Genomic DNA, 72,089 nt, shown 5'->3' on the forward strand with positions numbered 1-72,089 from the left:
TTTTCTAAAAATGCATAATATGCAATCAATATAATGAATGATTAAATGGGCTTAAACTGAATGTTTAAGACCTTAGAGTGAGAATCAAATGAAGAAATGGTTTGACTAGGAGTAAATAGCTCATGAGCACATTAATAGGGAATAGGTGCTTTCATTTGTAGGTTGCCAGTTCAAATCCACACCAAGTTATTATCATTTGTTCGGCGGGCTGAGCGAACTCCTTTGTGGATAGGTTTCCAGTCTTGCACTAGGCTGCCAAACTGCTCTGGAGAGATCCCTTTTAGTAACCTATCTGCAAACCACTTATTTGGAGACCAAATATACAGTCCAGGATAGTGCTAGTCACTTCTTATGTTGCACTGGATTTCATAGGGGCTGCTCACTCCTTATGCATCCTCTGCTTGCTACTATATGGAAAGGACAGAAGGGAGTATGCTGGGAGTATGTTCTGGGAAGGTTTGAGACTACTCCTTTCAATTATGACCCCTAAGGGTTCTTTCAGCCCCCAAGCAGAAATATTACAAACACCCAACTTGTGAATTGGCTGTTAACCCTTCGGAAGTCTAGTATTTAGTTCAACCTCACACTAGAAGTAACTATTCTTCTATAGTTACTTCTGATGTGGGTTTGCAGCTCAAAGATTATATATAAGTATATTAAACATCTTAGATCATCCTGTTAGTTTTGTGGGGGTCCTGTCCAATTATGTTGTGGCCTCTTAGGGTGAAAGAGGAAAACCATCAGATCTGCAAATCCTGCACTGCTCCCAGCAGTTTTGGGGTTCTATATGCAATCATCAGATTCATGACTCCTTTATGAATGAATTGACCCACTGCTTTAGTCCTCTTTCCACATTTCCAACAGCATCCCATGTCTTCAGATTTGGCAGTAATTCTCTACCAAAAGAACCCTTTGGAGTCTAATCCTCTGACTACCAGACCTTGATTTGCGGAAGGATAGTGTGTGCATCTATGCGTGACTGCAAGGTCTCACAGGCAGGTGCATGCAGAGACTCACACTTATTTGGCATTTGTAATGTTTCTCACGCAGAGCCATATAGGGCTTACTATCATGCCCAGGAGTTTCCAATAAGATTTCCAAAAGTGCAGGATTGGGTGATAAATTTGCACCATTGTTGGCAGAGTCAGGACAGGTTTAGAAACTGCAGTAACCTCTCATCCCTTGAGATGACTGTTTCATATCAAGACAAAAACAGCCTGGCAGGGTAGCATGGTAAAGCTTGCATTGCTGCTGAGTCTGTGGTTAAATAGAAGACTTCACCTCACTTGCCATCTACAGGCTATTTTAAAATACACTTTAAAATGATTTTGAGAAAGACCATAAAATAAATGGTTTTGATTTCTTTTAAAGCATGTACTTGTTAAAATGCAATCAGGAAACTGCTGTATGAAGATTAACTTCCTGGGTTATCATAGTACTTCCAGTTTGGTTTGTTATGCCCCATAAAGATGTAATCTTGCTCACAGAAGTTGTAAGCAATAAATAGATTGAAGGATAAGAGAATCAATACCTTAGGGGTCATAATTGAAAGGGGTAGTCTCAAACCTTCCCAGAACACTAAGTAGATAACTTTACTTCTTCCTAATCAGAGATGGAAGTACAAGTCGTTGAAGAGCTGCCTTGAAGAAGAGTCTTAAGGTTATGTCTATGAGTCATGTGTAAAAACATTTGCTCAACAAAGTTTATTAAAAGGTTTATATAATTCTTTGAGCAGTCAGAAAAATCCACACATTGGCCTGGAAGGGTTAGAAGGGCATGGTATTGGATTAACAACTACTCCAGTAGAAGGAATTTATAATGAAGATGATCCAAGATAATTCAGAAGCCCCCTAAAGTCCTGTGCAGTAAAGCAATACAGTTTATTAATCCACACAGAATATGTAGGACACCTGATAGCCTCCAAAGAGTGAAACCAGTATCCTTAGATCAATATCAGGCCCTGTCTACATTAGGGACTTTTGCATGGATGTAGCTTCACTGGTGCAAATCTCCAGTGTGCATGTGCTGCACTGCTGGAATGTAAGCAGAACAATGCTTTACACTGGTGCAGAACAACTACACTGGGGATTGTGCTGCTGCAGCTACACCCGTGCAAAAATCCTCAACATAGCCAAACCTTTAGAAATGCACATGCAGTGAGAGCGAGAGACACTTCTGTGCATATGATGTGACAGTGGCCCAAGGTCTGGTTAATCATTATCTGGCCCCAGCCTGAACTCTGGGGTACCACCACAGCTTATTATAACTATTTATTTATATTGGGGTAGCACCTAGAGACCAGGACCTCATTGTACTTGGCACTGTGCAAGTATATAATGAAGAGATGACTCTGGCTTGGAGGCACTTGCCATCTAAGGTAATGTTTGTTGCAGCATCAGCTCTGGCACTCTATAGAGGTTTAATTAAAACAACACTGACTCAAAATGGGCTTTCCCTAGGGGGCCGCTTGGTGTTGTCTAAGTGGAAGTCTTAATCATGGCCCCTGCTTGCTCTCATTAAGACCTCCCCTTTTGCCAATGGAAGGGAGATGGAAAAATCCACCCAGTTGTGGAGTGACAAACAGGAATACTCATAAAAGACTAAACCTGGCACCAGCCATCTGACATGGGTGTAACTCTAGGCAGCCTGTATTCATACCCTACACATTACTGCAAGGATTTTTGTACAAAATTTACCGTGGGAGGTATCATTTGAAAATCAATAACACACTGGTCAACAATGTCATTGTGAAATGTATGTGGCAATGCTGTGTGTGAAATTATGGATACTCACTAATGTTATGCTTTAAAGTCTGTGACTAAAAGCTGTTTAAATCATGGATGTCATGGGGACTTGATAAACAAGTTTCCTCTTGAAAAAGAAAGAGGCCAACACCTCAAACCAGGTGTGGCCCAAATTCAGTGGGCTATTCATTTGTAGCAGAGGTTGCAGCAGGAGAAGATAATTTGCATAGTAACAACCACTAGAGAGGGAAGAACCATCATGGATTTATCTTCCAGACCTCATGGCTTTTTTACTCAGCATGAACTAATGGATTTTATCTGGGGTACCCTTCAGAAGAACACAATTCATAGTGGGTACCCTTCTTCTGGGGTACCCTTCAGAAAAACACAACAACATAGTTCATTGAACCATGAAGAGAGGGGGAGTGCACCCATAAGTTATCCTTCACTTTAAGGAGTCAAAGAAACCAAGTAATTTGGTCTCCATGATGGATCTGGGGCCTGGCCAGGCCAGCCAGTGAAAAGCTAGAAAGAAGACTGTGGGTCAGAGAAACCAACTTGAACAAACATTTTACCTTGCTAGATTGAGGGCAGGTCTACACTACAGCAGGGATCGATGCTCTGAGTAAAGACCCGCCAAATCGACTGCAGATCGCTCTCCAGTCGACCCCTGTACTCTGCCCCCGATGAGAAGAGTAAGGTAAGTGAATGGGAGATTTTCTCCTGTCGACCTCTGGTGGTGTAGACCCCATGGTAATTTGACCTAAGGTACATCGATTCCAGCAACGTTATTCACATAGCTGGAGTTGCGTAGTGTAGGTCGACTTACCGCAGTAGTGTAGACATAGCCAAAGTTTCAGACTTTTAAATGTGTGTTTTCACTTTCATTTGCTATCTGTATTTTTATTTCTTTCCTTGGTATCACTTAGTCTATGCTTTTTTGTTAATAAACTTGTTTTGCTCTCATTATAAATCATCAGTGCTGTTTAAGTTCAGTAAAATATGTGCTTCTAGTAAACTGACAGGCTGGGATATTTTACTGTCTCTGTAGAGGCAGCAAACCTATTACTTTTTCTGTGAAGGTCCAGTGTGAGGTCCAGTGGACTCTGCACGAGTACTATTTTGGGGTGAATATGGGTCTGGAAGGGTACTAAGATCAGCCTGTCAGGAGTAACCAACTTGGTCAAAACCAAAGTAAGGCTTGTGTGCTTCTGTCAATCTGTTGGAGTCAGAGCTCTGAACCAAAGCTGAATAGCCACAAGTCACGCAGGGTTACAAAGCAGATGTTGACCGAACCCCTTACTGGCTTGGGTGAACTCCAAAATGTTACAATGGGTCAGCGGTACAAAAGTTAATTCTGTCATGTGACTCCCGAGATGGTCTCACCTCCTTGCTTCTTGGGGGATAGTAAGAGAAGGAAAGAGCCACAAATGAAAAGTGTGGGAGTGAGGATGAACACTAAAAGAGAAATGACTGATTAGGTGGTTGGAATGTTGAATGAATTATTTGTAGGAGGAGGAGGAATATTGACTGGATGGATATTTTGGCAGTGATGGATGGGAAAGAGAACTGTATTAGTGGCTTGAGTAGCTACTTTGAAGTTTTGTTTGGAAGTCCACCCACATATTGTTATGCCATTGTCTTCTTGCTTTTCAGGAACTGCGGGCGTGACGGGCAGAGAAGATTCTCAGTGAAACCTTAAAAGGGGAAGAGGAAGAAAATATCCTCACTGCTCTGTTCTTTGTGGTGGTCATGGTGGAACTGAAGAAGCTGCTATTGACTCCAGACAGCACCTTGAGAGATAGAGAAGTCCTTGTGTCCACTTTCTCTCGCCTGTGTACAAGTGCAGGAGGTAAATGCATTGGGTCTGCGTGTGAGTGGAGGAGACAATTGAACTGGGGGTTGTGAGTGGAGAAGAGTGAGTCAGTGGGGTGGTGGCAAATGTAAGGGCGGGGAGAGAAATGTATTTGGGGTTCAGTGGAGCATGATGTTGGGTGGAATTTAAGGGTAGAGAGGTAAATGGGATAGAAGACAGAATGAGTTCGTTAGACATGAGTAAAAATGAGAAGCAGGAGAAGAAAAAAGATTTGTTGAGGGGTGGAGTAAGATTACAGGGTAATCTTAGGAGGAAAAAGAGACTGGGAGGAAGGGAGAAAGGACGGATGGTAAAATAAAAAAAAAATAGTAAGAAAGACAAGGAGAAGCAGATTGAAAGAACATGGGTAGAGAAGAGGGAGAGAACAAAGTGAGAGGAATCTGAAGAAGTTGGAGGTAGAGAGAAGGGAAGAGGAAGAACAGACACTGAAAATACTGGAGGAAAAGAGACACAAAGTTCTATGATGGCAGCAAAAATAGTGGGTATAAGGATACAAGGTATAAGGTATAAGGATGGGAAACTGTTGAAGAACCTTAATATAATAGATATGGAGTATTGGTGTGTTGAAAATACCTGGTCTAGTGTTCTGTGTATGCATATAGATAGTATGTGCATGTTTTTGTATGAGTTGTACACTTGGACATTAATAGATTCCAAGGCCAGAAGGGACCATTGTGATAATCTAGACCTCCTGTTTAACTGTATAACTTCCTAAAAATAATTACTAAAGCACAGCTGTTAGAAAATTTACACTTAGAAAAACATTGGCCTTGATTTAAAAATAGTAAGTGGATGGAGAATCCACCATGACCCTTCACAAATTGTTCTAGTGGTTAATTACCCTCACTGTCAACAATTTATGCCTTATTTCTAGTCTGAATTTGTCTAGCTTAAACTTTCAGCCACTGGTTTGTACTATATCTTTCTCTGCTAAACTGAAGAACTCACTATTAAATATGTGTTCCTCATGTTGATACTTATAGACTGTAATCAGATCACCCCTTTAACCTTCTCTTTGTTAAGAAAATAGATTGAGCTCTTTGAGTCTATGACTTGTTTTCTAGGCATGTTTTCTAATCCTTTAATCATTTTTGTGGCTCTTCTCTGAACACTTGCCAATGATCAACATCCTTTTTTAAATTGTGAGCACCAGAACTGGATGCAGTGGCTCCAGACCCCAGCGTGCCAAGCTGGAGCTGCCTGCCGCCCTCCCAGCGCACCCTCTGCAGGCGCGTCTGCAAGAGGTCCCCCAGAGCCGCGGGACCGGCAGCGCACCCCCTGCGGCATGCCGCCCTGCTTGGGGCGGCCAAATTCCTAGAGCCGCCCCTGGATGCAGTAGTCCTGCAGTGATTGCACCAGTGCCAAATACAGAGGTAAAATAGCCTCTCTATTCTTATGGGCCTGACTCATAGTTCAGGCTGAACTTTGCTTTAACCTTGTGCTTTCCCTATTCCAGGGCTGGCCTGGGGACTGCCTGACCCTTGCTGTAAATCAAAGCAGCCTTAAAGCTCCTCTAACTTGTTCTGGTTGTCCATGGCCACAAGGGACTATTCTAGCACCTGAGAATAACCAGAGCACAGAAACAGTCTGGCCATACCACCTGGCCTCCGATCATGGCCCCTTTGCTGGGGGCTGCAATGGGGACAGTTGTTACATCTGTTCTATATCACCCAGAGAATCCCCTGCACCCAGGCTGTTGCCCGTGCCTGGATCAGCCAGTATCATAGCTCTGTTATGCTCCTCTAGTGGCACAGAGGGGCCAAAAGACAATGGAGAGTCAGGCCCATCTGTGAATATTTTTTCCCCTCTGAGATTTGTAATGAAAAATCAATTATAAAAAAGTTTAACCAGCGCTTACTGGAAGCTTGTCAGTGAGTATCTTTTAAACTCTCTCTCCAATCAATGGAAAATATTCCTGTGAATCAAATTCTGCCCTCTCCACATGTGTTAAATACCCATTAAAGTTGATGGATGAGCAAGTCTGAGGGCAGAGTCTGACCCCCATGTAAATTCATCCTTTCTGATCCCAGCTGCTGGTGGTATTATAAAGGTGGATCTTATTGGATTACTGTATGTTCACTGCACTCTATGTCAAAGGGTATGTCTATGTCCGGCGGATAGGCGGATAGCGATCAATTTATCGGGGATCGATATATCGCATCTCATCTAGACACAATATATCGATCGCTGAATGTGCTCCCGTCGACTCTGGAACTCCACCAGTGCAAGTGGCGGTAGGGGAGTTGACAGGAGGAGCTGCGGCCATCAATCCTGTGCCATGAGGACGGGAGGTAAGTCGAAATAAGATACGTTGACTTCAGCTACTCTATTCCCGTAGCTGAAGTTGCATATCTTACATTGACCCCGTCCCCTAGTGTAGACCAGGCCAAAGGCACACATATTCCACAATATTCATAGTGGAGCAATGTAATAGGAAACAAAACATCTTTAAAGCAGCTCCTTGAAAAAAAATGAAAGCCCAGCAATGGTAACACACACACATCTTTCACCCACATACAACCACACCATTACCTCTGAGATGGCCCAGTGCTTGGATGAGATCAGCCTTTGAATGAAGAACAGCTGAGTTAAGCTAAATACAAGCAAGAGAGAAGTTATATTGGTGGACAGGGGAAAGCACTTGAAAGATTTTGCAGCCATGGTGCAGTCTCCTTTGGTTGATGATGTGCATCCAGTCAGTTGGTAGTTTAGGTGTGCTCCTGGATTCCTCATTGACATTGAGTTCCCATCTAGCAGCAGCATCCACGAGTAATGCTTTCTACCATCATCAGTTAGCAAGGAGATGTTGTCACATCCTGGCAGATGATGAACTGACAAATATACACACTTTTGTCACCTGCTATCTGGGCTACAGTGAGGCAATATACAGGGCCCATTCCATGTGCCAACTTCCAGTGAATGACATACTGCTTGGGTTTTTTTTTTTGCTTGGCCACTTTGGGAAATGTGAAAAATATTTCCCCTCACCCTACCTGGCAAAATGCCTAGGGCTTTTCCTATCTAAACGAAAGCTTCTGCGCTTAGGAAACTCCAACCAGAGGTGTAGTGGAGCTGAAATACACTGGATCAGAGTCCTGACACTTTTTCTGCAGTGGAGTATGACATTTTGTTCTCAGCATGGAGCCCTTTGAACAGCATGACCATACATCTGCATCTAAGGTCATGTCAGTGGGGGCATTCTTGTATTGTGTAGTCCATGTATTGTGAAATCTACATGGTGGACTTCAACTGGAACAGAATGCTGCAGCATGTATCCTCAGCAACTTGGGCTACTGCAAGCACATTTCTACTACAAGGGTAAAGCTCATCTCTGAAGGAGACAGCATTGTCTTGGGGACAGGTCTGAGAGTGTTGAACGAACACCCACAAGAGTGAAGGATGATCACAAATGACAGCAGTTTTCACTCCAAGGGCAAGACATACTTTGCTTGAATTTGCCTTCTTTAGCATAAACACATAATAGAATCGTAGAATATTAGGGTTAGAAGAGACCTCAGGAGATCATCTAGTCCAACCCCCTGCTCAAAGCAGGACCAACACCAACTAAATCATCCCAACCAGGGCTTTGTCAAGATGGGCATTAAAAACCTCTAAGGATGAAGAATCCATCACCTCTTTAGGTAACCCATTCCAGTGCATCACCACCCTCCTAGTGAAATAGTTTTTCCTAATATCCAACCTAGACCTCCACCACTGCAACTTGAGACCATTGCTTCTTGTTCTGTCATCTGCCACCACTGAGAACAGCCAAGCTCCATCCTCTTTGGAACGCCCCCCAACTTCATGTAGGTGAAGGCTGCTATCAAATCCCCCCTTGGATTTGAGAATCCTCCCTCACTCTTCTCTTCTCCAGACTAAATAAGCCCAGTTCCCTCAGCCTCTCCTTGTAAGTCATGTGCCACAGCCCCCTAATCATTTTTGTTGCCCTCCGCTGGACTCTCTCCAATTTGTCCACATCCCTTCTGTAGTGGGGGGGACCAAAACCAGACACAATACTCCAGGTGTGGCCTCACCAGTGCCAAATAGAGGGGAATAATCACTTCCCTCAGTCTGCTGGCAATGCTCCTACTAATACAGCCCAATATGCCGTTGGCCTTCTTGGCAACAAGGGCACACTGCTGACTCTCATCCAGCTTCTTATCCACTGTAATCTCCAGGTCCTTCTCTGCAGAACTGCTGCTTAGCCAGTTAGTCCCCAGCCTGTAGCGGTACATGGGATTCTTCCTTCCTAAGTACAGGACTCTGCCCTTGTCTTTGCTGAATCTCATCAGATTTCTTTTGGCCCAATCCTCCAATTTGTCTAGGTCACTCTGGACCCTATCCCTACCTTCCAGTGTATCTACCTCTCCCCCCAGCTTAGTGTCATCTGCAAAGTTGCTGAGGGTGCAATTCATCCCATCGTCCAGATCATTAATAAAGATGTTGAACAAAACCGGCCCCAGGACCAGTCTGCTTGATTCCAGCTGCCAACTAGACACTGAGCAGTGTGTACATTTAAAAACAGAAAACAATGCTCCAAAATGCCCTACCAACAAAACACTGTGTTGCACACACAATTCTCCTTCTGGAGAGAGGATAAACCATATATATGACTGATTTTAGTCAGATCACTTAATGCACCACTGGAAGATGCACCACTGGAAGATGCTCAGATACTATGGTGATGAGGGTGGTATAAGAACCCACACAGAATAGACCAAAATAGAAACCAGTGCATTTGTGTTGCATTCCTGATAGCATAAACCCTCTTCACCTCCATATTTGCTTTAAGTTTCACTAGTAAATGATATATCTATCAACAGTATGAGAGCAAGGATGTTCCAGTGGTGAGGTTGATAGCTGAGACTTGGGATACTCATGTTCAGTTCCCAGATTTGCTACAGACTTGAGCTAGTAACTTAGGCACCTAAATACCTTTGAGGGTCTGGGCCTCAGTCTCTCTCTGCCTCAGTTTCCCACCTGTAACATGGAGATTTATTAGTACCCCTACCTATCAACAGTATTGTGAGACATTCAAAGTCTACAGTGGTGGGGCCATATAAGGACTATTTTATACTCTTTAAAAAACAAAAGAAAAAAATCCCATAAAGATTGAGAACACCTTTATGCTGAGCCTCACCCTGTACTTGCAAAGATATTTGGTAACAATTAGAGATGATAGGTCAAACCAGAACTGTTTATCCAAAGCTCTGTGAACTTTGGTGGTTCAGATAAAATGAGACCCAGACCTGAGCTAGCCCAGGGTTTTGCAAATTCAACCTCCACCCACAAGGTTTTCCTAAACCAAAACCATCCCAGTTTTTGTCCATCTCTAACTGCACTGCAACTCAAGTTTTGTATTTTTCTATTTCCCTCCCACCACACAGGAAAAATATGAACAGATTAGAAGTTTGACTGATTTTGTGAGGTTGACTTGAGGTCAGTGAAAAATTGATAGCAACTTTTTAGATGAAAAAATCATCAAAGCTAAAGGAAGCTTCTCAGAGTGGGATTTAATAGCAGCTATCATATTGCCTTCAATGCCTTGACCATTTCTTGTGCAGCTGTTTTATTTTAAAAGATTTCAACCCCCACCTCACATGTATGGTTCTATGCACTGACCTAAGTACACACACCCAAGTACTTTGGTCACTCATGATAACTATAAACCCTTCAGTGAACTACCAGAAAGGTAGTTCAAATGGAAATGGTGAAATTCAATATAGCGTTTAACTAAGTCACTGTCTAAGGTTAAGCCCAAAAAACCAATCAGCAACACTGGGAGGAAAGGCAAATATATTAATTAATTGGAACCCGGATGCCAGATATGTGACTTTTCCTGATACCTATCAAGTAACCGTAAGAGTATTTCAGTGTGTATCAAGCAAATGTGCCTAAACAAATCAATATTTTATAAAGAAATAATTTAGATCTAGATTTGGGCACAAAGGGTAGGATTTTAAAAATATATAAGTGATTTAGGAGCACAAGTCCCACTGCCTATGAGTTGTGCTCCTAAGTCTATCAGTGGAATTTTCAAAGCACCTAAATGAGTTAAGTGCCTCACCACATTGAAAGTCAATGGGAATCAGGTGCGTTACTCACTAAGGCACTTTTGAAAATTCCACTCTGAGGTGCTTTTGAAAACCACATCTAAGGGGCCTAATTTATATCAAACACCAATGGAACTCCATTGATCTCAATAAGGTTACTCTGGTGTAAGTGAGATCAGAATTGGGGACAAAGTGGCTGGGAATCAGAATGTTGGCAAGCGTGGTTTTCTCTTGGACAGGTTCATTTTATCAGCAGAATAGTTGTCAAGGCATCTGGGAATTAAATCAATATATTTTTTATTCTTAAAAAAATAAATAAAAAGCAGTTGAAGGCTGGGGTTTTCAAAAGTATTCAGCAATGCCCCAACTCTGCTCCCATTGAAGTCAGTGGGCATTTCTCTTCAGTTTACTGGAATGAAGGGTAGGCTTGTGCTACGAGCTTTGGAAAAAGCTCACCCAAAGTCTTTTAACACTCCCTCAATAGACTGTCCAAAAAGTAAATAATTCCTTTAGCCTCTAATCAGCAATAAGTGAGTCTGCTAAAAATATTTTTTGAAAGATACATTTCACAGATTATTTGGCATGTTGAATATTTACAGTAAGATCATATATAAAATATACATTACTTCTTCCCAAATATTTAATATTAATATGTTAGTTCAGGAGTTAGAAACTAGTTTAACTCTTGGCTTAAACTAATGTAAGTTCAAAATCAGGCTTTAACTGTGTTAAATAGCCTTAATTGGAATGCATTTTTCTTGTATGCAGATTTTAATAATTAAAATTTCCATTGTCAGCTAAGAGCTCACTCATGCTCCTACTGACGTCAGCGGGAATTTTGCTATTGATGCCAGTGGGGAGGGGGGTTATTGTGGGATGGGGCTGAGGCTTCTTTTCTCACATCTTTCTTTACCCTCCCCCGATATCCTGTCTCTCTTGTATAGCACTCAGATCCAAGGCATTGCTGCTTCAAGATGCTGTGCTCCACAACATCCAAGAGTACTGCCTCCTGTGGCACACAGCAGAAGGCTGTGCAAGGGGGTGCAGAGCTCCACTCTGATAGGGCCAGAGGGCTGGATAACAGCAGAAACAGCAGCTAGAGCGAGGGCCATGAGTGAATTAATCCTTCGTTGCCCTCCATCCGGCTCTCGCTGCATCCAAAAGCCCATAGTATTATGTCAATTTATTTCCCATGCCATAGGGTGCATATCACTGCATCTCCTGTGAACCATCTGAGAGTTGCACCCCATTTGCTGAGAAACCTTGACTTAGAAGATCCGAAATCTGTGAATGCAATGTTCTGACTTACAGCTGTGAGAAACCCAGCACTGAAATCCTATGGGTGCATTGTCTTTAATATTGTCTTTAATAGATATGTTGGACAAAACAAAACAACCAGTTAGCAATAACCAGAATACTACAGTATTCAGAGATCGTTATACAACTCTGGGTAACAGAAACTCCCAATGGAATGAAGGTCAGTCACAACGCTTAATAGTGATGCAACCTATGGATTCCTCTCCCAATCATCTACAGGTCTGGTTTTCCTGAAGATTTTGGATGGTTCTGAAACCTGCAGAAGAATGGGGTTGCAATGTATTATACATTTTGTTCATAAAGAAAAATCTGAGAAATAATATTATGTTTGTGTTCCCCCTTAAGGGGAAATACAAGACAACATTTGTCTAACACCTTAGTAATATCTAGTTATTTAAATCCACAGTGTGGTTGTAGATGGGAGGGGAAATAAAATGCTTAGTAGGAAAGGTTAGGCTATATTAACCAGAACCACATTCTTATAATTTATGTATAAAAATGCCAAGAGGATTTTATGTTCTTTATTCTAAACAACCCGCTCCTGAAGAATCAGTGCTTTTAAATATTTTTTTTTGTTAAAATTTTTCACAAAGTGAAATACTTATTTTAAAAGTAGCTGGCACATGGGCACTCAGATTTAATTAGTGTAACAGTTTAGAAGCACTAAAATGTAGAGTAGGGCCTATCAGTAGGTTGTTTTTTTTATTACACACATCAAAGCTCTTCTGTGCTATACAATTATAAAATCATGATCAAATCTTATTAAATGCCTGTTTTGGAATGTACTCTCATATAATATTTTAAATTGGCCAACCAGATGTTATTTGAAAACTGATAAAAATATTCACCCATGGGCTGAGACCTAGCAGGTCAAATTTCAGCCTGGAGTGCATTTTTACAACCAGTTCATTAGGGGTTTAATGATAGAAACACTGACATACTCTTAAAAAGTCCTTATATAATGGGTCTGTAATACAGACTATTCACGGTCAAATGAGATGGAAAGGAGAATTGTATCTGAGAGGCAAGATACAATAGTTCAGCTAGTTTGATTGCATTAAACCTTTTGGAGAAACTCATAATTTGACAAGCAGTTGTACTAGCATAAATTTAAAAAAAGCAATTTATGCTAAGTACTGTTACCAGAAGATTTGGTATCATTTTTACTAACTTTTCTAATCCAAGTATCAGAGGGGTAGCCGTGTTAGTCTGGATCTGTAAAAGCAGCAAAGAATCCTGTGGCACCTTATAGACTAACAGACGTTTTGCAGCATGAGCTTTCGTGGGTGAATACCCACTTCTTCGGATGCATCCGAAGAAGTGGGTATTCACCCACAAAAGCTCATGCTGCAAAACGTCTGTTAGTCTATAAGGTGCCACAGGATTCTTTGCTGCTTTTCTAATCCAGTAATCAAAATTGTGGTCTGCCCTAAAGGGAGTTCCAGGGAAAGCTGCAGCTAGCTAACTTTACCTTGAAAGAACACGGATACAGCCCCCCGATCAAGAATAGGCAAACAAGTAGTAAATTCTTTAAAAACAAATATTTAGAAGTGAGTGGTTACAGTAAAAGAGCAGAGAGATAAAATAGGGTTACAGTTAAAAAGGGAATGAAGCAGTGTGGCAAATAAAAATGAAACACTACAACAATTTCAATTAACTCTATGGCATATAACAATAGAATCATTCACTTAATCTATACTTTATAACAATATAACCATCAAACATGTAACAATATTAAATACTTAAAACTAAGCATATAGTAAACACTGGCCTGGCAGTTACTAAATGGGTAGGAGCAGATCTCACCCAGAGCACAAGCATCCAGCTTTATTTACACGTCAAACCCATACATGAAAGGAATAAACGGGCAAACAGAAAGATTAGGTTTACAGGAAATCTTAGTTTAATCCCTCTGAGACTGTCTTTGGTCCTTCTGCTCTGTCTCCATGCTCGGGAGCATGGTTTGTAGGTGGCGGGCATGGAGCGGCTGTGTTGTGATGCTGCTCAAGCGGCTGCCTGCTTCCCTTGACATGAAGTTTCTCCTCAGGTACCAGATACAGAAGCCCGTGTGGCTGCTGCTGAGGTGGTCTCCTGCTGGCTGGGTGGCAGACTCGGCTGTCGCCCTGGGTGGACTGCTGCTGCCAGAGCCGCTTGGGAACGATGCTCGTGAGCGTAGGTTGCGGTGCTACTCTGCGGCATGGCTAGGATGGAAAGACCATTAGCTACTTACAGAAGCTGTTGCTATGGCTTGTGAGGCTGCTGCAGTAGTAGCTGCTTTGTGAGCGATGGCGGCTAGTGAGCATTGTTAATGCTTGTGATCCTGGGTAGTTAGCTACTCTGCTGCTGAAAGGCAATAGTTCACTTTCTCACCCAGCAGGGTTCCACTAGTGTGGTTGCAGAAGCTCTGCAAGTGTCTTCCTTCTTCCAGGTGTCCTACAGTGTTCCGCTTTCCTTCAGGTCCCTGTCCCCTACAGAGTTTAGCCTGTGGGCTGTCACCTTCAGATTACAATTTGCAGCTCATTGGCTGAATTATGATAATATATTATAGCTAATCAGCTTCCAGAGATCAACATGTGTTAAATATATGCTAATTAGTCACTTGTACTAGATGTCTATGGGAGGAGGAGGAGGAGATACTATGGGCCCAAAGTATTCCTATGGAGTTTTTCAGCTGGCCTTTGGATGACCCCAGGCTACTTGCTGTTTGAAAGTCCCATGTATTCCCATGCATTCGACGAAGTGGGTATTCGCCCACGAAAGCTCATGCTCCAAAACGTCTGTTAGTCTATAAGGTGCCACAGGACTCTTTGCTGCTTTTACAGATCCAGACTAACACGGCTACCCCTTTGATACATGGGCTTCAATGTATCTCTCTGGGATTTTGCTGAGTCTTTCCTCACAGGAAGTGGACTTTAACATTGCATCATAAGAAGTGGAATCATATTGCAATGGACCCTTATGTGCCCTAGAAATGGGATCTCCCACTATATTCCATCACCCTATAGCCACCAGTACTAGATTTTCTAAATTAAATTATTCTTAATTTTTATTTAAATTACAGATTTATTCTTAAAACTAATTACTGTTCTGAGCCTTCCAATGGGTCCTGATACTGCATCACCACTCATTTTATGTCCAATTAAGCAGTTTATTATAATTTTTCTGAATTTAAGTGCTGTCCCAAAGTTTTTCTGCAAATTTCCAATTTAAAAGTGTTGCAAGGGATTTCAGGCAACTGAGGGAAAAAATATCTCTGGTCATAGTACATTCAGAGCTGAAAACATTTTAATAAATGTATTTCAAATCAAAAGGTCTGATTCTGCAGCCTTCCCTTATCTGAGCAGGTCCAAATAGTCTTAGTATGTTTTTAAATACAGTGTGTGCAAAAATCACTTCTGTATAAATTTCAGAACTACACATACCTGTGAATTTCTGAAGGATGTTGATCTACTTCAGAAGAACAAAAGAGTTAATGTAATTTTCAACATTTTTGTCACTTGAAATTAAGGGTTTGGTCATTTTTAATATGGTCTATTAATAATTACATACAAAAACCATTAAGAGACTTATTTAGGTTGCAAAGTCAAACAGTTGGACATTAAGAAATGCCAGAGTTAATATTTCTCATGCAACCTTAATTCAGACACTGTTATGATACAGTCTTTAATTACATGATCATGGTTTTTTTTCCAGAAGACTCTTCTCAAAAGTTGTGACAACCAGCATTCATTTACTGCCACTTCAGTAAGTGGGCATAACTCACATACCCATAGTGGAATAGTTTAATATATATTTTGGTCTCTTTACTCTTAATTGCTTTTGGCCCCTCTACTGATAAGCACAATAGATATGAAGTTCTTGAAGGTGATGGAACAGTAGAAGGCAAATGGGCATGGAAACTTTTACTAAAACTTGTGAATAAGTGTTGGGATTCAGGAAGAAACATCACAACGAATGGTTATCTAATGGTACATGTCAGAAAATAGAAGAAAGTTGATTTAATTTCAGTTTGACTTTGCAATCAAGAACAAGAACACAGACACAGTGACTCTAGGAGAAATATGCTATAAAGGACAAAGAATAAAAAAAAATTGCTAGGAAAGACAAACAAGACTTCTTAGACAAAATGGCAACAGATGCACAGACCACTGCAGCAAAAAATGACCTGGTACATTATTAGATGGTTGTCAGGAAGAAAAACAAATACCAGTCTACCAGTTCAAGACAATGAATGCAACTTAATAATTCTGATGTCTTTGTTAAATATGTGGAAGCAGTACTCCATTCAACTACTGAATGGTGAGCTAGTGGCCAACCCCCAATATACAGGAAGAAAAAGACTTCCCAACCTTCCAGCAGAATAGAAGTAGAGAGGGCAGTCAATCAGTTAAAAAGTGGAAAGGCACAGGGCCGCCCAGAGGGGGGGGCAAGAGGGGCAATTTGCCCCAGGCCCCGAGCCCCACGGGGGCCTCCACCAGAGTTTTTCAGGGCCCCTGGAGCGGGGTCCCTCACTCGCTCCGGGGTGCCCGGCAAACTCTTGTGCGGCCGGGTGCAGGAGCTTCTGCCGCTCCCGGTCTTTGCCGGCGGGGGTCCTTCCGCTCCGGGGCGGAAGGACCCCCCGCTGACGAATTACCGCCGAAGACGGAGCGGGACCTGCCGCCGAAGTGCAGCCCGGTCTTCGGCGGTAATTCGGCGGCGGGGGGCCCTTCCGTTCCGGGACCTGCCGCCGAAGTGCCCCGAAGACCTGCAGTGGGACCCCCCTCCGCCGAATTACCGCTGAAGACCAGGATGCGCTTCGGCGGCGGGTCCTGCTTTGGCGGTAATTCGGAGGCGGGGGGGCCCCCGCCGCGGGTCTTCGGGGCACTTCGGCGGCGGGTCCAGGAACAGAAGGGCCCCCCGCCGCCAAAGACCCTGGGCCCCCGGAATCCTCTGGGCGGCCCTGGAAAGGCATCAGGTCTGGATAAGATTCCAACACAGGTTCTTAAGGCAGACAAGAAGAATATAGTAGATATTTTGATAAGCCTCTTACAAAACATATGGGAAGAAGTAAAATACCAAAACAAGCGGGAAAAGGGTCACACAATGAAGCTGCCAAAAAAAATCTGGAGGGGCATTCAATTGCTGTCTATTCCAAATAAGCTATTTACATGTATTATTCCAAACAGAACAAAGAAGTTGCAACCTTGAATCTAGCACTAAGGGTTGAAGAAGGAGAAATCATGTATAGATCAAATAATAACCCTACCTATCATCATAGAACTGTCCATTGAATGGCAGTCACTACTTTATATTAATTTTATAGAGTTCCAAAAAGATTTTGATACAGTGCATAAAACAGGTTTATGCAAGTTGCTACACCACTATGGAATCCCAAATAAATTTGTGAACATCATTCAAAGCTTCTGTGAAAATAAGCAGGGCTTTGGAGCTGTGCTCTGGCTCCGCTCCAGCTCCAGGCAAAAACCTGTCGCTCCACTGCTCCGGAGCTGCTCCATACTCCTGCTCCGGGCTCCGCTCCAAAGCCCTGAAAATAAGACATACTAAGTAATACATAACAGTGAACAGACTAGGATATTCAAGGTTACTACAGGTATCACACAAGGATGTCTTATGTCTTCCATGGTCATTTTACTGGTAGTGGATTGGCTAATGAGAAGGAATGCAGAATAATCAAGGACCATACAATGGACTTTTACACAGAAGTAAGAGGACCTTGACTTTGCAGATGACATCAACTTGCTATCCTATCCCCACAAATGCATGCAAGCCAAAATAAATGATTTTTAGGCCTATTCACAATTTAGTAGGGTTGAAAATGAACACAGATAAAACAAACTATGAGAATTAATATACAAAAGAAATACCAATAACACTTTCTGGGACTGACATAGAAGAGGTCTGCTATTTCACATATTTTGGCAGCATTGTAAGTACAACTGGTAAAAAAGATGAAGACCTTAAAGTGAGAGTAGCAAAAGCCAGACATGCCTTTGTAACTCTAAAAACTGGAAAAACAGAAATCTTGCCCTCCAAACTAAACTTAGAATATTTAACAACATTGTGAAGCTGGTCTTACTATATGATGCTTTATCTTAAAGATGTATTAAGACCTTACTATCTAAACCCCAAGTTTTCATAAACAGCTGCCTTAGCCAAATCCCCAATATTAGATGGTCAGAAAAAAAAATCAACAATGAAGATCTCTGGAGGAGGACAAAATAGAAACTGATATAGCAAGACATTATGGAACAAAAATGGAGATGGCTAGGACATACCTGAAGGAAAAACCTGAATAAATAACAAGACAAGTGTTGGACGGGAATCCCCAGGGCATGAAGTGATGAGGTAGACCAAAGATAACATGGAAATGCACAATAGAAGCAGAATTGAAAGCTATCCAAATGACATGGGTAGGAGCTAATACTGCAGTAGGAGACTGGCTAAGATGGAAGGTACACACACACCCCCCCCACCTTATGTTAATGTAAAGATAACTCAAGACAGCAGAATATTAAAAGGAGCTACACTTCAAACCTAAGACTAACTTGTGTTTCTAGGATACCTTCACAGAGGATGGTGCAGCATTTTGCTCTGCCACTCCAGGAGTGACACAAAGAGGGAATTGTGGCTTCTATGCCAGCAGAAAAAATTATATTAACTCCTGCCTTTTGGTTTAACGGTAATGGCTGGTGAGTAAGGTGGAGTGGAGCCAAGGTTCTGGCCATTCCCTGCCTTCCTAGTCATGGGGAGGATTAAGCATGTGCCCTCATTGAGAATCTGCCCTCAGATTCCAACAGATGTTCAGTCTAAGCAACAGATTATCCCATAACAACTTCTGAAAACTGTCAACATGGCTAAATATTGTTTTTAAATTAAATAATTACGCTTAAATTTAAAAGGCAGGAACAGAGAAACAAACTTCCATAGCAAATTTGAAATGTTTATAATTAGGTATCATGAATTACTCCAGCAAAAAAGAAACCACCCTTGAACCTGTGCCAGTGTTCAGAACCATACCTAAATAAGAAGTTCTGAAATACTTTAACATATTCTCTCTCATTTCTACATTGCTTTGCACTTTTGGATTCTGGACTGGAAGAGCTAAAATAACTCAAGAAAAACTGTTCTCATGGCCTTTGCAACTGGGACTAGAAGCACAAGAATCAGAAATCTTATGAGAAGGAGTGAAAACTTTACAAGAAGCAGGCTCTAATTCCAAGAAGGTCCAAAAAGTGAAGATAAGCTTTGGACGCTCTGGAGAACAATCTGAACTCACCCTGAATGTCAAGCCTCTTGAGGTTTGCTCATCCCTGACTATAATTACTTTTTATATTTGCTTTCACTTCTGATTAGATGGTTAATAGGGTCATACATGGCATTAAGTATCAAAGGGGTAGCCGTGTTAGTCTGGATCTGTAAAAGCAGCAAAGAGTCTTGTGGCACCTTATAGACGAACAGACGTTTTGGAGCATGAGCTTTCATGGGTGAATACCCACTTCCGACGAAGTGGGTATTCTCCCACGAAAGCTCATGCTCCAAAACGTCTGTTCGTCTATAAGGTGCCACAAGACTCTTTGCTGCTTATACATGGTATTAGGGCTTTTGCATACAAATAGTTAGTGGATTATTTGTTTTTATGTGTAGTGGTCTAAGACTTTTGACAACTGACTGCTCTGATTTAAGGGATCTTAGCAGTTATCAGTGGTGGGACCCATGCTAAGATAGACTATGCCCCCCAAATCAGTCAGTTCAGTGAGAATATAGGGTGCATATCCTGTGGCAGGACGGGGACCTAGGTGACAATTTAATTATGTAATCACCAAGAGACTCTGGGCATAGCAACTGCAGGCTATTGCAATATCCTTTTTGAGGGGCATATGTCAAATTAACAGCTTCAGATATTTGAGTTGCTACATAGATTTATTATATGTACTACTGTTAATATTTTCAATAAATGTTAATAACATTGATTAATCAAGTAATTTAGGCCCAGATTTGTAAAGGCAGTTAGTTATTGTACTCAGCGTCACAATGCCAATTTTTGATGGGATTTAGACTCCTAAATGCCTTCCCCTTCTAAAAATGAGTTCGGCTCCCAAATCAGTTTGGCACTGTGATGCTAGTTAGCAATGCCTAAATACCTTTAAAAATCTGGGCCTTAAGGCCTATACTGAGAAATGCAAGGGTTTTTTTATTTAACATATGAAAATATTTAATGCCCCAAAGTCAACATATAATGAAAGATGCTCTTGGCCCCAATCTTGAAAAACTTTAACACATGCTTTACTCTACATAATCTGAGTGAAGCTCTAGTCACATTTAAGTCAATTGCAAAAAATCCTATTGAGACTTTCATTGGACTACTTGGAGTGCGTAAAAGTCAATCATAAGGGTCTTTGCAGAATCAGGGTCTAGAAAAGCAATCTGAAAATTTAAGCAGTATAAAAGAATAAATTAGAAGTCTGGCAACTGGGCCAGTGTAAATCAGAACTGCTGTATCTCATATTAGGCTGCTTTAAGGAAGCATTTATTGGAGAGAATTAATCTCTAATTGTATACACCATACTTTTGAGAGAGATCACTTACAGTGATAGGAATGATTAATGATGCAGGGATGAAAGACCTTAATTATGTTTAATTGAAGCTAATTGAAACAGCCTCCTTGATTAATTGAGCAAAGCCCAAAACAAAGGACTGTAATTGATGACATGATTAACAATCTGGGTGATTCTTTGTGCTCCACATAAATATTCTAAGGGTTTTTTTTTTAATAAAAGAAAATTTTAAAATGAATTTTTAGTTCTAGTCATTCACACTTAGAAATGTAATTAGCACTAGAAAAACTTCCAAATTGTAATTCACTTTTGTTCTTGATTTCTTAAGACTTTAATTGCATAAATGCACTTATCTAGTAAAACCTGATACATTAAAATCTCCAACACTGACTCTCTCTGTGAAATCCTGGTCCCACTGAAGTCAACGGCAAAACTTCTAATTACTTCAGTGTGGCTAGTATTTCACTCAGTGTATCTTACTCTCTCTAAATTGGTTTCCTTATCTGTAAAATAATACATGCTAGTATTTAAATTACTTTGCAGAATAGTAATACATACTTATCCCTCTTGGATTTTATTCTCATTAATTTGTTACTTTCTGTGAAGGGATTTGAAAATGAAAAGTTTCCTAGTAGCGGTAAATATAATTATTTGAGGCCCTGTGTCCCATCTCTATATGGACAAAACTCCCATTGAAATCAGCTGGGGTTTTGCAAGCATAAGGAATGCAGGATCAGATCCAATGTGCAGTTGGCGTAGAAGAGGATGTATTATTTATCTTTTATAATTGTTATTTCAATAATATAAATCCAAATCTTGCCTTTTTTGGTTTTTATGTTTTCTTTACAGTCACAGCAGCAGCACAAGTGTTATCCTGTAAATGCTGTGAGCTATAAAGTGGTCTTTTATAAAGTTTTAAAAATAGTATCTCTGTGGCTATTCACAGCTGAATAACAAATTGCATGTTGTACAATGCATGATAGTTATCTATGTTACTAAAAAGTTATAACTGTGTAGTTATTAGGCTACATTTATCTAAAAGGCCCAAGAAAGATGACAGAGATTTGAATGTACAGCCCAAGATCAAAGAATGCAATAAATGATGCAGGAAACAACAATTTAAAAGAAAACCTCTGTGGATCAAAAACTCATTTGTTAATTTCAAGATTTTTTTTTAAATACTGAGTAAAAGCATAATTTGTAATAGACCACAGGTTTTTTCCCCTATAAATGATGGCCTACATTGTACCAGCATTTTTATAAAAATAGAATTAAATTGGTACAAACAAAAATAAAACATTTGCACAGATGAGAAGCATCATAGTTTTCCTCTTTATTTTAGTATGCAATGTGAGCCTGATCCAAAGGCTATGCAAGGGAAAGGAAAGACTCCCATTGACTTCACTGGGCTTTTGACTGGGCCTTGTCTAAATGCAGGAGTGAAACTAAAGGTGAGCGTGACTTCCCTTCCTTTGCTAAAAGCAGAGGAATAAATCTCCCTCTTCGCCTTCTACCCTGGTTTGCAGAAGACTTCCTATCGCAGAGCTTCCCCTTCTTGGCTGGTGAGGTGAAAAGTTACCATGCAAGGCAATCTGAAGTGAGGACAGCAGAAGCTGGTGCTTGTCATTGGACTAAATTTTGGGCACTCTCAGTCTTTCCACCAATAGGCAGGGCAGCATCAGCATCCAAGGAAGAAAGAAGAGGTGTTCTAGACTGCAGTCCTCTAAACACACCCTCTCTTCAGCAAGAAAATCTCCCCCTTCATCACCTTCCTCTTGGGGGAAAGACAGATGTTCATTGCGTAATAAATTTTAGCAGAAAAACTCTTTCAAAATGTCTTTACAATCTTTTTAAATGTAGGAAATTTAAATTGATTTTCCAAATTATTCTTGTCCTCCCATTTTTAAAATTTGTATCTATACCAATACAGATTCCCCACCCAGTCTAAACACTGGCATTTTTTGGAATGGGGTGTGGAGTACCAGGGAAGTTCCGCACACTATATGTGCATGCACACACACATTTACTTTTGTTTGGCTACATCTGGGCCACATGGGGATAGGGGGACAGGAGCTCCTTTCAGCTACATTTCTTCTCATGTCCTCATTCTTTTCCTCTTGTTGCATCCCAGGATCACATATAAAAAAAACAATAAAGAAGCCAATGCAATGACACATTATTAGGTGACTAGACCTGTGATGACATCCAGCAAAATGGAGGAGTTCTTACTCCTATTTTGATCTATTTTAAGGCTTCTCTACATGGAGAGACAAAAATAGTTATTCCGGAATAGCTATTCCTGATGAACTATTCTTGATTAATCCAAAATGGATTAAGCTAATTCATAATCAAGCACTCTTATTCTGAAATAAGAGCATCCAAACATGGAGTTAATCAGAACTAGTTAATCCACTTTAAATTCACACTCTATCTTATTCTGGATTAATTTTCATGTGTAGACAAGCCCTTAACCATTGACTGAATGCATTTGGTCTGAAAATGTAAACTATATTCTATAGTCTAATGAAGGCCCTTTGAATTTCTTATAAATTTTGGTTATAACCTACTATCCATAGCAGTACCCTGACTGTATTTCTATTATTATTTTAGTAGGTCTGTTTAATTCAGACAGATCATCAGATTCTTGCTCAGGTTCTGTTCAGGCAAACTTCCACTGACCTCAGACTGAATAAGGACCTCAGAATTTGGGATCATGATGCTAGATCAGTCTCCTTTTTCCTCTGTACCTAGCAAACTCCTTCAAATCCTTCCTGAAAATTCATCCCTGTTTGACATATTTTTTAATATTAATCTGCTGCCTCTCACATGCCTTCCATTATCTGGTCTCCTAAAGCTGGAGCAGACTCCCTTTTTCTTCCTCATCAAGTGCTTAGGATAGAAAGTATAACATACTCACTGCCTCCCAAAGTTCCAAAGAGAGGGAAGTCAAGCTGCCCCCAGGGATGAATGTGCTGTCAGGGGAAAGGTGAATCGTACAAGAATTGCAAGCATGGCAAAGCTGTATGAAAAGCAGATTTGGGAATTCATACAACAGTTTTTTTAGTTTCTAAGCGTGAAACTAAATTATAAGCCCCACCTGCTCCAAACTATAAGTGTGGGCATTGTTAACCAACTGGTACTATTGCAACCTGCTCATCAATGGTCACAAAAATCCATTACAACTGTTGTATAGCAGCCCCTAGAGAAATTTAACTTGCTATTCATATGACTATTAATTGATCAAGATATTTCCTGGTGTAATGGTCCTCACTTGGACCATTGGCTGGGGAGCATGGCCTAGTGGTCACAGCCACAACCCGACTGCCAAGGGGGTTGCGTGGAGTGGGGCCCACCCACTCCACCAGGCTCCAACCCAAAACAAAAGTGAATTGATAGGACAGTACTGTATTAGCCACACTGAAAAAAAGTACCCCAATAGCAAAGTTGAATGATGCAGTAAGTTAATGCATGATGTTTCACCAGTTCAATAGTTTTGTTTCCTGACAGGGACTGACCACAGCTAATCACTCTAACTCAGTGAAAAATTTACCAATATCTAGATGAGTTTCCAAAAGTGCATCAGGTCCTTCCGTACAAAATTCATGTTAATTTGTTTGGAACCTGATCTTGCAAACTGCTAAGAACCTGAAAGGGAGTGGTCAGTTTAATTTCAGGATCAGCCCTTTGGAGAGTTACAATTTTTTCATGTCTACTGCTCAAATAACTTTAGTAATGATTCTGAAGCAGGCAGTAATGGCTGGAGTTATTTGTCAAGTTCACAAATCCTACCTGTTAGAAACCTGAAACCAACAGAAAATTAACAGTTTTACTGTATAGTAGTATATAAAACATGTTCTTATAGAGGATTAGGTCTTCTTTTAGTTCATTTGTTCCTAATACAATAAAACCCCATTTGCTGGAGTAGAAAGGGAAATATGGATAAGGCAAATGGTGGATGTCAAGAAACCAAAGCCAACTGTGGACAATAGGGGGATAATTGAGCATAGGCAATGGACTGAAGATGTTTTTTTCTGCTTAGTCACCCAGCAAAGTATTTGCCTTAAGGGTTAATGTTTAAAAGCAAAATAGTTAGCACAAACAGAGAATAAACAGAATAACTCTCTTGCTTAGGGTTCTACCCGGTCTTTATGAACCATGGGCTTCCTACAGCCAATCAGCTTTCTTCAGACATTCACCCTATTGTGTCTTCCAATCAGCTGCTTTTATAGTTGCTTCCCCGAGCACCTATCCAACCAGAGGGGAAAGCCGAATTAAAGTTAACCCTTTGTTCACTGGGTCTGATATAGTAACTCTCTCCTCATCACACATCTTTCCATATCAGAGAAAGTTCTGAAAAATGATGAAGTTTTATTGTATTTAGTGGATCATCAGAGTATTTCCCATAGAAATAATAAAAAAGACCACATGTCCTTTTTCCCCCTAAACCACAGTCATCTTTTATTCCCTTAAAAACAGACCCTGGAGATGTAGCTAAATACCTAATAGACAAAATGGGAAGAATACATCATTGGAAATCTTGGAAACTGTTCAGCAGTATATTTGTTTCAAAATAAATGAAGGCCTCTGAACTAATCCTCAGATGAAAAGGGGTTCATATACGTCTTTAATTAGATCATGCTATTGGAACACACTATTGTGATAAAGAAGATTTAATAAAGCATTTTGTCCTTTTATTACTTCATTTCATGCAACGTATCTGCTTATCCAAGCAAGATGTTTGACTTCAAAGGAAGTGCTATCCGCCCTCCCTCTGTCCAATAAATAACTCCTAGAGGAGTAAAAACAATATATGTTTGTAGCTTCACTGGTGCTGCTGAGTGGTAAGAAAATCAATCATTATCCTCCTTCTGTAGCTGTGGCTCTGTGATGGGCCTCTTCCTCTTGTACTCTTTCCTTAATGACAATTTCTGTATTCAGTAGTTGGTAATTTACACTTCTATATCAGAGTCACCAGGGACAGCACGCACCTTGGTGGCAAACTGAAATCACATAACTTCCTGCTGTTCTCAGGAGGTGAAGTTAGCCCTGTGCAGAGCCCCAACATAAGGCCTATGCACCACTTTAATACCATTTCATCTCTAAAAATATGGCTTCAAGGGTGTCTTAAGGGATGTATAGGAGTTATTTAGACCTGCTGGCTAGGGTGAATTTCACCTCTGGTTTAGTTTCTTTTCCAGCATGAATATACTTATTGGTCTTAGGATAGAAAGTATAACATGCCCACTGCCTCCCAAAGTTCCCAAAGGGAAGGAAATCAAGCTGCCCTCAGGGATGAATGTGCTGTCAGAGGGAAGGTGAATCTTACAAGAACTGCAAGCATGTTAAAGTATGGAAATGTGCAGTTAATGCACCCAAACAACTTTAACTCCACCCTGTAGTGATCCATGAAATAACCAGAGGAATATGATCAGTGCATAAAAGTGCTCATGGTTCCATATTAGATTAAATTGATTTTTAAAGACACATTAGATTTTTGTTTCATTCTTTTCCTCCTCACAGTGTCCCTACAGGGCAGTGTTAAGGCTGTTTTGCTGCTTTAACTGTACATTTCCATATCCTAAAGGTGTCTAGATTTCTTTTAGTGTTTATCTGAATTTCTTAGGTTTGTTCTTGTATAATTACAACACTCTTGTAATAGTTTTAACCTAAATTAGTAATATGTACTCTCCACTTTAACTCCACTTTGACAGTTTTTAATCTGGAAATCTGAAAATCAGGGCCATGTTGCCCTGAAATTGGGCCACTGGTTTGCTCAAAACACTTGTGACTCATCAGTCTTTAAAAGAACACAATCTGGGTTCTAAGTTTGTAAGGAAGCCCAAAACCAGGTGAGACTTTCAAGCTTTTAGTTTTTGTTGCTGAGCACCTGCAGCTACCATTGACTTTAGGGGAATTTGTAAATGCCCAACATGTTTAAAGATTTGGCCTGTTAGTATTTAATATTTATACATAACATTTTAAGGGAACATGGAGAGAATTGCAGAGGGGCTAAAGAGATAGTCACTACTCTGAGGAGTTTACAGTCTAACTTACATTAGGTACAACTTTGATTTGCAAAGAGAAACAGGATGTCAGGCAAACAGGAGTGAAGGAGACTTATGAGCTAATTTTGCGCTTTTCCATTCTTTTTTTTTTGGTTTACTTTTGGCAAGCTGGTGAGGGAGTATGTGCTTTTCAGAGGTTTTGATAGAAAACAGGATGGAAGAATAAAACTGTCCTTTATGCATTGTACTAGAATTGGAATTTGAGGGCCAAATTCTGCTCCCAGTTTTTATGCTGAAAGCAGAAATTCAGGTATCCGCATGTGCTCTAACCCACTATTCCATTTAGGCATGTTTGAGTTAAGATCTCCACTGAATTTAAATTAAGTTTACCCTCAGCTGATAAAATCTAGCAAAATAGGAAAACTTTTTTTTTTTAAGCAAGCTTGCATGGTAGTTTCTCCTAAATTTGCTCAGCTTGGTTTAATATTGTTTGCTTTTCACTTTGTATTTTAACAAGTTTGCTGCTTAAGTTTTATAATAATTTGTGATCAACACTAAATTTAAGTTTATTTTATTTTAGTGGCTTGTTCAGAACTAATTTGAATTTATGTCTGGCTTTAAATAAATATTTACATAAAAATAACATGAAATTGCAGGGTGTAAATATAGTGCCATTCAACTATGTAAATAGCAGCAAAGATGTTTAATTGAATATAAAACACTGGTAAAATGTAAACATTTTTGTTCCAGTTGCCTTATGCCTGAGTTTTGATGACACATATGAACAGAACTAATTGACAGTGGAAGTTATCGTTTGAAACAGGGTCCCATAACTTTGCTTTATGTCTGGAAACCTTTTCAGTAATTGCTTGTGCCTTCCAATGCCATTCACTTTGCTTCTTAATCCATTCCACTGTCTTCTGCAAGGTATTCAGTGTTGGTCTTATTAAATAGCACCAGTATAATTGTAAAGTCATGTACAGTATCATAAATCTAAATAAAGAAGCAAAGCTGGTCACAGGCCTGTGCATTTGACTGCAAAGGACATGAAGACAATAGTCATAAGTTATAGACTGAACTGGTTTCATTTTTGATTACTTGCTATTTGTATTTTTCAGATTTGTAGAAGATAAAAAGTCAAGGACTTGGGCATAAGTTCAAACAAAAGTGGTAATGGCCACTAGTTTTTGGGACATGAGTGGAGATTGAGAAGTCCTTTGCTACCACTAAGACGTGATTGATCTTTATGCCATTGAGGCTCAGGCCTAGGGTCTGAGTAGTACAGGCAAATGATTAACAAAGCAACAAAAACTGATGCTCAGACACACATCGATTGTATTTATAAAGGGTTGTTCCACTGTCTCCAACGTTGAAAATGGTGACCCACCTCCGTTCTGTAAGGCACTGTTTTATTGTGCTGAACCAGTTGTTTGACTTCTTGCTGTACTGTTCCCAGGGGCATCGACTCTGGTTTGTGCCATGCTCTGTACAGTCTTTGACAGCAAAGACTGGAGATAGCAGGAGGCAGGGGCATACAGAGTGAGCAGGTCAGCCAGCCCTGTGATCAGAAAGGATAAGAGAGAGAGAAACGTGGAGAGAGAAGAAATTGAGAGGGAGTGGCAAGAACAACAATGTGTTAGTGTAGGGAAGATATGTGGGAAAGAAGATGAAAGATACTCAGGGAAGAGGAGCAGATGAAGGAGAGATAGAGAGGCTAGGAGGATAAGGAGAAACAGGATGTGGGAAGGCAAGAGAGACTGAGGGTATATGATGGGTTTTTCCTGCTGATTACAGAATATATGTGAATGAAATTGACTGTGTTTGCTTCACAGAAGTTGTATGTAAGCCTTTGTGGTTTGCATGACTATGCACCCCTTGGTTTACTTTGAATATTGAATCTGCATGACTTTCCAAATCTCATAAGTAAATCTCAGCTGACACTCATGAATTATACCAGGTTTGAGTTGGAAACGAGGTGAAACCTTTGTGTTTCTCATAGTTTCCAGCCAAGACCATAAATCAGCCCTAGTTCATTCAAAGCATTCATGAACCTTGATGAAACACATTTGAGGCTTGGGTTATAATAAACATTTTGGGTTTTTGGCCAAATAATACCATCAGGCTCTTACTGCATGGATCTCAGAAACTGATCTTTGTTTTTGCTGTTAAAGGTCTGGTAGCAGTTTCCTAGCTTTACTGAGGATCTTCAGTTAAGCCAGGATCTTCTGTCATTCAAACAAGAGGAGATACCCTGACCCTCATCTCTCCTGCATATTGTTTAAAGAACAGTAGTCTGTCCATCATCCACAGCTGTGCCATCACTAGAAAGGTATTTGTCCGAATGTTTTTTCTTCTCTTACATCTGTCAGTTAAATCAAAGGTCCAAAGGCAAAACGTAGCACTCAGGCACAGAGTGTGTGGTACATCCTCAGCTGGTGTAACTATGACCATGTTAAACCTGACAAATGGTTCATGCTCCAATATATGATGAAAGGTTCATGCTCCAACAATCAGGTTCCATTTAATATTTCATATCCAGACAATCATCCTACTAAACCATAAAAACATGTTGAAATAAATTCAGGATCAGACTTAATCCCACAAAACAACAACAACAACAGGAAATTCAGACTTCAGCGTTGATATTATAGCCACAATACGGGATCTAGTCTTCCCTATCTCCATGCACTTGTGGGAATGTATATTTTATGGCTAGGTAATACAAAACCAATAACTGTTTGCATTTGTGTAACCCATCATATTTGTTGAGAGAGTTAAGAATAATGGAACAAACTAAGGGTGCCGTTTCAACCATATGTTAGCTTTTGTGGGTTTACAGTGGACATTTGACAACACTTCAACATAGGGCAAGTGTACACTTACAAATCTGCTGCGTCATTGTAATGCTTCAGTGAAGACACAAACATGCTGACAGGAGAGCTTCTCCCGTCAGTGTAGTTAATCCATCTTTGTGAGAGGCGGTAGCTACATCGAAGGGAGAAGTTCTCCATCGACATAGCGCTGTCTGCATTGAGGATTAGGTCAGTATAACTGCATCGCTCGGGGGGTGGATTTTTCACATCTCAGGGTGACGTAGTTGTACTGATGTAAGTTTATAATGTAGACCTGGCCATAGTTTTTTTGATTTTCATTTCCTTTTGACATCTTTCTGGAGTTTAATTTATTTTATCCTAAGGGCCTTAGTGAGGTGCTGAGCACAATCCCCTTTCTTTGAAAGCAAGGGGCATTGCAGACCTGAGCCCTACCAGAAGGGCAATGAAAAAGGATATCAGGCTGTACTACTTCATTTGAACTGTTCGGGTCTGATGCATGAGTATTTTGTGTTACATTATGGCTTTCAGAGGCAGAGGATGTGTTCTAGGGTGTGGTAGTGATTGAGTAGTGATGGCTGGAGTTACTATGCCTGCATCAGGCACAAGCTGGCATAGTGTCTTGTGAGGTGGCAGAGGTGCTTCCCTTTGCCTTCTCTCCACTCTGGATTATCTGTGCTGGGGAAGCCATACTTTGGTCATTAAAGTGTAAATGTACTTTGTACGATTTATTCTGTGTCCTGATATAATCCTTAGCCACTGGCATGAATAGGGGGTGGTTAGCAACCCAGAGGGGCTAAAAGGAGTAAAAATCCCGTACTAGAGATTCTAAGCCTGTTGGAAAGAAGATAGCCAACACAGCATAAATCCCCCCTCCCTCATTGAGCTGATGGGAAATTTCTCCACGTGAATGCATTGATTGGTTGTCCTGGCTGGAGGGGAACATGGCTGGGAAATATCTGCTCTCTTTAGTATTTATTATTATTAGTAGTATTGCAGTAAGGCCTAAAAGCCACATTCCCAGTACTGCCCAAGACCCCAATGTGATAGGCACTGTGCAAACATCTTACAGGAATCAACCTCTAGCACCCGATGGGGAAATTTCCTATGGGAGTTTAACTCCCACAGAGACCAGGCCATCACTACCTTTTCACCTGGCACAAGTGAAGAGGTGATGACAGCAGAAATCCTAAGAGGGCCATGCTGCTGGGGAAAAGAGATGCTTAGGGACTAATAGGCAGGAACTCATCTTCTTTGGCTGCCCCAAGACACACAGGATCTCTTGGAGGATTTTTACAGTTAGAGGACCATGTCACGTATCCCCTTCACAAAAACTCCTCTTACCTAATGGGATACCACGATGGGGGCTCTGCAAGTGTCAACTCACAGAGTTTCATGTGTAACTTTGCCCCTGAGCAGTTTTTTTTTCATTGAAAGGGATGAAATAGCCCTACACACTTACATGTGGCACCAGTGAAATGCAGCCAGCTCTGGAGTTGAAGGTGGTAACTAACAAGGTGCAAGACTGTGGGAAGGGAAGTAGAGGAAGAATTTTGGCTAAGAACTCCATGGCAAACCTCTACATTTACAGAAGGTGGAATAGAGTATTTAATGTCCAAGCACAGCAGACAGAACCTACATTTATAAGGTCTCATCTGAAAGACATAGAGATAGTTAGCTGCATGGAACTATATATACCCTGGCAAGATGGAAGTCTGAGTGAATCCTGCTGGGATTTAAACCGGTGGTTCCACGTGGTCTATTTATTTCAATCACGCAGCTTAGACAACAAAGCCATCCTCTCCTAGGAGGAAGTTACTGTGTATGGAGCAGCAGCAGATTTTTATATGGTACTAAATCTGAAAATGTATTTGTTTTCTTTCTTAAAGTACCGAGTCCACATTAAGCATTTAACTAGTTTCTTGAGGTTATTTTTAACTAAGAATAGTATAAAAAGGGTCTGAAATAAGTCATCTCTACATTTTTTTTACGTCTAGTGCACTGTCTGTTGTTAGCTGTTGATATAAATAAGATACATTTTTATTTGAGCTCTGAGTTTATCTCTAAAAACACAAATGCTATAAATTACAATACCTTTTTATTTTAAGTTCAAGTCAATATTTAGTGGTAAAAATCCATCACAAATGTAACATTTTAATGGCTAACATTAGTTTTTAAACTTGAACCTGTTTCCCCATCACACCACTATTTTCATTGCAGTATCTGGTGTCTATTAATTTGACTTTCAACTGTCCCCCATTCATAGTCAGTTCCACAATGTGGCCTGGCAGGAAAAGAAAATGCCATAAAATCAATGATCCATTATTAACAGATCTATAAGACAGCAAACTTGGTATAGCCAAAAGCAGTGGAATCACCATAACTAACAGTAGAACTGGACTGTTATTGCAAAAAAAATTCCATAAATATTCATTCAGATTTTTAAATGAATTAATTTCAACTATGTTAACTCCCATTCTGTTCATTTTGTGCAAAAGTAATGCTGGTACAGAGGAGTTTAGTGGTTCACAGACATAAAGAATATACTAACAGCAAAATTTACTAACAGCAAAATTTGTTGAAACAGAACATTTTAGGTAAGTGTTATAGAATATGTATTGAAAGCAGACTTTGAATTTGAATGTCAAAATTAGCACAGGATAAAATGATTCAGAGTTATGCTCATCCAATTAGAGCACATTATTATTTAACATTTATATTGTAGTAGCACCTATAGATGAAGCAAGTCAGGACGCCATTGTGCTAGATGCTGTACAGAAGTATAGAAAATGATTGCCTTGCCCTAGAGAACTTAGTCTAAAAGACAAGATTTAATGCAAGGATGAAACAAGAGCTGGGGTGAACAATAGAGACAGAGTAACAAAAAGAAGAGGTGCGAACAATTCTTAGCCAATTAGGAGAGGTAGGTACAAGCCGCCAACAGTATAGCCATTCCTAACATGAGATTTGTGTCCAATCAAAACAGCTCAAATTTTGTCTTTTGAATTGGGAATACTTCCAACAACTTGAAACAAGCTATAGAAAAAGAATTATTTGTAGAAACTATAAACAAATAATGAATAGATTTAAATCATGACTTGTTTTGGGGATGTTACAATCAGAAAATAAATAGAAATTTGTTAAATTGATTATTTATGAATTACTCAATGTTTGTCAACTATGACAAATAATTCCAAGGAAAATGTTGTATAAGCTCCTCTAAAATTGTTAAAACTCTGTACATTTTGAGACATATACACATGTTGATTTGAAATTGACTCAGACATTTCCTCAAGACTCAACAAAATTGTCCTTTTCTTTCTTGCGTGCTCTTTTATACTGCTCATACTAAGGAAAGAACCCCGATGTTGTACATAACATTGAAATTTCTGATTTTAGACCAGAGAAGCAAGGAAATTCAAAATTAAGGTATAAACTTTATGTTTAACCAACCCAGGTATGGCTTGGTACAACAGGAATCTATAAACAAGGGGTGATCTCACTTGTAACACAGTTTTTACTGCTATACACAGGGGTAGAGTTACAATAGGGTGAGTTAAGGACAGAGTTTCAGCCTTGGCTTTGATTCTTCTTGCTTTTGCAGGGTTTAAGTCAGCCCTATGACATTATTTGAATGAGAGTCAATTTTTGGTAATTTAATTTGTACATAATTTTAAACCTTGTTTTTGAAAAATAATATGTCTGCAGTGGTGCTATGAGCTTGGGTAACTGCAGATAATTCTGCATGTCAGGGACAATTAACACATATCCTGTGGCTCTGATTACTAGGTTCAAGGAAGTTCTGCTCAGCAGAAATTTTCTTAGTAAAGCCTCCTGGAAAGTTAAAGGCCCCTATCCTACAATTAAAATGGCAAAGTAAAGTACCCCCCCACTTTTTTTTGGATTGACTATAAACCTTGACTCAGGGGAGTCCTCTTTCAGAGGATGCTGGTTCAAAGCAATTATGAATGAAAAGGAGTTGTTGTGGCTGAAAATTCTTCTACTTGCTCTCTTAATTTTTTTTCCTAAAAAATTTCTAAAAATAAAATTAGGTAATGCTATTCTCAGGCTAACACAGGAATCACAAGCAACGAAAGTGAAACTAGTCATTTTTTGCAGTGTTATCAAGTGTAAAAAAGAAAGTACTTTGTGTATTATGCTAAAGCACAGCCTGTATGTACAGCAAAGTTATTTTACAGAATAATTAAAGAATACAACGAATGCGTTTCCTATAAGCTATAGCACAATATTGGATGATTAACTGACATATAGGGAAAATAAATTAAAATACCTTCTACTATATACAAAATAACTTCTACAGCAGTTTGTATTTAACCCCTTGGAAAGTACAAACTAAACCTACAACCATGGCAGTAGAGAAATTCAATGTTCTAAGTTAGTGATTCTTAACCTTTGGGTCATGACCTAGGATTGGTTGTTAGCAGGTTATTTTCTATTGTCACAAGACTACTCGCCAATCCCTGCTGGGACACAGTTAAAGCCAACTAATTGGTGCTCCACATGCTTTGTTTGGTCTTAGAGACCTGGAAGGCACTCGTGTATCATGATATTAGAACCTAAACAGAGGAGACTAGAGAAGTCCTGATCACAGTAGAGAGTTGCCTGTTATCTGCAAGGATTTTAGTTCCAGCATATTGTATGAACTGAAGAAGCAGGGAGGCTGGGTAGATAGTTTAAAAGTAATCTAGGTGAGAGATGGTGAGGGCAGGGATCTAAGTTCTATTTTAGGAATGGAGCTAGGAAGCAGGGTGGCAGGTATCTGAGATGTAGAGGACAAAGCAAGAGGATTTACTGAGAACCTGGAAATAAAAAGAACAGGAATACTTGTGGCACCTTAAAGACTAACAAATTTATTTTAGCATAAGCTTTCGTGAGCTGCAGCTCACTTCTTCGGATGCATAGAATGGAACACACAGACAGGGGATATTTATACATACAGAGAACATGAAAAGGTGGAAGTATGCATACCAACAGGCAGAGTCTAATCAATTGAGATGAGCTATCGTCAGCACCTTTTCATGTTCTCTGTATGTATAAATATCCCCTGTCTGTGTGTTCCATTCTATGCATCCGAAGAAGTGAGCTGCAGCTCACGAGAGCTCATGCTAAAATAAATTTGTTAGTCTTTAAGGTGCCACAAGTACTCCTGTTCTTTTTGCGGATACAGACTAACACGGCTGCTACTCTGAAACCTGGAAATAAAAAGTGACAGAAAGGGAAGAGTTAAAGAATGAATCACTCCAAACTTGTCATCTTTAGTAACTGAGAATATAATGGAGTTGTCAACAATAAGGGAGAAGTGGGGAAGGAAGATAAGTTAGGAGGAAAGATGAGAAGTTTAGTTTTTGATATATTTAATTTTAGGAAGCAGCAGGACACCCAGGAGGAGATATTAAAGTGGCTTATAGTAACGCAAGCCAGGACTGAAGATGAGATATGGAGATGCAAGTCTGCCTTATCAGCATAAAGGTAGCAACTGAAATCAATGGAGTAGAGAAGTTCAAACAGGGCACAATTGCTGGGGGCAAAATGTGGGAGACAGAGACAAAGGAGAAAAGAAGAGGAACAGTGAAAGCAATGAGGAAGGAGTAGTTGTGTAAAGAGGAGGAGGAACAGAGTATGTGTGAGGGAAAGGGTGCTGTTCACTGTGTGCAAAGAAGTCAATGAAAATGTGAATAAAGAAGAGTTGCTTAGATTTGATGAGGGAATGGTAATTTATGAGTGCAGTAGGAAAGACAGAAGCTAGATCAACATGCTATCAATGTTAATGCCTGGCATAGTTTCATATCTTTCCAGGAATACATTTTTTCTCTGTAGGTTTTTTTTACTTTGGACACAGCCCAAAGGTGAGCTTGGCTCCTCATACCATAAAAGGATAAACGCTCCACAAGATGATTAATTCTACATCCCACCCCTTCAAAAATATCTGTGGTTTTAGGGAGAATGAATTATATGCTGTAATGTTACTGGAAGCTGGAAGAACAGCAGTGGCTTCTCCATTACATTTAAAATAAATAAGCAAAGAAAATGCATATTTTGTTTGGCAATATGTACAATTCACTATGTATGACAAGTTAGGAACTATCCACTGGTGACTGGAGAACAGATTTTCAGAGTTAGTTATGCACCCAACATATTTGGTGCAAATATCCCATATGCACAGGCACATTGGGTGTTTGCATTTATAAATGTGGCACACAGAGATGCATGCACACAATTGCCTGAGTCTAACTTTGCAGATCTAGCCCTCTAGCTTCCAGCTAACTGCTGAAGTGTTTCTACAGCATCAATGACACATACTGATATAAATCATCCAGGGAGGGGAAAAAAAAAAGAAACAAAAAGCTTTGCTATCAGCCAACTACTCCATCCCTTACAAAACTGCAAGCAAATATTAAGCATGGGGGTATACTTATGGTTTATTTCAGATAGATTTACTTTCTGATTCAAATAATTGTGTATATTGCTGTGAAATCTCTGTGTAGAGGTGTTAGAAGAATGAATTGAAAGCACAGCAAATAGTAAATCTGCTGGGCCATGTATTCTTCCCTTCAAATAAATTCTTTTTAAGAACTCTGCTTGCACATAGTTCATCGGAAGGATTTGTGTTAAGGATATACTTTTAAAGTACTGCCCGTTACCAAAGGCATAACGTCTCTCTCAAAATCTGTTTGTACTGAAGGCATAGAGTTGCACTTTGGGCACAATACTACATTTGTATAGCTTTCATCAAATGTGCTGTCACATAGTTACCGTGATGATTAAGACCACTTTGAGAGGTCTACCACCTCAGACTGTATAGATTTACCTTGACCTTTAAAGGCCAGATTGGTACACTTAATAAATTTATCAATTCACTAAATATGTCTGTAGACATTTTATTTATAAGATATTGTTCTTCGTACATATCTAAAATTAGTTGCATGCTTTTTTCATGCTCAGCTTAACTCTTAACTCTCATATAGCAGTTATCCATTGGTGCAATAATAGAGGGGCATAATCCTACAAACCCTCTCTCCTGTGAGAAGTACTTACTCAGGATAAGGCCAGCTCATGTGAATAAAGGTTTGAAGGATAAGGCCCTTAATGTAGAATATACAGTTTTAAATAATCTAATCTCCAGATATTTTCTTGAAGTTTAAAAATTCCCTTTCCCCAGAATAACTAAGTAAGAACTTGTATGTAGTGCTGTTGTAGCCACATTGGTCCCAGGCTATTAGAGAGACAAAGTGAGTGAGGTAATATCTTTTATTGGACCAACTTCTGTTGGTGAGAGAAACAAGCTTTTGAGTTTACACGAGCTCTTCTTCAGAAGATGAGCTGAAGAAGAGCTCTCTGTAAGCTCGAAAGCTCCTCTCTCTCATTAACAGAAGTTGATCCAACAAAAATATATTACCTCCCCGCCTTGTTTCTCTGAGTTAGAAGTGGTTACGTTCTTGTTCTGAATCCTGCTAGCTAACTATGCAACTAGCAAAAGCTATGGTCTTCAGTATAAACTATTCCATGCTTCCAAGGAATTACTGAGCATTAAGTATATCATTTGTATATAAATTTCCTGGAATGTAAAGAAATAAATGTTTACAGTATGATATCAGACTATCTGAGGTGACAGACATGGTGAGATATTTTAATGAAAAAAAAATCAAGGGAAAACCCCCCATACCCTTCATGGAGATTTGGGAGATGACTGTCTGGCCTTGAAATGCCTCAGCTTCATGATTCAGCATGGCTAGACCAAATATTCATCCAACATCGGTTCTTAGTCCCACTTTGCTTTTGTAACAATTAGTAGGCCACCGATCAGAAATAGATGATCTGTAAGCATGTTCAAAAGTTAAAGGCTGATTTTTTTCAATTTTTTTTATTATGTGTCAAACTTTAAAATGGAAGGCAACATACTACATATGTGATGACAACCAAACTACACATTTCTCACAGAAATGGATGGTTGATAGTCTGTACTTGTCTAAATATCACTTGTAGTAAAGGCAGGTTAAGTAGTACTAGCATTGGTAATGATTGTGGGTGTCTTGTGCATATCTCAAATCAACAATGACAGAGGTAGTATAAAAACAATTTATGAACCACGGTCCTCTTGGGAACTACATTTCAAACCATAACTTCATCTAAACTGTTTATCGGCTGCTCTTATTTAATGTATGAAGTGTCAAAAAATTTCTTTGACGTTAGGCTTGTTATTGTCCTTTGATTTATGTATTAAAGCAAAGCATGGTAAATACACAGATTGCCTAGTGGTTTTGTGTTTGAAAAATGATTGGAAACATTTGCTATAGCTCTACAATCATTTATATACAAGTTTAAAAAAAATAAAAGTAATGAGCTTGTTTCAACCCAAGGAACTTAGGATGAAGATAAAGATGAACTGCAAAGACTTTTGTTTTTGATATCAAGTGGCCAACTTTCAAATACAGCTACCTAAAATAATGCACATACACATACAAATAGGTTGCTGGGCATAATTTTTCACAACTGTGCACACAAAGCATTCCTGTGTTTATTTTGTAGAGTTAGTGTAGCTATTTATGTTTGAAAGTGTGGCTAAAGATGAACTGAAAATGACAACAGAGGGACTGGACCCTGGCATCATCACTCAAAGATTTTCTCTTAGCTCTGTATGCTACTAGAATGGGCCACATTAACTCCGTGTGCACCTCCATGCAAGTAAATGGAATGACACCAATATATTTACTTAAATGACTAATGGCTATAACTATTCTCTTATATCAAGTATTTTCTTTAGCTAAAGCTGCTGAAATATTATCGAAACCGCAAACACCTGTAAAGCCTGAAAAAACTTTGAGGTGAGATTCCTTGAAACCATGGAATACCAAATCTTGGTCATTTTGCCATTGTGCTGTACAGTGGTCCCTCTGCCATGAAACCAATGATTCCAGAGTGCCATTTTTAAAGAGGTACTTGAACCGTCAGCTCAGAAAGGAGACCGGGGTAATGCTTTCTCACATGGATGGAAGGAAAATGAAAACTTGACTAGAAAAACACATTCAAATGTCTGGATTTGATAGAATAGGGACAAGTGCATGGCAACTGGGGAGGCAGACTGCTGAACCAACACAATTAACTTTGCAATCCACATCTTTTAAACAGCTAATAGCAAATCAGCATGGATCACATCCTGAAGTCCTAATACAGGGAAAACTCCCATTTACCCAGACTTCCATCTAATCCCCTTTTCTCTGGGTCTATGCCAGGCCATCTCTTGAAGCCTGATGTCACCAATGCTTCAGGGCCAGTTTTAAAAGTGAACACTTTGAACTTTGGTAATGTTTATTGGATCTTTGCAGGTTGGCAGCCCTCAGATTACCCTCTTTGCCTCATACAATGCTTGGGTTAAAACTAGAGCTGGTTGAATAGTAACACTAATGGGTGAACATTTTCATGAATCAAGTGCCAGGTTCAATTTGCTATGATTCGAGGGTTGAAGTATATATTAATCATTATTATTTGGTCAGTTACTAAGTATTTGTAAAAAACTGGTGAGATTCACAAACATTAACACATTTTCATACAAATGCTTATTCACCCAAAAATTCTTACCAGGCACATAATATTCATCAATCATTATTCCTCTGTTTGAAATATTTAATTCAACCAATCAGATAGCAGAAAATATACCATGTGGCTTAAGTGATCAGCCACAGAACATGAGTAACAAACATGAAAAACCGATAGTCTGAGAATTAGTCATCCAAACAATCTGAGTAATACTTACAAATAAAGAACTTATTAAAAGAAATCCTCTGCTATCTCCTTACACATCTCTTCAGTTTTCCTTACCCTCTGTAGCCTTTCTTTTCTCTCTGTACTTACTCCTTCCTGTTATGGGCAGAGGATGGGACAGCTTTTTAATTTTAATTCAGGTATACCACAAATTACATGAATTCCTAGGTTTTAAAAACGAACAGCCACAGCAAATTATTATTTTCTTCTCTCCCCATCATTGTGTTACTGTGCTTTGATGGTACATACACTACTGTCTCTGCTCCTTGGTTTTGCTCTAGTTCCCAAATTATATATATACACAACTTTCAAAAAAGAGATTCTTTTTACTGAGCTAGTTACCTCTGTGAGCCTTTCATGTTCTGGCTCGTAGTTGGAGTCTTCCAGATTGGGCACTATCAGCTCCACTTCTCCCAGTGGCTCTCTTCCTGTTGAAAGATAGAGCATCCTCATTCTAGCAGTATATTTAGAACTCCATAGATGACCAGAATTCACTTGGCTGCCTCCTCATATATGTAATAGCACCTTAATTACTTCTTATCAGTACCTCCATAGGCCACTATCATTTGGAGGTTTAGATAAGCAATAAAACTATTGGATGCTTATCCAACTGATCCGCTCCATTCTTTTGCCTGGGATTGGTCACACTGACAGACCTATAATTATCTTGGTCATCCCATTTACCTTTTTAAATATTGTATAACATTAGCTTCTTCTAATCTTCCAGAACTTCTTCAGTGTTTCAAAGCTTACTAGAAATCAGGGTTAGTGGTCCAATGAGCTTCTCCAGTAGCCCTTTCAAAACTCTTAGATGCAGGTTATCCAGAGCTTCTGATTTAAAAATGACTAATTTTACTAGCTGCTGTTTAACATCCTCCTGAGATACTAGTGGAATGGAAAGAATGTCATCATACAATATGACTACATTTTTCTCCCATGTACAAAACAGAAATATTTATTGAACACCTTTGCCTTTTCTTCATTATTATTGATAAGTCTACAAGTCTATCTAGTAATGCACCAATATAATTGTTATATTAGGGAAAAAAGAATCCTACTTCATAAAACTCCTTCTGATTGTCCTTAACGCTGCTGGCCAGAGAGCTCGCTTTCTGTCTCTTTGCTTCCCTTATCAATTTTCTACAATCCCTAGCTTCTGCTTTATATTTATTACTATCAACTTCCCCTTTCTTCCATTTAATTAAGGAAATCATCTACAAACACTTGGAAGATGGTAAGGTGATAGGGAATAGCCAGCATGGATTTGTAAAGAACAAATCATGTCAAACCAATCTGATAGCTTTCTTTGATAGGATAACGAGTCTTGTAGATAAGGGAGAAGTGGTGGATGTGGTATACCTAGACTTTAGTAAGGCATTTGATATGGTCTCACATGATATTCTTATCAATAAACTAGAAAAATACAACTTAGATGGGGCTACTATAAAGTAGATGCATAACTCGCTGCATAACCATACTCAGGGAGTAGATATTAATGGTTCCCAATCCTGATGGAAAGGTATAACAAGTGGGGTTCTGCAGGGGTCTGTTTTAGGACCAGCTCTGTTCAATATCTTCATCAATGACTTAGATATTGGCATAGAAAGTACGCTTATTAGGTTTGCAGATGATACCAAACTGGGAGGGATTGCAACTGCTTTGGAGGAGGGTCATAATTCAAAATGATCTTGACAAATTGGAGAAATGATCTGAGATAAACAGGATGAAGTTTAATAAAGACAAATGCAAAGTGCTCCACTTAGGAAGGAACAATCAGTTTCACACATACAGAATGGGAAGAGACTGTCTAGGAAGGTGTATGGCAGAAAGGGATCTAGGGGTTATACTGGACCACAAGCTAAATATGAGTCAACAGTGTGATGCTGTTGCAAAAAAAGCAAACATGATTCTGGGATGCGCTGGTTAGGCCTCAACTGGAGTATTGTGTCCAGTTCCGGGCACTGCATTTCAAGAAAGATGTGGAGAAATTGGAGAGGGTCCAGAGAAGAGCAACAAGAATGATTAAAGGTCTCGAGCAGTATTTCCGAAACTTGGGAGACTGCTTGTGTAGGGAAAGCCCTTGGCGGGCCGGGTGGTTCACTGCTCCAGGCCAATGGGAATGGCTGGAAGCGGCACAGGCCGAGGAACATACTGGCTGCAGCTTCCAGCAACTCCCATTGGCCCGGAGCAGTGAACTGTGGCCAGCGGGAGCTGCGATCAGCCGGACCTGGGGATGGGGAAGATAAACAAACTGGCCCAGCCCGCCAGGGGCTTTCCCTACACAAGCGGCGTCCCAAGTTTGGGAAACACTGGTCTAGAGAACATGACCTATGAAGGAAGGCTGAAAGAATTGGGTTTGTTTAGTTTGGAAAAGAGAAGACTGAGAGGGGACATGATAGCAGTTTTCAGGTATCTAAAAGGGTGTCATAAGGAGGAGGGAGAAAAGGTGTTCACCTTAGCCTCTAAGGATAGAACAAAAAGCAATGGGCTTAAACTGCAGCAAGGGAGGTTTAGGTTGGACATTAGGAAAAACTTGTAACTGTCAGGGTGGTTAAGCACTGGAATAAATTGCCTAGGGAGGTTGTGGAATCTCCATCTCTGGAGATATTTAAGAATAGGTTAGATAAATGTCTATCAGGGATAGTCTGGACAGTATTTGGTCCTGTCATGAGGGCAGGGGACTGGACTCGATGACCTCTCGAGGTCCCTTCCAGCCCTAGAATCTGAATCTATCTATGAATCTATGAATCTTATAGACAGTGGTGTAAATCAGGACCATATCGTGGGAGAGGGGGGCAATTTCCCACAGTTACTCTTCTAGAGCAATGGGGTAATCAAGTTTTGCTGCCAGGTATAAGACCATAAATCCATTTTATTGTGATCCATTGGTGGAAAGTGATCATACACTAATGATATCAGTGCAGCTTCTGACTTATACATATACCTATAACCTGACTTACTTGCGTCAAGTGAAACAAAGGACCCGAGAAATTACTAGAACTGTACTGCAACAAATTTCTGTTATCTTGGAAACACGTCATAGTCACAAGACTGGCAGCATCAAGAGCTGGTTTCTCAAGTAGTTATCACATAACTTTCGGAAGAATAGCTGGCACACTGTCTCCCACGGGAAGCATGGCAGGGTGGAGTACTTTCTAGGGGGAGGAGCATATGTGCATTTGGAAACAACTTGTATTACAAGTTTGGCCTATGTTCATTTGAACATTCAAACAGATACCTGTTTTCAAGTTGTCTTAGGCCCTATTATTTTATTCTTCGCATATGTATGCTTTGGGCATATAATGCAAAAATCATGCAAAATAAATGCAGTTTAATGAACAGCTAAACAATGGTCTTTGTTTTAGTACCAACTGTAATTGTTATGAGAAAGGTTCATAAGACATCAGAAAAAATGATAGTCAACATTTATGTGAACTGGGATGTAAGTGGAAATTATTGGTGTAGTATTAGTGCAGTAACATAAAAATTACCTGGCTTTTATTTTCACTTTCAGGTCAGACAGTTTCTTGCAGATATCAGATGGGGCTAGCATGTATCTTAAGTACCTTGGAATGGGGTCCTTAATGGCACTGATTCTGCTCTAACACCTGCATAAATTGTGAATAACAGAAAACCATGGAGTTAAAGACTAGCATGAGATTAGAATTAGGCCCACTGTGAATAAACAAATACAACTGATCAACAGCACAATTCATAAATTGATCAATTGCTAAGTAAAAAGACAATTACAATAGGATAAGAACACAGGTATATTTTAATTACGTTTTAAAATTTGCCCTGCATGTCCATCATTGCTCTCTTTATTTGTAAGCAGAGGCTTTCTGTGAGCTGGGAGATATTCACTCTCACTCTGAGACGTGAACTAGTTTGAAAACTCATAAAGTCTGGTGGATTCATACAGTTCCTAAAGCCCCTTGACCTGTAAAATCACCTTTTTAATGATTTTGCAGAACCCAGGACATTGTGTTCATTTAGAAAAGAAGAAATTGCACTATACCACCACTATATCAACAACACAGTTTCATTTATGTCATAGGAAATGAGAGTTTTGGCAAGTAGGTGTTGAGACTTGATTATTTATTTTGTTTAGACGTGTAAAACCTGCCCTTCCACATGGCTGTTGGAGTCTTTCAAAGTGATAGAACTTTCTTTTGGGGGTGGGGGCTAGAGCAGGACTTTTTTTATCCAAAGGGGTTTAGTAAGGAAATTACAAAGCTTGTGATCATGATTTAAAAGAAAAAAAAATTCTTCCCTCCCTTAGTTCACAATTCTTATTCCCAACTATGCATCCATCTTGAAATCTAATTCAGACCCTTCCTGCCAGCATTTATTATTTATTATCTGTACTATCACTGTACCTTCAATCCCTATTGGTGGACCAGGAACCCGTTGGGCTAGGCATTACTTTCAATCTGCAACCAGTCAGGAGAAGAAAAATCACCTGGAGGACAGATAATTGACTTGAGAGCTGAAGAACAGATTTTTTTTCTTTACAAAGAAAGGGACATTTTTAATGCATTATTAATAAACAAATATGTCCATTACATGGCATCCGAGGCCGACTACTGCATTAAAGAGACGTAAATTTCTAGGAAATGTGTACTAACGTTTAAATTAATAAACAGCCATTCCATTCAGTTTTAGAGAAGCAGTTTCATACAGCAGATATAATGGGTCTAACGCTGATCTCACACTGGCTGTACAGGTGAGTTGCATCAAACGCACATTTCACTTACACAAATTCAACTATACGCACTTGGCAAAAAAAAGAAAAACAACAAGATACCTGTAAATAGTGCGGGCGATTCCACCCAATGAGTGTATGCCCCGGAGTGAGCGTGAGATGGGAGACATGAATCTCCTGTTCCCTCAGTCAGTCTCAGTTCCCACGTGCCTATCACAGTGTGAGCATCTCGCCGCACTGAGTGCTTAAAGATACGTATTTTTCATATAACATGGCTGCTAAATGCAAGCCAACTACTTCGTCTGGTGCTCAACTGAAGAAACAGTGAGCTGTTCCAACGCTGGAGGAAAAACTGGCTGTGCTGGACTTATTGAGAGATGGTATGTCATAGAATCATAGAATCATAGAATTCAAGATCAGAAGGGACCATTATGATCATCTAGTCTGACCTCCTGCAAGATGCAGGCCACATAAGCCGATCTACCCACTCCTTTAGCAAGGGACCCCTGCCCCATGCTTCGGAGGAAGGCGAAAAACCTCCAGGGCCACTGCCAATCTGCCCTGGAGGAAAATTCCTTCCCGACCCCAAATATGGCGGTCAGCTGAACCCCGAGCATGCGGGCAAGACTCTCCAGCCATACCCTCTGGAAAAAGGTTAAGAATATCATATCATTGACCCATTGTACTATTTACCAGTGTGGCACTTAATTGACCTATTGACTAAGCCCGTCGGTCTCCAATGTGGCACATAAATATGGCCACAACTTATCTAGCATCCATGTACATGAGGCTTATGTTCTCATGGATATGTAGCGCTATGGATGCTGATCCCAATGTTAATGTGATGGAGTGTTGGAAGTCCTTCAACATTGCTGATTGCATCACTTACATTAAACAGGCAATGGATGCAATCAAGCCTGAAACCGTCAATGCATGTTGGTGAAACCTATGGAAAGAATGTGTGAATGATTTTAAGGGTTTCCCAACCATTGACAAAGAAGTGAAATGCATTGTTCAGGTGGCCAGGCAAGTGGGGTGGTGATGGCTTCATCAACATCCTTGAGGAAGAAACTGAAGAATTAATTAAGAGCCATAGAAAAACATTGACTAATGAAGAGTTAGAGGAACTGATAAAATCGTCTACGGAAGACGAAGATGATGACGACGAAAAGGAAGAGCCAGCAAGTTGGAATCATCATACATTTGCTGAAGTGTTCCAAGCAGCGAAACACTTGAATGATTTAATTTCTGAATACGATCCCTCTATGGAACGAAGCCTCAAAATCACACGTAGTTTTACAGACGATTTGAGACCATATTAAGAAATATTTGAGCAGCTCAAGAGACAACAGTGACAGTTGCCAATCACCATGTTTTTTAAGGAAAAACAACCAGCAGCAGATGAGCCTGCACAATCAACTTCTCGAGCTGAACCAGAGCCAAACACTACAACTCGCTCTCCGTCACCCAAGCCCTCTGTCACCTCCGTCTCCTGGATCGACATCAAGCCCTGACATGACGACTCCCTGTAATTACCCCCTGTAATTACCCTCTGTAACTAAAAATACAGTACTGTAAAATTATATTTTGCATATGTACTCTTTATTATATACTGTACATTACTGTATACATTATACATATTACTGTACAGGGTTGTATACACAAAACCACATACAGTATACTATATGGGCGATTTAAGGGATTTTCAAGGGTAATTTTGACTATACATGATTTTTGCCTTATGCACTGACTTTAGACCATAACCCCCACATAAGATGCGACTCTACTGTATATATACTTGACTAACATTCCTGGAGTTAACTCTTCATTTTTGCTAGTGTGAGAGCAGACTCAAGCTTCAATATTTTTAAAGATAATTTGTTAAAATGACAGTAAAATAATTGCCCAAGGTAAAAATGGCCTGGACTGAATATATCATTCTGGGTCTTGTAAGTTCTGTAGCTGCAGCTGAAAAGTGTTGCTGATCAACATGCACATGTGATTGTATCTGATACATGTTATGAATGGCAGAAGTGAGAAAAGCCACTCCTTCGTTTTCAGTATTTTAACAAGGTCTGCCATAATATAGTTATTTTTTCTGATCTTCAAGATTTGTGAATATCATTTTTGGCAAACATACTGCTTAGGGAGGGAGTCTGCAACATGAAAATGAAAAATCTGTCATTGACTGCTCACCAACCATTTAAAGGTACAGTGTCAAGTGTTTAAACTATAAAATGTACTGTCCTGAAAGGAAGGTACATTATATTAAATCCCATTTAAGAATACTTGCAAAATATGTTTTTTAAATAAGAAAATATAGAACAGTGGTTTATATTATATATAGTATAAACTAAAACAGTGGATCTGGAATGACTCAGCAAATGTTTTGGGGAAAAATAATCATAATGACGTACAGAGACATAGATAAAAGAAGAACTGTTTAAACAATAACAACAAAATTATCTAAAGGGTCTAGATTACAATTAATCCCTTAATTTCTCTGTAGTTTTTTGAAGGTTATATGAAAGTAGTCTCTCCAACTGGAGTCTTTTCAAGACAGGGAAAGTTACAGTAAACTGAACTGTTTGTGCAAGCTAATGCATGATCTTAATGTGCTTGCAAACTACAAGGAGAGAAACACAGTTTTCTCCAGAGGGTTGCTATGTGTTGAAATGATTTAGGTCTGGAAAATGAATCTGTTCATTCTTCTGGACAATTTCTGAAACAAATATTTAGCCAGATTTATAGTGCCTGTACATATGCTGTCCAAAGAATTCCTCTGAAATCCAGCTTTTTGTAATGCCTTATCATCTAGTCTGTGAAGACATATTTTTTTAATAATAAATGTAATTAATCAGCATATTTTAGGACCATGTAAATATAACCAATAGCTCAACTGCTTATTCCCAGTGCAAATAGATGACATTATTTTATTTATTTAATACAACAAATGATAAAACATTAGGGGCCTCATTTAAAAAATATCAAACAAACCAAACAATAGCACCCCTTTAATCCAAAAAACTTCTTATGAGCACCCAAATTATGAAGATTATGGTCCAGACCAAGCTTTAAGCACATAGAATAAACTTTTCTAAAGCACCTAAGTCACTTAGGAGCCTAAATTCCATTGACTCCTTAGTGCCTAGGTCACTTTTGAAAATGGGACTTAGGTGATTTAGAAAATTTTACCCAGATTGGCTAGTTATTCATCCAAATGGCTATTTGTGCATATATTGCCGTCATGCCTAGGAATCCCATTCTTGGATGAGGACCCTATTATGCTAGGGGCTGTACAAACACAGAATAAAAAATAGTCCCTGTCGCACAGAATTTACAATGAAGTATAAGGCAAGAGACAATAGATGGAGACAGACAGACAAAGGCGTACAAGAAAACTGTGAGACAATGTTGATCAGCATGACGGGCAGTGGTCTCAGCACACCAGCAGCCTAACCATTGCCAAGTTTTTTGTAGGCACCTGAAAAAGGGGAGTTTTAATCAGGGATTTGAAAGTGACGTGGCTTTGTATATGTTTATGGAGCACTCCTGCAAAGCACAAGGGGCAGCATGAAAGAAAGCACAAAGGTTCTTGTTTGAAATGTAACATGTGGAGGAGGCACGCCTACAAATACCCAAATGGCATGCACAGTCATGGTAATTGCACATGCTAATTAGGTGTGTATTTGCTCACATACATGTTTTGTGATGAAGCCTAAGCAATCTGTATTCCACTGCTAATAGCAATGAGAATTTTGATTGTTTTGTTTTGTTTTTATGTCAATATTTTAAATTTCCCTCAAGCAGGTATCTAAATCCTTCATGAAGAATGAGAGATGAAAACATGTGAATACACAGCTGAATATGTTTGTGATTGATCAACCACAGGAACACAGTTCATAAATTCATAACAAGAATCTTCTAATGACAGCATTTTAGGAAATTATAGGTGCAAAAAGCTTGTGCGTATGTTAAGAACACCATATTTTCAAAATAAAAAAACCAGGACACTTTTGTGGCAGCATTTTTTTGTGACATACTCAAGTGATCTGCATTCGGGCTCCTTTCTTTGATTTGCTTCACCTGGAGTAGAGCAGCAAACATTTTAAAAAGTCTGAGTTTTGCCTCTTTCCACTGAACCCTCTCCAGATACCCCCTCCTCGGTCCCCAGGCCTCTCCTGCTAAGCAGAAGTTTTGCGCTGACTAGATTGGGTCATTACCTCACTGGATTCATATCACAATTTTGTTACCTGGGGAATTATGACAAGCTCTGCCTGTGAATAACGATTGGGGTGAAACATGGTTTCATAATGTGATGCGAATGAGACAAAGGTATGGTGAATATTTGACATCAGTGCAGCAATATGTTTTATTTGTGGTTATAAAAACTTGAATACTTGAATGCCTTATCTGATGAAATAGGATGTTTGAGGTATACCAAAAGTAGGTCTTGGGACAACAGGACATCATATGAAAAACTGAGTCTGTCCTGGTAAAACTAGGATGCATGGCTATCAATATCAGATTTTATTATTGTTATGAAATTCAGTAAGGACTAATACAAAGTACTCCACTTAGGAAGGAACTATCAGTTGCACACATTACAAAACGGGAAATGACTGCCTACGAAGAAGTACTGTGGAAAGGGATCTGGGAGTCATAGTGGATTACAAGCTAAATATGAATCAAAAAATGTTCCAAAAAATGCAAACATCATTCTGGGATGTATTAGCAGGAGTGATGTAAGCAAGACACAAGAAGTAATTCTTTCATTCTTCTCCATGCTGATTAGGCCTCAACTGGAGTATTGGGTCCAGTTCTGGGCACCACATTTTGGGAAAGATGTGGATGAATTGGAGAAAGTCCAGAGAAGAGCAATGAAATAATTAAAGATCTAGAAAACATGACCTATGAGAGAAGATTGAAAAAACTGGGTTTGGTTAGCCTGGAGAAGAGAAGACTGAGGAGGGACATGATAACAGTTTTCAAGTACATAAAAGATTGTTACAAGGAGGAGGGAGAAAAATTGTTCTTGTTAATCTCTGAGGGTAGGACAAGAAGCAATGGACTTAAATTGCAGCAAGGCTGGTTTAGGTTGGACATTAGGAAAAACGTCCTAACTGTCAGGGTGGTTAAGCACTGGAATAAATTGCCTACAGAGGTTGTGGAATCTCTGTCACTAGAGATTTTTAAGAGCAGAAGACAAACACCTTAAAACACCTGTCAGGGATGGGCTAGATAATACTTAGTCCTGCCTTGAGTCCACGGGACTGGACTAGAAGATCTCTTGATGTCCCTTCCAGTCCTACAATTCTATTATGTATTAGTAGGGCTGCATGTTTGCCATGGAGGTCATGGAAGTCACAGATTCTGTGGCTTTCTGCAACCTCCATAACTTCTGCGGGGGCCAGTGTGGCTGACCCCAGGAGACAGCCATACCGGCCGCTGCTGGAGCTGCACTGCAGCCAGCCATTCCGATGGCCCCGCAGCCAGCCACTCCAGTGGCCCTGAGTAGTGGCCAGTGCAGCTGGCCCTGAGGACTGCCTGAACAGCGGTCCCTGGGTGGCCGGTGCAGCCACTACTGGTGGCCCCCGGCAGCGGTCCCCAGGTGGCCAGTGCAGCTGTTGCTGGTGGCCCCCGGTGGTGGTTCCCGAACAGCCAGAGTAACTGCTTCCCCGGGCGGCCAGTGCAGCCGCTGCCAGCAGCCACCAGTAGCTGTCCCTGAGTGTCTGGAATAGCTGCTTCCCTGGGTGGACTCCAGCAGCAGTGCCCAGATGGCTGGTGCCACCGTTGCCAGTGGTGGTCTCCGGGTGGCCAGAGCAGCCACTGCTGGCGGACCCTGGCGGCAGTCCCCAGGTGGCCAGAATAGCCGTTTCCCTGGGTGGCCCCTGGAAGGTGGTGCCGTGGCTGGCCCTGACCTTCCCCCCAGCAGCAGCCCCCCTCAGGATGCCCCCCAGCAGCAGCTCCCCAGCTTCCCCCCAAGCAGCAGCCCTTCCAGACGCTCCTCCCCCAACAATGCCTCCGGCACGCCTCAGCAGTGATTTAGTGAGGGGTATTTATAGTATAAGCCATGGACAGCCTGTTAATTTTTGTGTATTGCCTGTGCCCTGTCCATAACTTTTACTAGAAATACCCGTGACTAAATCATAGCCTTATTTATCAGTTATATATTATGGAAGCTTCTAGGAACCTCAGTAGTGGGCCAGGACCTCACAGTGTTAGTCAATGTACAAAGAACAATTTGTTTGTGTGCATTACATTTCTAAAAGTCAGAGGAACATAGTAACTGGATCAGCCCCATCAGCCATTTAGGCCAGTATTCTGTCTCCCACAGTGGCCAGTACCAGATGCTTCAGAAGAAGGTGCAAGAAACTCCACAGTGGGCAGATATGGGATAATCCATCCCCATGAGAGTCTCATCTTAATCCCTAATAGAGTTGTCTTAAACCTCAAAGTACGAGGTTTTAAATCCCTTCCAAAATTCTTCTCTTATCTTTAACTATTAACTCTTGATATTCTTTCTATCCAGATAAGCATCCAGTTCCCTTGCTGGATTCTTGGACTCACTCACATGTTGTAGCAATAAACTCCACAGTCTAATCACGGGCTGAATAAAAAAGTATTTCCTTTTTTGAATTTGCACTTTTTGATTTCATTGAAAGTGCTCATGTTCTTATGTTACAATATGGGAGAACAAAAGCGATTAACCTTCTCTAGATCATTATTTTTTATACATCATATTTGCCACCTTTCAAAGTCACACAATCTCATTATTTTCAGTCTCTCTTCATAAGAGAGTATTTCCAGGCCTTTGAACATTCTCAGCACAGTTCTGTGAACCCCCCCTAATTGTGCAATGTCCTTTTTGAAATGGGGTGACCAGCACACTGAACATAGTGTTCCAGATGAAGGATGCCATCAATATTTTAGTGGCATTGTAAACATTTCCATATTATTCTCTATCCTTTCCTTACTCATGCTAACAGCATGTCTGTTTTTTTTTAACCACAGTAGCACAGTGAGAAGTCGTCATTGAACTATCTACAATGACATTCAGATCTCTTTCCTGAGGTGGTGTTTAATTTAAACTCTGGTAAGGTGCATGAGCAGTTCAAATGTCTCCCTTCAAGTCCATCTTAGCTATTTCTACCACATTCCTGTCAACTTCAATTGATTATTCATTGCAGAAATTAGTCAGATTTATTAAGCAAGTCTTCCCCATTAGATGGATGCCTCAGGAGGTTTTCTTTAATTCAGTTAAGAGGCAAAACTCTTTTTATTGGGTGACTTTCAGTTTTACTAAATTTTCATTGTATGCCTGCAAATTTTTTTAAAGCAACTTTCCTTTTCCCCTCCATGGTGAATGCAGAAGCATGGATAGATGATAGATGTTTCTAGTAACACCAAGTTCCTCCAACAGGCTCTCAATTGGCCTGTTGTATTTATTCCCCATCAGTCTAGTCTAGTAGCACTGTTTTGTCTGGATGTAAATGACTTATAGTCCTCTTTTAGCTTCCCACCATAATGATTTCTCTGAGCACTCAGCTTTTCTTTAGTCATTATTTTCTGCTTCCCATAGGTACATTTCTCAATGGTATACGTATCTGGTGAGCTCCTCCTAAGGAAATCTTCTAACACTGAATAATGCCAACCAGCAAAATGGAGATGTGGAATGTAATCCTTCAGCATCTTTAGTCAAACTGAAATGAAAATAGCAATGCTGGAGCTAGTATTTAAACAAACAATATCTTATTAAAAGCCAATTATTTATTTCTAGTTGATGCAAATTTAGAACTTTTTTCAACAAAGCACTTAAACTAATGCTTAACTTTAAGTCAATATGATTTAAGCATGTGCTTAAAATATGCAAGTTCTTGTTGAATAGGGAGAATTTGCTGCACTGGGTCTTAAAGAGGGAAAAAAGGTTGCTCTTTATGCCACCTTGGTTCTTCATCTTCCTGGGGAGATAGGCTCATCCATTAGGGGTGTGAAAAGCTGTGTAGCAACTAAGAGGCTTAGCAGCCATTGCCATGTCCTTGAATACAGGCCCTAGGAATTTTTGGGCTTAATTTTTGGACAACCAGTAATCTGACTGAAGTCCATAGGAGACTCAGATGCTGAGCACCTCTGAAAAAACCCAAATCCTTAAAACCTATGGGCAACAACAACAAAAAGCAGGACAACTAAGTCCTACTGGTGAGAAACTTACTAGAAAAAGTGACTCATTTCAACCCACAATTCCTAAAGGGAGCAAGGCTTCTGGGGAAAATATTGTTTTTCAAAGCTCTTTCTTCTATGAAAACTTTAGAACTTACCCAAGCTGATAGCAGGCATAAAGACATAACATTCTGTAACAGATGGCGAGCTTTAGTTTCATACATGTTATATGTGTGGCATTGGTTTTAAAATACTTATAGCACCAAAGATGAAAACTAAAACTGTACATTTAGTGACTTTAGTCAGAATGCAGTCAGATGATTGGGAGTTTCGAGAAAGATGTGAATGGGGTAAATTACATTTATGTGATCTAAATCCACTGGTTACACGCAAGAGAGGATTAACATCTGTTAAAAGTATTATGTTTATCAAGCAGGTGTTTCAATATTTGTATTTATTATGTGTTGCAGCAACAGTCTCTGAGAAAACATTCATACAACAATCTGGTTGTTTTATTGTCTGAATCTGTCAGGACAGTCATTTTGTTACTCAAACATTGTGATCCCCTTGCAAGCTGTAAACTGTTTAATGAGGTGAGTATATTGAGAAAGATGACAGACTTTCAAACTTTTGGAAGAGAGACATTAGTTTTTACTCTTGGGATTGTTTTTAACACACACATAGCAAAAATATTGAATTAGATTGAACATTTTCAGAATTCCAGTAAATTCCCTTGTGCAGTCTTATATTTGACATAGCTTTCATTAAGTCAATAAACAAAACACTTAGACTCCAGTATTAGTGGAAATAAATATTCCAAGAACTACCAAACAGAAAAAGTATAGTTATATCTGACTTTGAAGAGCTTTGCTCCATGTGTCTGTGATACTTTTATTGCCCACAAAGAAACTATACAGACACTAATTTGCATAAAATTGGCTGTTACCAGTTAAAACTAGATAAAGGTTAAAAGTCTGCCATCTGCTGATTTGTCTTGTAGTGAAATGTGACACTGCCAGTATTACACTTCCCAAATTGTGTGAAAAATGGTAAGGTTGCAAAGTCAAGCACTCAAAAATTAGGAAATGCCAGAATTAAGATTCTTTGTGCAACTTTAATTTGGTCCCCTTGTGCATATGTATTATAATACAGTCTTCAATTTCATGATCACAATTTTTTTCTAGAGGAACCCTAAGGCCTGATCCATAGCCCAGTGGAACTAATGAAAGCATTTTCATGCACTTCTGTGGGCTTTAGGCCAGACCCAAAGACCTCAGGTGTAAGTGAGACCTCTGCTCTCACTTACACCTGTGCAACCAATTTGTCTTGGGATAACACAGATATGAATGACAGAATTTGCCCAGCAGATTAGGCCCAGAACCTTGTCCTGAAGAGCGTACAATCTAAGGCTCTGATCCTGTAATGAACTCTAGGTGTGTGGATTCCTATGCTTATATGGATCCCCACTGACTTTGATTGATCTACACAAGTGCAAGATTAATTTCGTGCAGAGTTCACTGCAAGATCAAGGCCTGAGATAGAGAAGACAAAAGAAAATCCCTCTATGACAACACACAGAATAAAAATTTGTTCTGTAGACAGACACTCCACAATTAAGGAAAATTATTGGTGAAGATTCACAGATTCTAAAGATAGAAGGGACCACTGTGATGATCTAGTCTGACCTTCTGTATAAACACAGGCGATAGAAGTACCCCAAATGATTCCTGTTTGAACTAGAGCATATATATTTTTTTAAAAATCCAATCATAACTTAAAAATGGCCAGTGATGAAGAATCCACTATGACCCTTGGTTAGTTGTTCCAAAGGTTAGTTACCCTCATTGTTAAAAATTTATGCCTTGTTTCCAGTCTGAATTTATCTAGCCTTAACTTCAAGCCATTAGTTTTTGTTATACCCTTGTCTCCTAGATTGAAGAGCCCATTATCAACGTTTTTTTCCCCTTGTAGATACTTCTAGACTGTGATCAAGTCACTCCTCAACCTTCTCTTTGTCAAGCTAAATAGATTGAGCTCCTTGAATCTATCACTATAAGGTGTGTTTTCTAATCCTTTAATCATTCAAGTGGCTTTTCTCTGAACCCTCTCCACTTTATCAACATTCTTCTTTAATTGTGGACTCCAGAACTGGACACAGTATGCTAGTCATGAATATGTAGGAAGTAGAGCTGAATGGATAGTTGTGGTCACCTCAGCATTTTGGGAAATGCTGATCTAAAATGCAGCTGGGGATTCAGCAGGACCCTTAGATTATATACCTTATAAGGTCATTAATTTATAACTAATGTCTGGCCAAGGGATCTGGAGGAAAGCTAGATGGCTCATGATCAATCCAGACAGAGTTTATGCCAATGCTAGGGGGCAGGCCATGAGATGAGATTTATCCTTGCCATTTCCTCTAGATGCACTCCAGTTCACCAGTATTACCAATATCTTGCCTGCTCTGGATTGAGCATCCACCTACCTCTTCTGCTGGTCCTAATCTTGACTTTAGTTGTAATTAAATGATCTCTTTCCAATTATTATAATTGCATTTAGAGTGCAACTTCCTGGGCCAACTTCCCTTACCAGTCATGTATATGGAAAGAGAATTAATACAACATATTAGCATGTCTCCACAAATCATCATCTCACATACTTTCAAAGATGCTTTTCATCTACCCTTATGGTGGCCTCTGAGAAAGCATGATCACACCCAATCTATTTTCTATCTTCCACCTTATTACATGCCTGCCACCATCTCCTAGTGTGGGTCTCAGCTTCTCTGGATGGACCCTCCTTACTAGCTCTCAGTCAGGTCAGTTTCTGGCTTTTGGGGCTTGCTTCAGTCTTCTGGCTGTTTTCTTGTGGGCAGCCTGGTGCAGGGCTGTTTGCTGTTTGCTATCCCAGGCCTTTCTGCCTCCCTTTCCTTCTCAGTGCTCTCCCCTTTATAGCAGGCCTTGTTTCCTCTATTGGTTGGAGCTATGAGTGCCTGCCTTCAGGACTGGCAGCTCTGGCAGTTACATGGGGTTGTGATCAAGCTGCTTGGTTGTAAACAGGAGAGACTCTGCCCCCGTCTGTGCCGAGTATGCTTGTAGACCCCATTAGAATGCCCTAAAACTCATTAGGACTTGTCACAGAGCGGGACTCACCCCTTCGGTGCCTCCTGCTGGTCATCCAGGGAATTAACATTTCCAGCCTCCAGAGTGCCCTCTGCAGGCTGGTGTCCCTCTTGCTACTGGGCCCGAGTCCCTCCTGGACCCTGGTGCCCCTTTCAGGCTGGGGTGCTCCCCCCTGGCAGTACCCCTACAGATCTGGGTCTCCCCTCCCCAGGGAACCCCCACCCTCTATCCCCACCTTACCTCAGACTATGGCTACTGCCAGTCTCGATCTAGCCCCAGTTCAGTGGGGCAGACTGCAGTGTAAATGCCACTCATCACTGGCAAGGGGGGTTTGGACCTGCTGCCTATGCTTACCCTTGGGCTGCCCTCTCCAACCCCAGTACCTTTTCTGGTCTCTAACAAGGCCTGCAGCCTGGGGAGTTTCCAGGCTGGAGCTCCCTCAGCTCCTGTAGCCTTCCCCCAGCCCTGCTCCACTTTAGGTACTCTGTTCAGTTCCCCAGCAGCCAGGCCCTTCTCCTTCAGCAAGCTAGAGAGAGACTCCTGCTCTGGCTTCTGGCCCCAGCCCTCTGATAAGGGCCACATCGACCCTCATTAAGACAGTTGTGGCCTGATTGGGGCATGGCCCCCTGCTGAGGCTGCTTCCCCCAATCAGCCCCGCTTTTCCATCCCTGCCACAGCCCTCTCCAAAGGCTGTTTTAAACCTTTTAAGGCAGGAGCGGGTGACAACCCCGCTACAGGCCTGGTCCTTCTCCCATTGATAACTTCCATCAATGTCAATAGGAGCAATATTGGGCCTACCTTTGGATCAATTGATCCAGGCTCAACAAACTAATATGACTGAAATGTCTATATAATTTTATCCTTTCTTTAGACCTTCTGAATCAGTAACATCTGTTCCTGCTGATGGAAAATATCCCCTTGGCTACAGAGGGATCACAGTCACATGCTGCTGCTGGAACGGCCTGTGTGAATCAACAGCAAGATAGATTCATCACTCTGCACCTAATAGATATAACACCAAAATGTAGCCAAGACATTCCTGTCCAAAGTGGGAGGTAACAACATGTCCCCTAGTGGACCGCTGACAAAGATTGAGTCAAACCTGCCAAAATGTGAACCTGCTGTTCCAGGCAGACTAAGTATTTCAAACCTGATGCTCAACTCACAAAGCCATTCCTTCTGGCAATTTCTTACAGATGATCAATTAATATTTGAGCAATGCCTGACAATATTCATTAATATTTGGTTAGATGAAATGAGAAAATGAGGCAGAATACAAAACTGAGGCTTACTAACAAAATATATTTTAGAATAGATTTAATTTATATTTGGTGCATTCGTGTTCTGCATCAGTCCCACGCTTTACATTATTTATATAAAGCAATTTCCTTAAAATACCATGGCTAAGAAAAAGTCCTATAGATCATATATGATAACACAATCTTCAATAGTATCTTTCCAACTCCAAACAACATCCCATTCTTTTCTCAACCATGCCTTCAACAACCCTTTCAAACCAAAGGGAGGTATGCACATGTACAAAGAGGATAGAAGAGCCCTACATTTTAGTATGAGAAAAGGAGAAAAAATATAATTTGTTCTACAAAGCTACTTATATCCCATATTTGCCTCAAAATCTGCCCTTTTGGATAGCTCACACCTCACTTGAATGAAAGTAACATGACTTAAATAATTGGGATTTGGTCATGCCCAATTGGTTTATATAAGTGCAAGGCTTGTGGTGACCAGGAGAATATCTTTTATATGCCGTGTAAGTGATGGAAGAAAGGAGCACCAAACCTCCACAGGACAGATCTTCAGTTTGTGTGGAGCAATGCAAATTTACATCAGCTGAGGATCTTACTTCCATCACTGTTCTAATTTGCCTCTACCATTTTCTTTTGTGCCATCTCATGGCATCACATTCTGCATGATAATGAATTACGTAGAATGAACAAATGCAATATGTCGTGATAGACTTGTCCACACTTTGCCGCAAAATGGAAGTTTCACATGGAAAAAGCTTTTAAAAGCTTTTCAAAAACACATCTCTTTAAGCCTGATCCTATACGATGCTGGGCACCTCCTTGTCTTCAGTGGGAATTGAGGATGTGCAGCCCCTCACACTCCTGAGACTTATAGGAGAATATTGTAGAAGTCAAATAACTGACATGTGTTAGTGAGGTACAGCTAATCAGAGGCAGCTCTAGACATTTCGCCGCCCCAAGCACGGCGGCATGCCACGGGGGGCGCTTTGCCGGTTGCTGTTCCCGCGGCTCCAGTGGACCTCCCGCAGGCATGCCTGCGGAGGGTCCGCTGGTCCCGCGGCTCCTGTAGCCGCGGGACCAGCAGACCCTCCGCAGGCATGCCGCTGAAGGCGGCCTGCCTGCTGCCCTCCCGACGACCAGCAGAGCGCCCCCCGCGGCATGCCGCCTCAAGCACGTGCTTGGCGTGCTGGGGCCTGGAGCTGCCCCTGCAGCTAATAAAAAGGGGAATTGTTTAAAATAGACAAAGTGAAGTTGGGAACCAGCTATCAGAGACAGTTTTGACAGAGAGCCATAAAATGCAAAGCCATGTACTACTTTAGCATGCATTAATGCAGCAGACTGACCTTTCTAATGATCTATAAATAAAACAGAAACAATGTCTTCCTGACTTAAGTGAATTATTGTTGCTGTTAAACATGATAGCACAATCTGGGAGGAAAGGTAGCACTATCTCTAAAAGTGGGGTATTCCACCCCACCAGCTATTATACAAAATCCTTTCACAGAAATTGGACTAATAGGAGTTTAATACAGACAAACTCAGTATGCATAAGATTCACGATTAGCTAGTTTTGACACTACTATCAACACAAAAGAAAAACATTTTTCCCTCTGGAAAAAAAATTTCAGATACTCCTTTTGTGATACTTGCAGTTTTTCTTCCCTCAAAGTAATGGATAGGAGAACACCCCTCAACTTGGGCCCCACCGTTGGGAGCTATATAAATATAAAATAAAGTAAGTGCCTGCCCCCAAAAGATTACAGTCTAAATAGGGACAAGGTACAACAGGTGTGCGCAGAACACAAAGCAGTGAATGGAGGGAGGAGATAAGGATGACAATAGTAGGAACACAAGGTTATATATATTGGCCAAGTATACAATTTGCCGGCTTCATTTTTTATTACTTATTTTTATAAGATAATTGAACAAGAGATTTTTGATTTATCACTAGAAGGCCACTTGTCTCTCCATTATCATTAACATTTCAACATGGAAGAAATGTCTTTCATTTACTAAACAGTGGGCTGGTCATTAGGTAGCAAATACCTGGATTTTTCTTAACAAAATTTTAATCTGATCTGAATCAAGGGATCTAAGGGATGTTAATCAACATTACTGCCCAGAGGTTGGAGTTGATTACATAACATTAAGATTAGTGTTTTAGGACCTAACCCATATTATGATAGTTACGTAATAGCTCTCATTACTTAAAAGATGGGAATGATCTCTCTCTTCGTTCCCTGTTACCAAGCAGAGGGATTAGGGCTTTTTTTGAGAATGAGGGCAATGATTGTGGGAAAACCTGGGCAATGAGCTGGATTTTTCATTTGGCTCTGATTGTGTCAAGGCTACAGGTCATGCTTACTTCTTTTTATGTCAGAGTATGGCAAACTTAACTTCAGCCCTCACATTTATTGTGAACCACCTTTGATGATTAATTTTTAAATCTACATGATGTGAGTGAATATTTATAGATTTCAGAGTAGCAGCCGTGTTAGAGTTGCCTATAATATATTGTTGCAGAGAAGAAGGAAACCTAGGATCATGATAAGCTGAAAAAAAGACGTAAAGAGTCAATATTTCCAGAAGTTCCTTTACAGGCCACATCACTACTCTTCATCCAGACTACCCACATTGGTGAGCAGTGAGAGCTTCTCTTTTAAAACATTTTACCTTCTGTTTACCCCCATCTAGTCCCTCTCCTCTCCTTCCTTTGTCTCTTCTAGAAGGTGCTAGTCCAAGTGGTGGCCAGAGGTGGGTGGAGGTGTCGTCAGTGGGGTCATGGCTATGGTCATGGATCTATTATCAAAATTCCACTTTTCTCAGCTTCCCTGGAGGTATATTTTCAGGCTTGGAGGAAGCCTAGTTTGTTACTCACTACAATAATACAAATAATAAATAATAATTTTAATAATAGATCGACAGTTGTAGGTCATTAATATACAGAAATGATAGTACAATATTTTTCATATTGTTTCTTTATACCATTTTGTTTCTCAGTCTTCTAGCTGGTAGCTCTGAATACTGTTATTTCTCTACTTTGAAAACTTGTTCTCTAATTGTTTGTGTGCATATATTATCCTTTTAAAGTTGTAATCAAATAAGAAATCTCAAACTGCTCTATTTATATAGATTAAAAAATCTTGGTCTTGGATCTGGTATTTAAAACAGATTGGGAAATTTTAATAATAATTTTAACATTTGTAGCACTAGGCCATACTTTTATAAGTCAAAATGTTATAGAATTTCTTAATTTGAAAAATATGGATACAAAAATTCCTTTCTTTTAGACATGCTTTCTTAACCTAAAGATCAGTTCAGTAAATCATATTAAGTGCCCCTCAGCACTTTCTCTATATTTTACAGTGCTTCATTACTGCAGATAAATATAGTTATACTACAAATAATGGGAACATAGAATTCATGTGCAAGTACTTAATTGAAGGGGATAAATTTTTATGCAGCAGTACTTTGTTCCTCCTAAACATTTAGTAGGCCAGAAGTAATAATATAAATGATAGTAGTGTTACATGTATTTTTTTAATGAAAAAAAATACACAATCATAATTAGTTTAGTGGTTTTGATCTATAACAAGGTATGAAATCAAGTTGGCTCCTACTGCGGTATTTAAAAAAGAGATAAAAACAAAGATTTTTGTAAAGAAACCACATTTTTAAGTTTTATGATTAAATCAGCCATTGCTTTGCTGACCAATAAAATGGAAAATGTGTGCTTTTATAGGTTTATAAAAAAGGCAAACTATAGTTGCATGAAAAATAACTTTCACCGATTGAGTACAGGTGGTGACTTGTTTAAACTTTGAAGACATAAAGGCTTAGCATGTATGCCTGAAAAAGGTAACATGGCACAATAAAAAGTCTTCCATTCTTTGCTCATCAATCCTTTGGGTATTCCATGTCAAATAAATGCTACAACAATTTATAGTAAAAGTACACAGTGGAAGTGCCAACGTTAACACTTCTTAGGATTGGATAGTGTCCAAATTTTTCACACCAATATTTAATGTGAACTAAAATGTCTTTTCCATTGGAAATGTCAGCTGTAACATGCTTTCCTATATTTGGCAACATGCTCATGTGAAGTATGAAGTCAAATGAGCATGATGTTCTTTTTATTTCAACCATGATAAATTGTGTTCATTTGTTTAAGTGCAAGTGGCAGTTTTAGTGTTCCTACTATAAATTTTGGTTAACTTCTATTGACATGCTGTATTAAACTTAAGAAAAACAAATTACACTTCACCCATTTTAATTGACTAAATGTGTCAAAAACACAATAAGGGCAACACTAAGGGTCAGAGCCTCAGACTACACCATAATGGGTGTCATGGCAAGGATCCAGATTTTTGTACGTTTCATTTTTCATAAAGTTTTAGTATAAGGCATACATTTAACATTCACGTCCATGTCAAATGTGTAGCTAAAAAAATCTCTTATGTTCTAGTCCTATTGCACACACTCTATCACACTGTTAAAAGTTTCCCTTGTTATTTAAGGAGATAGTACTGATGAATATGGATGGACTTCTGTAAACATAAGATTTGGAAATTGACTCTGGTATTTCAAGGAATGAATTAATGATTTATGTTGCACAAATGGATTATTGTAGCAACCCACAGCACAGGCCATGTTTTGGAATCCCATTGCCACTGCTGAATAGATGAGCATCTACCTGGTTGGGAGCCAGATAAAACTTGGCACACTTCACTCCTTTAGGAATTGACTAGAGCTTGTCACTTTTAATTCATGTGTTTTATGTTATAGAGTTTACATATATTTTTCCCCTTCCAGAATTTCTAATCTGTTTTCTAAAGATTAACAAGTGAAATTTAAGCAAATCCACTAAGCCACTCTGGACACAGTCCTACTGCCCTTGAACAAGGAAACCTTCCTTTGCTTCACTTGGGGATTTGCCTGAGAGAGGACTGCAGGATCAGGCCTTCTGTAAATACCTGTGTCTTTTTATTGTAGCTTTCACATAAAATTAATCCTATTTCATGGGTTCTAAACTCAACTTGATAATCAGTGTCTGATAAAGACTGCAGGTAGGATTTTCAAAAATGCCTAAGGGAGTTAGGTGCCTAACTTTGAATTTCAATGGAAATGGGGCATCTATCTACTATAGGATTCTTTGAAAGTCCCAGCCTAAGTCTTTAAATCATGGTCAGCTTTGTGGAGGGAGTAAGGAAGAACAGTGCCCTGAGGGCAACACCAATGCAGAATACACAGGAGCAGCAGCTGCTATATCTTTTAATAGGGCGTATGCCTCACCATAACAGTTAGCTGGAGTGACAGGCCCATGTTTCCACTCCTGACTTGCTTCTGACTTGGGTTTCTACTGCTCCTGGTGGTGTACCAGATTCCCCTGTCTAGGTGCATGGAATTACAAGAACCACTGTTATGCCAGTGGTCAAAGGGGTGAGGACTGCTCCTGGCACACCATAGGCAATTTTAGGCACTGTCTAGCACTCAACATTTTTAGCAGCAACAGCTACATTTTGCACACACATTTTTGTACATCCAAAACGTGGACTTCCATGCACAATTTGCCTCTTTTGCTTTCTAGAACTTTTAGAGCTATTGAGACTAATTCCAGTCTGTTTGCTTCTCCCCTTGGTCATGTTTCTTCTTCCTAATTCTCAGATGGTAGGGTTCTCAGATGGTAACTGATAGCAGAGGGGGAGGAAGGGGACAGTTTACTTGGATGGCATGGAGAAGGAGCAGGAAGCAGCCAAACCAGTGAGGGAGGCACTGACCTTCCAGCTAACTGGAAGAGGTGTGTATTTCTACAGGATTGGACATGGTATAAACCCTATTTCACCTGCAGTGTGCTAGCAATAATGCAATTGGTGGTCCTGGCATGGGCATTTTTTACACAATTGTAAACTGCCACCATGGGAATATCAAAGCTCAGCCATTTTATAAAAGAGTTAATAATGAGATAAAAGAGATTTGGGACTGTTGGAACAATTTCTGAATCTTTTTAATAGAGTGTCTTCTTGGAGGAAGGAATGGGTGATAGAAGCTGATTTAAAGATTCAGATGCTTTGGGAGGAATAGGTTTTAGGGTCTTTTACCAAGTAAAACAGGTGATGTGCCCAGAACAGGCCCTCTGATTGGATAAAAAAAGGGATAACAAAGGACATAAAGTTCCTGGAATTCTTTCCCATTTTGATGACAGTGACTGCAAAATTTGAGTGTGTTTCTGGAGTAACAACATGGCTGTGGTGCATGTTGTCAATTGCAAGTCTCCAGATTGCCCAGCATTGTGAAGTTGATAAGGGCATTTGTACCACAGTGTTTAAATTTTAAGATACGATTTTCTGCCAAACATGGGCCTGGGACTGATAATGGCATAGATGATGCATAGCCTTGATTTCAGATGGACAGATTTTGAGACCTGAAATTGGTAGCCAACAAGGAATCCCAATGGATGCTGGTAGCACTCTGGAACGTTGGTGTATGATGGCTCTTGGGGTAGCACAGATATTGGTAGCACTGATATATTTAGGTCTTCTGAAAGGAGTTTTAAAGATTTTGTGCAATTTCAGAGAAGGGAGGGCCTGTCAATGACATGGACAATTCCACAGGATCAGATACTTCAGTACAGTAGCTGGCAATCCATGATCTGGCACCATTTACCATCTCCATTTGCCTATCAGGACTTTCATTTGCCAGTAGGATGAGGGGTTACTCAGATCCTTGTAGCGGATTCTTAGGTCGGAGGTTTTTAGAGGGGTGGTCTTGAGACACAGGCCCTAGAGAGAATCCCCATTGTCCTGACACTTAAGGATTTGGGGGCAAGATCTTAACCAAATATGCAGATGTGGAAAGGAGGCGGCCGTGTTCAAGGCTGCATTTCTGGTAGTGGGTTTTTTTGTGTGGAGTTTTTAGAGCTTGTGCCTGTGTCGGTGAGGGATACTTAGGGAGGGGCTTTGGAGTGGAGGGATTTACAATAGGAGAAGCAGTCAGCTTGACCCTAAGGCTCTCCAAAACAGATCAGGGTGGGCAAGAGGAATCCATAATGCTACAGGAAGAGGGTGAGGCAAGGATATGTCCAGTAGGGATATAGAGGACATATACAACACTGAGACTTATTGTGGAGGGGCCCTTCTTTATTGATGATGATGGAAGGCCCCTCACAACACACCTGTTTGTTATAGTTTTAAGAAAGAGACTGACAAAGTTGAGGCTACAGGTGCATGAATTCAGTTCCCACTCATTCCAGATTAGGGCTGCGACAGCTTCAGCCCAGCTAGAGGTCAGGGTGATTCAGGCAATTGGACAAGAGCATTCAAATGCATACAAGATGTTGGTAACATGCCAGGTAGAAAATCAGAGTTAATTTCCCTGTGTTTCTAATTTCAGAATCATGCCAACAGGAACAGTTGCATAGCTCTGTGGGTACATGGGCTTCTGGGTCATCTGGGGGTTTACAGTTGGACCTAGGTGGTGAGAAGATCCTGAGGTGGCATGGAAGGAGGGGGCAGGCTATGGGACAAGCTGATGCTTGGGAGCAGGCACCAACTCTGATCATTGCACACCTCAGTGAAAACAGTTTAGAAAGATGTAAAGGGGTCGACTTGATGATCAGAGCTAAGAAGGATTTGAGGTAGCTCTAGACTTTTTCCCCCAGGGATGATGATTATTTGGTCTGCCATGTTGCAGTGCAGGGTGTGGAAAGGAGCTGTGAAGCTTGTGTGGGACCAGATGGGAGGGGGGATGGCTAACGACAACACTGCCAAGTATGTGGAGATGATTAAGGAAAAGATGATTAGCTGCATCATACAATTTACTGCCAGGTTCTCCCAGATATTCTAAGTGAATAAAGTTGCAACGCAATTAGATCACATTCTTGCCTCCTGTCTTTTCTGGCAAGGCCAGACAATATATGATTCCTTATTTCATTACAGTGTACTTCATATACACTGGAAAGGAGACTGTAATGAATCCATTGAGCTTTGAATAATTAATCTCATGCTACAAACAATGATGGTGAGAATACCCTCATAAGTGGGAGAATGCCAATGTTACTTCTCTCCAGGCTGGCTCAGGAGAGATGTCGCCCACCAGAGCTGCTCGTGGGTTCTGTGGGAGATTTTGCTCCCTGGGAAGGATGTCTGGCTCATTCCTTGGTCTGGCTCCAACTGAGCTGCAGGGCCTTGCTCTTATACTTCCTGCCTCGCCCCGGCACTTCCGGCAAGGGAGACGGGGCAGGATTAGCTGAGCCCAACAGGGTGACTTAACCCCCTTGGCACCAGAATGAGGCCACTCTGCCACATTACAGCAGCAAATAATGCTTTACTATTGTATGTACAGATTCAATCCATGTAAATCATTTTTAATAAACTGTAGCCTCTGGCTTTTTTCTTCCCATTAGCTATTATAGTTCCTGTTGCTCTTCATGGATTGTCCCTTACACACTGTTGTCTTATGCACTGATCACTATTTTGTACCACCACCACATTTTCCATCACTGTCCATCACTCTTCATTATTCACTGGGCTTTTCAACTGCATTCTGCCATGAGTATCTCCACACAAGTAGTAGATCCAGATTTAACAAGGGGTTTTGGTGTATATCTTTGTTTTAGATATATTCTTATCGTGCACCAATTAGTTTAGGTCAGAGTAATTTCCTCATATCCCTTCTGTGCCCCTTTCTAGAAACCTATAGAAGAATCTAGAAGCCTCTGTTAATTGGCTGAGACTTAGTCGGGGGCAGGGCTATCAGGGAGGCCAGGGCTTTATAAAGCAGTGAGTCAGCGACCAGGGGCCGCTAACAGGGAGTTTCAAGAGGGAGTTTGGGAAGGGGGTGAGGGACACTTGCCATTCTTTAAAATCTTTAAACTAAACTATAATCAAAACTTTTTGATTTAAACAAAAACCCTATCATTAACCTAGGTACCTGTAGGAGAGGATGCAGGCAGAAGCCCAGCAGCAGAGTGGGAGCAGAGTGGGAGCTGAGTGTTTATTGCACTCAGTGTAGCATGTATGATTACCTGCCTTGAGGGCGGGTGGCATATGTATGCATTCAGCGCAAGGAGCTCCTGTCTCTGAGAGACTGCATACGGGCTTTGGAGGCCAGGGTGGCCGAGCTGGAGGAGCTAAGGAAGGCAGAGAGGTATGTGGATGAAGCTTTCCGGGACACTGTAGATTTGTCCCACCTGTGGTCAGATAGTCCCTGCGCTGTTAAGGAGGATGAAAGGCTCAGGGAAGGAGCGCAGTCAATGGGAGCAGAGGGAAACCTTCCTATAGTTGGGACCCTCCTTCCAGATGATGTTGGGGTATCTTCTCACACTGAGGTTACCTCTCCGGGGGAGGGAACTCCAGTCATTAGGAAAAGATAGGTGTTAGTAATGGGAGATTCGATCATTGGAAACATAGACAGCTGGGTTTGTGATGACCAGGAGAACCGTATGGTGACTTGCCTGCCTGGAGCGAAGGTTGCGGATCTCTTGAGGCATCTAGATAGATTTATATGTAGTGCTGGGGAGGAGCTGATACATGTAGGTACAAATGACATAGGGAAGGGTAGGAGAGATGTCCTGGAGGCCAAATTTAGGCTGCTAGGGAAGAGACTGAAATCCAGGACCTCTATGGTGGCATTCTCAGAAATATTCCCAGTTCCATGCACAGGGCCAGGTAGGCAGGCAGAGCTTCAGAGTCTCAATGCATGGATGAGACGATGGTGTAGGGGGGAGGGGTTTAGATTTATTAGGAACTGGGGAAACTTTTGGGATAGGGGGCACCTATACAGGAAGAATGGGCTCCACCTAAACCAAAGTGGATCCAGACTGCTGGCACTTAACATTAAAAAGGTTGCAGAGCAGTTTTTAAACTAAGACATGGGGGAAAGCCGATTGCTGCAGAGGAGCACGTGGATCAAACAGAGACTTCTCTTAGAGGAGAGTCTATTGATTGTCTAGGTTTTAGTCAGGAGGAGAGGATGGAAGAGGATAAAGTATGGGCCAGATCAGATGAGAAACATTCACATAAAAAAGAATCTGACACATCAGAAAAGGGCAGACAAATAAATAGTGACAAGTTTTTAAAGTGCTTGTACACAAATGCTAGAAGTCTAAATAATAAGATGGGTGAATTAGAGTGCCTCATGTTAAAGGAGGATATTGATATAATTGGCATCACAGAAACCTGGTGGAGTGAGGACAATCAATGGGACACAATCATTCTGGGGTACAAAATATATTGGAAAGTCAGAACAGATCATACGGGGAGAGGCGGGAGAGTGGCACTATATGTGAAAGAAAATGTAGAATCAAATGAAGTAAAAATCTTAAATGAATCCACATGTTCCACAGAATCTCTATGGATAGTAATTCCATGCTCTAATAAGACTGTAACAGTAGGGATCTATTATCGACCACCTGACCAGGACAGTCATAGTGATGATGAAATGCTAAGGGAGATTAGCGAGGCTATCAAAATAAAATAACTCAATAATAGTGGAGGATTTAAATTATCCCCATATTGACTGCGTACATGTCACCTCAGGACAAAATGCAGAGACAAAATTTCTTGATACTTTAAATGACTGTTTCTTAGAGCAGCTAATACAGGAACCCACAAGGGGAGAGGCAATTCTTGATTTAGTCCTGAGTGGAGCGCAGGATCTGGTCCAAGAGGTAACTAAAACAGGACCGCTTGGAAATAGTGACCATAATATAATAACATTTAACATTCCTGTGGTGGGAAGAACACTTCAACAGCCCAACACTGTGGCATTTAATTTCAGAAAGGGGAACTATGCAAAAATGAGGGGGTTAGTTAAACAGAAATTAAAAGGTACAGTGACTAGAGTGAAATCCCTGCACGCTGCATGGACACTTTTCAAAGACACCATAATAGAGGCCCAATTTACATGTATACCCCAAATTAAAAAACACAGTAAAAGAACTAAAAAAGAGCCACCGTGGCTTAACAACCATGTAAAAGAAGTAGTGAGAGATAAAAAGGCATCTTTTAAAAAGTGGAAGTCAAATTCTAGTGAGGTATATAGAAAGGAGCATAAACACTGCCATATTAAGTATAAAAAATGTAATAAGAAAAGCCAAAAAGGAGTTTGAAGAACAGCTAGCCAAAAATTTAAAAGTTAATAAAAACATGTTTTTTAAGTACATCAGAAGCAGGAATCCTGCTAAACAACCAGTGGGGCCCCTGGATGATCAAGATACAAAAGGAGCACTTAAAGACGATAAAGTCATTTCAGAGAAACTAAATGAATTCTTTGCTTCAGTCTTCATGACTGAGGCTGCTAGGGAGATTCCCAAACCTGAGCCGTCCCTTGTAGGTGACAAATCTGAGGAATTATCACTGATGGAAGTGTCATTAGAGGAGGTTTTGGAATTAATTGATAAACTTAACAGTAACAAGTCACCGGGACCAGATGGCATTCACCCAAGAGTTCTGAAAGAACTCAAATGTGAAGTTGCAGAACTATTAACTATGGTTTGTAACTTGTCCTTTAAATCAGCTTCTGTACCCAATGACTGGAAGATAGCTAATGTAATGCCAATATTTAAAAAGGGTTCTAGAAGTGATCTCTAGATCTCTGCAATTACAGACCGGTAAGTCCTACTGTCAGTCAGGGCCGGCTTTAGGAAGTGCGGGGCCCAATTCGAATAGTTTTGACGGGGCCCCGGCAGGGATGACTAAAAAAAAAAAAAAAAAAACACAAAAAAAAACCCCTTTCATTTCTTCCATGTATTATTTACTTTCCATGACTATATACATAATAACAAAATTATATATTACATACATTACATCATATATTATAAATATCAATATTTATCGTACACCTCACCTATGTTTTTAAAACTTTATCTTCCTCGCTTTTTGTCTGACAAAATCTTTCAGTAAATTGCCTAACTCTAAGCTCTTCATTACTTCGCATTCAATTGACATGATTGCCAAATTGTTTAATCGGTCTTCCTGCATTGTTGATCGCAGATATGTTTTAATTAGATTTAGCTTCGAGAAACTCCTCTCTCCTGAGGCTACAGTTACTGGAATAGTCAGGAAGATTCGAATTGCTATAAATAAATTTGGGAATCCTGTTGATCGGTTATTATATGTAAGAAATTGAAGGATTTTTAGGGGGTTTGTACAATCAGATGAAATAATTGGCTTTAATGCTTCCAGTTCTTCACAAAGCATGTAGCCATTTATGTCAACTGATTTTACAGTTGAAACTTGTTCGTTTTCCTGCACTAGTTTCACATCTGTCAATGCAAGTTCCAGATCTGCAGCAGCTTTTCGTATGGTGTCCTTGGGAAGATTTTTGAATTTGCATAAAAATCCAAATAAACTCTCATGCTTTTGTAACTGTTCAAACCTTGGTTCAAGTGACTGTAAAGCTTTGTCTAACACTTGATTGAAGCACTGCACTCTGTAAGCTTCTTTTGGATCAGAAAAAGGCTCGTCTGCAGACTCGTACTCAAACTGTTTTTTTCGTTTGTGCAAACGTTTAGTCTGGAATACTGGAGTCACATCTAGATCTTTGGCAAGTTCATTGGCACCAGTTAACACTTCTTGAAAACCCTTCTCTCTGTACATTTTTAACCAGTTACAAAGCTTTTCAAATGAAGAAATTCCTGCAGAAATATCCATTGTATCACTCTGCAGCTCTTTGCTCACAAAATTCACTTGAAAAAGTAAATCATGCCAGAAAACTAGCGAAACCAAAAACTTATAATCCCTTATTTGAAAAGCCAGCGATTTAGCTTCATGTTTTGCTTGAGAATCATCAGTTGTTTCTTCTACCTCTACAAGTGCATCATAAAACTCCCCTGCTTGGTACCGCAGAGCTTTGACACTTTGCATTCTACATTCCCATCGTGTTTCGCAAAGAGGCTTTACCGAAAGGCCAGTAACATGTTTTCTAAAAATAGTCCATCTTTTAGTAGATGCAGAAAAAAGGGCATAAATACACTGCAAGGCTCCAAAGAAACTCATCGCATCTGGACATGTTTTGGCCATGTCTCCCAAAATGAGATTATAGTTGTGACATGCACATGGTGTAAAAAAAGCTCTTGGGTTTGTTTTCAAAAGTCGTGCTTGTACACCTGATATGTTTCCCTTCATATTTGCACCGTTGTCATAGCCTTGCCCACGGATATTTGCAACGTCCAATCCCAGGTCTTTGAGTTCACTTAAAAGGATATTGTACAAATATTCACCTGTGCTGCTTTCTACTACTATGAACTTAATGAAATGTTCATATACTCCTGCTGGAATACTTGGTGATACACCATCAGCCACATATCTAATTGTCAATGACATTTGTTCTTGGTGACTAATGTCAGAAGTGCAGTCGAGTATAATAGTAAAATATTTAGCAGCCTTAATTCGAGCTATTATTTCACGTTTAACAGCATTCCCTACAATGCTAATAAGTTCATTTTGAATGTTTTTTCCTAAATAATGGTCATGTATTTCTTCGTTCTTGATTCTTCGTAAATGTTCCTGTATCACTGGGTCAAACTTTCCCAGTAATTCAATAACTCCAAGAAAATTTCCATTGTGTGATGTTCCCAGCCGTTCATCAGACCCACGAAATGATAAGTTTCGTTCTGCTAGCAACTGAACGACAGCAACTAGTCTCTCAAAAACTTGATACCAGAGTTTTGCTTCTTTGTCAATAAGTTTTTGTTGTATTGAGTCAATTGTTTTTTCAGCAGATAACCTTTGCTGAAGGTCGCAGCAACTAAGCATAGCTTGTAAATGTCCTTTTGAGTTTTCGTGCTCGGACAATCTTGTATGAATATTAGACCAGTCATTAAAACCATTAGATGCTAATGAACTTGTCACATTATTGCACAAAATCTTACAGTAATAACAAAAGATCTTGTCAGCTGACACTGAGTATATCACCCATGGACGAGGTACAATTTCACCATTTGAAAGTTTCCTTTTGCAGTGAAACTTTGAAAAGTGTTTCCCAATCTTATTTTTAGGGAAATCTTCTACAATAATTTTAGGCGGCCCTTGTTTTACTAAATACTCCCTGATACGCTGGCTAATGTATTCTGGCCAAGTTGCAGGATCATCAGATATTTCCATCTGGTCAGCAGAGTTGAAGTTGCCTTTCTGCTCTGGATCTAAAACACTCACATCTTTATTATCAGAAAAGCATTCTTGACCCTCAGTACCTTCAGCATCAGTTACAGCCCTTTTTGTAGTCTTCTCTTCACCGTGACTGGCTTGAGTGTCTTCTTCAGACTGATTTGGCTCTTCAAATTCTTTGTCACTGCTGTCGTTCTCTGTCTGTGTTGTATGTTCTACTGGAGAATTTTCAACCATATCTGCGTCTTCACTGAGCTCTTCTGGCTCAACAGTAGAATCAGGTCTGCTAAAATACTTGCTTAAAGCATCCTTTTGCTTCTGTCTTTCAACTGCCTTTGCCTTGTATATGGCTCTTTTCTTACTTCCACTTGGGTACTTTCTACCAATATCTCTTGATCTCTTGCCCATATTGATAGAAGTCACCACATTCTAAAGGAATATTAATTATAGATTTTCACTTTCATATTAGGAAAATAATTTGTTTTGATAGTTGTACAACTGATTTTATTCAATAATGTCTATTTTATGCCCCCTGCTTCCCCCCAGCACCGCCCGACCCCGTGGAAACACTGCCCCCCCCCCAGCGCCGCCCACCCCGCAGAAACAAACCCTCCTTCCTCAGCGCCACCCCGTTGAAACAGCTATGGGCCAAAGAGGAAGGTTTGGAGAGGGGGGGAGAAACGGCACACATAGGCAAAAAGAAGTATTCCATTCTATGCATCTGAAGAAGTGGGCAGTAGCCCATGAAAGCTTATGTTGAAATAAATGTGTTAGTCTCCAAGGTGCCACAATTACTCCTGTTCTTTTTGCGGATACAGACTAACATGGCTGCTACTCTGAAACCTGGCACACACAGGGTGACCAGATCACAGCAGTAAAATAGGACTCGCCCCCTCCCCGCTCAGCCCCACCATCACACCCCTCCTCACCCCACTGACTTGCTGCGTCCCTCCTAGTCAGTCCCCCACCCACCACTCGCCACCTTTCACTTTCTCCCTCCCCTGCCAGAAACCCCCATGCCTGCCCCTAGAACCCCTGCTGGCTCAGTGCTCGCCTCTTTGCCCACCTGCCGCTTGCCCCCCTGCTTGCCCCCAACTTGCCACCGCACCCCCCCCCGAGTATAAAGCCTCATTCAAAGACCATGGGGTCACTATATTACTGCACACAGCAGTCAATCAATGCAGTTGTAGATAAATCTCTGCATTATGCATTTTTGTATAACTTTTACATGACTTTGTATTGAACCTTAGTAATATGTTATAGCAGGCCCCTAAGGTAGCATAAAGGTAAAAGAAAAATGTCTTTTTGCTAGAAGTAGAATAAGATCTTCCCTCCACTTTGTAATCAATTGCCCCATTGACTGAATGAGGTGTGAATGAGGAAGGTGTGGAAGGCAGCACCTCCAGACAGCTGCAAATCTTGGAGAGGGGCTGGGAGCCAGACCAAGGAGCTTTGCCCAGAGCTGAGTGGGACAGAGTTTGGGTGCTGGGTGCAGGCTCCGGGTGTGACGAAGTGGGACTGGTCTTACTGGGGGTTGGGTACAGATCCTAAGTTTCTAGCAGCAAAAG

At 40.3% G+C, this 72,089-nt stretch overlaps 1 protein-coding gene and 1 long non-coding RNA gene across 3 annotated transcripts; both read right to left on the reverse strand.

The window, feature by feature from the left end:
- Positions 1-12,059: 12,059 nt before the first annotated feature.
- On the reverse strand, positions 12,060-44,229 carry LOC123371107. 2 transcript variants are annotated; one of them, XR_006579706.1, is made up of 6 exons: positions 43,969-44,229; positions 43,541-43,623; positions 42,653-42,769; positions 39,504-39,589; positions 39,154-39,257; positions 12,060-12,246 (listed from the first exon to the last, which is right to left on the reverse strand). It is a non-coding gene; the product is annotated as an uncharacterized LOC123371107 (long non-coding RNA). The 2 variants fall into 2 exon arrangements; XR_006579705.1 differs by lacking the exon at positions 12,060-12,246 and adding an exon at positions 13,406-14,191.
- A 23,928-nt stretch (positions 44,230-68,157) lies between these two features.
- Positions 68,158-71,346, reverse strand: LOC123371105 (zinc finger MYM-type protein 1-like). The gene has a single exon (XM_045018326.1). The coding sequence runs from the start codon at positions 70,927-70,929 to the stop codon at positions 68,269-68,271; it is 2,661 nt and encodes an 886-aa protein (XP_044874261.1). The 5' UTR covers positions 70,930-71,346; the 3' UTR covers positions 68,158-68,268.
- Positions 71,347-72,089: the final 743 nt, after the last annotated feature.

Source organism: Mauremys mutica, chromosome 5 (genome assembly GCF_020497125.1).
Source record: "Mauremys mutica isolate MM-2020 ecotype Southern chromosome 5, ASM2049712v1, whole genome shotgun sequence".
Lineage (NCBI taxonomy): Eukaryota > Metazoa > Chordata > Testudines > Geoemydidae > Mauremys > Mauremys mutica.

Coding starts and splice junctions, on each gene's coding strand:
- LOC123371105 (XM_045018326.1), bottom strand. CDS start 70,929: ATGGGCAAGAGATCAAGAGATATTGGTAGAAAGTACCCAAGTGGAAGT.